Source organism: Rutilus rutilus (genome assembly GCF_951802725.1).
Source record: "Rutilus rutilus genome assembly, chromosome: 15".
In the NCBI taxonomy this organism is placed as follows: Eukaryota; Metazoa; Chordata; class Actinopteri; order Cypriniformes; family Leuciscidae; genus Rutilus; species Rutilus rutilus.
This window is the reverse complement of record NC_140220.1, coordinates 29,446,799-29,518,887: the sequence shown is the minus strand read 5'-3', so window position 1 is coordinate 29,518,887 and position 72,089 is coordinate 29,446,799. Positions and strand designations below refer to the sequence as shown.

Genomic DNA, 72,089 nt, shown 5'->3' with positions numbered 1-72,089 from the left:
GTTTTCTTGTGACACTGCAACTCTGGCTGGATTGGCTGATTGCCATGACTGATTGCTTTAATCTTGATGTTTTTCTTTAATTGTATACTTTCAGTCAGCTTTGTGTTTTACAGTGCAGGTGCAGTACGATTCTATTTTACTCCTTCAGACAGCAGACAGAGCGCAGACAGAAGGGCAGCAGGAAAGTGGCTAGACTTTAGCGTTTGTATATATATTTTTTTAAACAAAAAAGAAGGATCCCCAGACTCCCCTCCTCACTCTTATGAAAGGGAGCTCTGCCTCTTACCAGCCAGCGAATCGGAAATGAAAAACTCCCAGAGAAGAAACGGGAGGTGAAGGAATGTTATCCCCATGCCAGCAGACATACTGTTACTACATGCACACAGTCTCAGAGGAAGACTTGCCTTATATGGGAATCTTCACTCTAGTCTAGGATCTCTTGTTGCACTCCTCCCTCCTCATTCTCTTGTCCACACTCTTTGTCGCTAGTCTGAGAACAGTGTTGCTGGTGTTGAGGATTGTAATGTGCCTGTCTGTCAACAACCTCTCATTCCAGCTGAGCTGAAAGCTGAACCCCCCCTTTTATTATTAACATAATTAGTCCTACATTTAAACGCATAACAGCTTTTTTTAGAAAAGGCTCACACAGAAAAAAACTGTCTAAATCAGGTGAATGAATGAATAAATTACATTTTTGATCAAATTTAAGCTTTTGATATGAAAGATGCCGCATGCACATACACACACACACACATACATATACAGTACTGTATATACACACACACATCACACACTATGTATATTTCATTCAATTATGTAATTTGTCTGTGTGTATATATATAATATATGCATATACAGATTATGTTTTTGAAGTGTCTTGTGCTAGCCAAGGCTGCACTTATTTCATAAAAAATACAGTAAAACAGTGAGCTGTCTTAAGTGACAGTAACTTGCTAAGACATATAATATGCCAGTGCCATTGTTTTGTCTCAAGATGTACACCAGTAATGTTTTTCTAAGGCATGTTTATAAAATCTACTTAAATGTCCTAATTAAACTAAGGTCTAATCCTGGCTTAATCTAAGCCCTGTCTGTGAAACCAGGCCATAACAATGTAATTTATTCCTGTGATGACAAAGCTGGATTTTCAGCATCATTACTTCAGTCTTCAGTGTCACGAGATTCATGGGAATTTCTTCTTGCACATAAAAGACATTTGCTAAAAATAACATTTATCTTTTTATTTTTTATGGAAAAACTCGCCTGAATCGAATCGGCCAGCAGAATACAAGTTTTGATACAGTTGGCTTTGAACTTACCTGTAATATAACTGGTAATATAATATAACTGGTGTTGCACCCTGTCAGTCATTAACAATGTGTTGTGCGTGTGTTGGACCGTGCAAGTTTTTCTGTGGCCAAGCAGGATGGACCGTGCCCATGGTCTGGCGACTAAATAAACTTAACTGTGTGTGGCACAATTCAGGTGTGTGTAAGAATCGTGTTCTTACCTTCGCACTCTATGCTAAGCTCTTTTAGTGCCTGCAGCTACATTCCTGCCTCAATGAAGCAAAGATAAATACTTTCAGCTCTGCTAAACTTTAATGTCATGCATACTACCTCCCTAGGAGGACGAAGAAGGAGTGAAACTTTACCACCAACAGGATATTTCAGAAACAACTTTCTGCCAGGTCTTTGAACAGAAGTATATCTGTAAGCTCCCTCATTGAGTTTATTCAAGCTGGCACACTGCTCTAAAAGAGGTCGAAGTAAAAGCAGGTGATGTTGTAAAACAGTTGGGAAGGAAAAAAAGGTAACTGTTTAATAACTGTCTTTAAAAAACGTGGTTGTAAATGGTGACCCGATTCTAAAACTGGTAGGCGTGATGTGGACTGCAAACAGGAATTTGGTGAGCTAAGACAGTATTCATGTATCAGTTGCTGAGAGAGGTCAGAGGTCATTGTCTAATGATGTAATGGAAAAGACTCCTGGCATTAGGGAAATGAAATGAAAAGCTGTTGACAGAAGTCACTGGGGTATGTGGTCACATGACTGCATTTCACTTTGCTCCCAAGCGGTGTAGGGTCAGGGTTAGGCAGGTGGGTGTTCTGCACATAATTTGGTGGCCGGTTATTTGTTCTCTAAACAAAAGCGAACAAAGCTTGAATACTTCGGAGTTGTATTCTGGCAGCCAGAATCAATTTTCCATAGCTGCACAATTCCAGCATCACATTTTCATTCTGTCTGGACAGCTCCCAGACCAGTTAATTTGAACGCTCCGATTACCAATGTTCGACCAAAATATGCTGTCTATATCATATTGGTATTTTTACCCAAACATCTTTTTTTTTGGACTGGTTCTTTGTCTAGTCTAATGTGATTGGTTAAAAGTGATTGGACTCGTCCAAAGAACAAACAAGGATGCTTGAATATATATGAATAGACATCTATCTATCTATCTATCTATCTATCTATCTATCTATCTATCTATCTATCTATCTATCTATCTATCTATCTATCTATCTGTCTGTCTGTCTGTCTGTCTGTTGGTAATGTAAATTTGCCAGTGTTGCCCTATGCAATAGACAATGGATGGACCTTTTTGCCCAAGAAATGTACTGAAATATCGCTATTGTGACCACGCCTATACAATATGAATTTCTTTAAATTTCAATTAATTTGAATTTACTTGCATTCTAATTACAATTCCGCCTCCTGTTTTATACCTCAATTCAATTGCTGAAATTTAATTGGAATTTCAAAGACATTCTTAATTCAAATCTCAAATTTGTCTTCGTGGCAAATTTGCTTTTGCATATTTAGCCTTGAAAAGAAATTTGTAGTTTGCACTTTATTATTTCCTTGTGTAAAAAAAGACAAAAATATGGCACCATCATGTATAAGAACACACAAATAAACAGCTCCCATACACAAGTGCTTAAATTTCATTTAACAGAAACAGTTTGGTTATAGATGTCCTCGGGTTTGTGGCTTTGGAAGTCTTAGCAAGGATCAGTGAAAAATGCGTAATGCTGTTTTGTATGGGTAAACACTTGAAATGAAATCCTGTGTTATGGTTTTTTAAGTCACTTCCTGCTCAGGGTTTCCTCTGTCTGGCTGGTGAGGTGGTGGTTGTGGTAAAGGGATGCCCTCATTTGCTTGGTTGTTGTGTAGCAGAGGTTTTTGCGGCCACATTCCTGTGGGATTCAGTGGAGCATTCCTCATGGGATTTGCCTGACGTTCCTTTCGCCCATGCATCTTTCACTTCTCCTCTAGTTACATCATCAGTTCCCCTCTCTGCCCATCCTATGTGTGATGACGCCATAGTTGATGCCTTGTGGTCAGTCAGCAAATATGATGGTAAGTTGAGTATTTTAAATTGTATTTAATGAGACTGAATGAAAAAAGACCTATTTTATATGTGATAGAAAAACATTTCTACAGAAGTGACTATTACAGGTTCAACAGGTTCACATGTGTTGAAGATTCAGGCCTCAGTGAGGTATGCTAACCTTATGTTGATAGAAACGCCAAAAATGATCCATATTTTTCCACCACAATGCTTCTGAGGAATTGACCATATGGAAGGCATAAAATCCACACTTAACACCTCTGCTGCACAAACATTTTCCAGTGTAACATTAATCATAATTCAGCACATTCAAGCACATTTTTGTCAACAGAGTGAGTGACTGTAACTGTAATGATTTGAATATTGCAAATATCAGCAGAAGACTTAAATCAACTTAAGCATCATAAATCAGGATTATTGATTAAGGTTATCGTCTCAATCTGCACATTTGATTACTCCTGCTTGATTACTGCTGAAAAAGTTTAATGTAAAGACATAAATTAGAGTGGCTGCATCATATATTTCAAAGTATAAAGCCTCATCATTAAAAGGCTCAAACAGCTATAAGTACTAAACCATAAAATAAACTCCAAGAAAGATTGTTTAGCCCCCAATCTGCCGCCTCATCTAAAGCTGCTGCCTCTATAATTGGCTTCTGGCTGGCCGTTAAAAGAATGTTCCGCACTTTGAAACTTCAAACTGACCCTCCCTCAGCCTCAGTTTAAATACCACATGTGGCAGACACGGCAAACGGAGTTAATGGTGGTTACGGGCTGTAGTTTTGGCCCTTTGAAATGGTGCGGCTGGGTCAGACTGAACTGATTCAAAGTCCAGACTGGCCCGAGCCCACCGAACAACATCACATGTCTCGAAACGAAAAACCACACCGCTCATTAGATCATTTAAGGTATTCTGAGAGCAAAAAATGTGGAAATTGGGTCCCTCAGAAAGGGTTGGTTGATTTATGAGACAAGTAAAGGGGCATGATGGGGTGGGTGGCTTGTGCGAGTTTGTGAAAAAGGCTATCGAGTATTGAGTGTTGTTTTGTTTGAAATTTAAAGGATGGAATGTGGTGGGAAACAGTGGTTGATTTGTTGAAAGGTTTGATCTGAGAGAGGAAGCTGGGATATGCACAGACCAGTTAAGTTTCATAAGCGCCACAAGCCCATTTTTGAAGGCGTCTAATGTTACCAGCAACTAAATGAAAAATTAGGTCAAAATCTGAGATCCCCTATCTGAGATATATTTTTTAGCCAGTTTGACAGTAGCCAATACACTTAACAGTGCCAAAGAAGTTTTGTTTCTGGAGGTCTTGGACTAAAGTAACCATGTCAAGTTTGTATTTAGATCAGTTGTTACTGAGCAGTGTAGAGAATAACTCACTAAAAGTAGGGACACAAGAACTCTATGAACTACATTTGTCAGTATCATGAGTGGTTCCGCTGTTTTCAAAATGATGTAACTTTTCCAGTAACAAGCCATTTTGCTGTAAGTCAAAACTACATTGACTACACATGCAGCATTGGAAAGTCTAATTTATTCTAGTGAACTGATACATCCAAACGGCCCCCTTTGGAATACTGTATGAAGCGCTGGACTGTCCTATTCATTTTAGTCAATCGGTTCATCCTAAATGGTTTTCTCTTATGTTGAGTCGGAAAGTCAAATTCATTCTAGTGATTCAGTTTGTTTGGATGATTCATTTTATGCTTTTTTATAGTGGAATATTTGGTTTTCTGTTCATTATTTTGTTCATGTCATTTTTTTTGGTGTGTGTGCCAAAATAGGCTCTGATTAAATTAACTGGTATTTATGTTTAATAAGACAATAAACCCTTACATAGCTTCTGTGTATTTAGTTTGGCTCCTTTTTTCAAAGGGGTATTTCAAACTATCTTGGCAAACACTGATGTCAAAACACTTAAACTTTTTGTATGGTGAAAAAATGTGAGTTCCTGGAAGAAATAACACGATGGTCAGTAAATATTTAAGGTATTCTTTAGACTAGAACAGAAAATCAAGGAAAGGGCTGTGGTCTTCTTATGTGTCTCGTTGTACGATTTACAGCAGAGAGAAAGTCTCCCACTAAACCAGTGCAATTTTGTGCTGTTCACCAATCACCAATCAGTGATATTCCATATGGCCGCCTGACTGACTTTACTCAGTTTATTGAGTCCTCTCTTCTCCTGGAATTCAGATCGTGGTTTGAACGCTGTCACGACAAAGAATAAAGATCCAAATATAGGCCCCCGAACAGCCCATTCCCCTAGACATACACCAACATTACTGCTTTACCAGACAACGCCAAGGTATGCATCTCCTCCTCCCCCCACAGAGCAGTTAACCTTCTATAGATGTGGCTCCATATTTTCAATCTCTCAGAGAGATCGGCTGTTTGCAGAAGCCTCGCCAAACCTCACACAAATAGGATAGCTTTGTTCCTATGTGGCGTCTGAAGCGGTGTGTGTTTAGACACCCGTAATGAGACTAGAAAGGTCAAAACAGACTGAGATCTGTGAGTGACAGATGCTCTGACAACAAGAGAAATTTGTACCAGTAAACTCTATACATTTATAGGCTGTTTCCCGGTCTTCGGTCTTCTAAATTGGACCAGAGTGCAAAGATGGATTGTTTATGGAAAGTAAGACTTAAAGACTCACTATATAAGCAGGCGAAATAAACTTAAAATAATTCATTTGTATGTTTAACTGTTCTTGATTTAAATATAGTGGCCCTAAAAACGTGTAGCCACACTTAAATGTATAAATTGTTTTGTGAAGTATTGTTACGATTTAAAATATCAGCTTTCTATTTGTATATATATATATATACTTTTATTTTTTTTCTGTGATGGCAAAGCTGAATTTTCAGCAGCCATTACTCCAATCTTCAGGGTCACATGATTCTTCAGAAATCATTTAAATATGCGGATTTGGTGCTCAAGAAACATTTCTTATTATTATAAATGTTGAAAACTGTTGTGCTGCTTAATATTTTTGTGTAAAGCATGATACATTCAGGTTTCTTTGGTGAATAGAAAGTTCAAAAGAACAGCATTTAATTTTGTTGTGCTGAATAAATGCTGAATTAAAGTATTAATTTCTTTTAAAAACTGCTTTCTGCTATTTTGATATTTTATATTTAGTACAGTGAAACTGGTAAGTCGTTTAAAGTTGATTAAAGTACATACAGTATACAGCATCCATTTTTCTCTCTTAGCTGTTATATAATTGCTCTTTGTGGAGCTTCACTTAGATGTGTAACGTTGGCCTTGTAGAGTGCGTTCAGAGAGCGAAGGGTGGATGTCTGCGGCAGCGGCCATGAAAAGCTCTGATTCATGTGACCAGTACAGGACAGAGCTTCAGTGCCAACACAAGCAGTACAGGAATGTTACCCCAAAACAGGGATAAAATAGCAGACTGGTGACACACAACACACACAAAAACACACAGCTCTCAGCCACAAACTCAGGTCTGATGCATCCGTGCCTGGCATTTAAATCAACAAACAATGAAGGTCCAACACAACACCACATCAGCCAAAGAACATGCAAAATAGCTAAGTTAGCAACATATCACACCCTGTTGAACACAGCATATACAAACACACACATTTGTTGTCTTTTAAAGTCTCTTTGCCCAAAATGGAGATTAGCAAACCAGTACAGTCATACAGGTAACGGTAACATGGAGGATGAGAGGGGTTTTCCAGTAATTTTTCCCCCACTCATAATCCACTAAAAAGTTTGAATAACAGACATGGTATGAGTCAGAGTAGTGCAGAGATGAGGTGAAAGAGTGAAAGTGTCTGCTCATTCGGTGAGGAATCTATCACTGCTAGCTTACTGTCCGCTACTGTGCACTCGCCCACTAATCCTCACAAACATGACCGTTTTAAATGCGCTACGCCCTGCCGTTCAACAACCGGGTCCTGTCTTCCACAGCATTTTGCTGATGATTCATGGCTCATCTGCATCATTCAGCTGTTTGTGTAAAGGAATGTTCCAGGTTCAGCACAAGTTAATGTCTATCCACACATGCTAAATGCTAATGCGCTTAATTATCACACACAATTTGTTAAGCCGAGTTCAAACTTAAAAAAAACAGAACCAAACCAAGTTTTGCCTGATGTTGGTCATATTTGGTCCCAGAAAATAATGTTTTTTAGTAAAATTTTAATTATCCCATAATTTACTCACTCTCAAGCCATCCTAGGTGTATATGACTTTCTTCTTTCAGCCAAACACAATCTGAGTTAGCCCATATTAAAAAATATCAAGCTTTATAATGGGAGTGAATTCCATATTTATTATTTATTTTATATATTTATTTATTGATGGATATTTATATGAATATTTATATAGTTATTTAAATATATCCATATTTATAACTTTATAAACTATAATGACTTGTTTCTGGTAACGGCCATTCGCGAGTCGAGTTACGGCCAAAGAGTGACCGCATGACGTATTGACGAATCAGAGTGATTCTCAAAATGTTAAAAAAAATATAAAATAATTATGTATGCTATTTATTTATGCTCATTGTCCATTTTTAAAGACATTGTTAAAATTTTATTTTAGATTTAATCCTGCAATTTACAGGATTTGTTTGTTATTTTTGCTTGTGCAAGATAGCCATACCAGCCAGTAAAGTTCCATGGTTTCCAATGTGCCAGCATGCAATTTACGTGTTAACACGCAATTTACGTGTTAACACGTCATTTACGCGTTAACACATAATGATACGTTTTGGCCCTTTTGGCCTTCCATAGAACGCAGACGCGCAGCGGATAGTGCAAAACAAAACACTGGTCACTAGGGGTGTGACGAGACACTTATCTCACGAGACGAGACCCGAGATTGGGTTCACGAGAACGAGGCGAGACGAGATTTTTGCACAGTATTTTATAGAAATCCTCAATGACAAACTGGACAATGACTGGAAAATAGTCTGCAGGTGCATTTTTAAATGTTTTAAGTAATGGTCACAAATTATAAATCTAAAACGAGAATTTTTAAAGAGAAATATCGGAGGAGCTTGAGTTTGTTGCCCAGCCCTGTTTGTTTTAAACTGGGAGAGGCGTCTACTCTCACCTAAGCTTACGCTTCTCCTACATCCTACGTCATACGTCAGGTCAGAGGTCACTCTTCCGCCGGAACTCGACTCCCATACGACCGTTACAGGAAGCCAGTGATTATAGTTTATAAAGTAATAAATATGGATATTTTTCTTACAAAAAAGCATCGCTTCGCTTCAGAAGGCCTTCCTGGAGCCGTATGGATTACATTTATGATGAATGGATTTTGGTCTTCAAATCTCAGTTACTATTCACTCCCATTATAAAGCTTGGAAGAGCCAGGATATTTTTAATATAACTGCTATTGTGTTTGGCTGAAAGAAGAAAGTTCTATACACCTAGAATGGCTTGAGGGTGTGTAAATTATGGGATAATTTTCATTTTTGGGTGAACTAACTCTTATATTATTACTTTCTAAAAAAATTATAACAACTAAAAAACATTATTTTCTGGGACCACATTTAAATAAAGAAAAATATGACCAACATCAGTCATTACTTTGTTTAAGTTTGAGCTTGGCTTAACAAACATGTTTGTGTGTGATAATTAAGTGCATTAGCATTAAGCATGTGTGGATAGACATTAACTTGTGCTGAACCCGGAACATTCCTTTGCACAAACTGCTGAATGATTTTTGGGGGAACTAACCCTTTAAGTTGTGGCCTAATGGTTAGAGATTCGGACTTGTAGCGAAAGGCAGTGGGTTTGAGTCTCAGTTCCGGCAGGAAATGTAGTTGGGGGGGAGTGAATGAACAGTGCTCTCTTCCACTCTCATTACCCTAACTGAGGTACTTAACTGAGGTGCCCTTAAAAGTGCACTAAGCGATGTTGGGTGACGTCACTTCTTGTTGACGTTCAAAGTATTGTCAAGCAAAACGGAGGCTAGCTCAACCCTCCCCCTCCTCATCCCAGGGGACAGGCTGCTAGCGGATAGTAAGGAGATGTTTGCTGTATGTGACAAAAAATATTTCGTTCAGAGCACCTTTAAGCATTTTATTTTAGCTGTAATGATGTTTAAATCATCTTTTTAGTGGTTGTACTGCACACATAATTATTCTGGCTATATTTTCGAAACGTTGTGTAAAGTAAAAATACACAACATAATCTGTTCCACATAATTATTCACTTGGGCTTTACATGCTAGTGCACTTGCTTATTAATTTTTAGCCAGGTTTGCTCTGTCCTGTTTAATCGAGACAGACATAATAAAATGCCTAGAGGCACAGTGGTTAACTTTATACACAATCAAACCAGACTTAGTGTGTTACAGAATGGGTTTGCTTTGAAATTCCAAGTTATGAAAATACAGGATATGCACAAAAAATCTTTGTCTTTATTTTAGCTGTATTGCTTGCTTGTGGTGAATCCCTCATTGGAAAGGCATCTTATTCAGCTCGGGCCGTCTTTGTGCTTAACTTTCCCTTAAAAGGCAATTCATGTGGGTTCATGGGCAGGATTCTTAAGAAACATGCTCCCATGGCAAAGATCACTGTACTGTACAAAACAAGACACACAGTATTATCCGCACATGAGATTATCAAACGAAAACAGGATGTAGGCGATGTCAGTAAACAACATGAGAACAAGTTCCTTGAGACTTCGATCATTATGCTTGCTACTATAGCTTGCAAATCATGTTAGTGAATTTTTTTTAAAGCAGGCCACAGAGGTGCCCAAAAAAAGAGACGTTTTCCAGACAACTGTCGAGTCTTGACCTACTAACAACACGTCCAATCTAGCACGCCACCCTGCCAGATGTCGAGCCTACAGTCTCTGTTTTTCTTCTGTTTTCTTTCAATGTCTTCAGTCATCTATAACTATTCGCATGCCACCTTCAGACATTGAGTTGCAGAGTAGGGCACGATCACTCAGTCTTCTAGGCTCCAAAAAGTAACCCTTTTCCTCTCTCTTTCTTTTAAGTTCTCCAATTTGCCCAGGTGTTAAGTTCATTTGGCATTCAGTAGACTGCAAGAGACGGAAACTTGACTTCCTTTCATTTACCCAAACAGTCATTATCTGTCTTTAATAAGCCGACATTGGCCGTTTGCTTTCGGGTGATTTAACAGGAATACCATTTTCTCTCTCTTTCTCTTTGTAATTTGGCAGGCACTCCTAACTGGTTTCCTGAAAACGCTTTGAGTACTGTTTGTCAAATCTACCTTTTTTTGTTTCATTATGTGCCAAGGTAAATGTTTCATTCATAGGGAGTGTGACTTAACTGTTTTTCTTTACCATTTTTTTTTTCAAAACAGGTGTTTCATAGCGTGATACGCCGCTATCCTTCCCAATTTTACAGCGTATGATCCAAATATATCAAAGGAACCTGGTATGTTGTTTTTTTCCCCCCAGTGAATATTTAGTTCAAAACATTGCATTCACCCTGTAAATTCATGTGGCTTTGCCTTTCCTGAAGGAGCTGTCAGAGTCTGACAGCCTAAAAAGACCTACAGGTGTTACGGCCTATTTACTTAATGGTCACAGACAGAATCTGAATAACATTCACTTCTCACTTCAAATGTTTGCAGGTATTTGAATGGTAAAGGATTTATGTGTGTGTGTGTGTGTGTGTGTGTGTGTGTGTGTGTGTGTGTGTGTGTGTGTGTGTGTTTTAAACACATAATAATAATAATAATATCAATATCAATGTTATAAAATTTCATCATCATTATTTTTATATAAAAAAAAATATATATATTTTTTTTAATAATATAATAATAATAGTGAATACTATTTATAAATGCTATTCATTAATGAGCTTATTCATTATTGAAATGTCATCTGACCATCAAATTATATATAATATAATATAATATAATATAATATAATAAGTATATTTGGAATATTGTATAAAATATAAGTTTGTTTTTCAAATGATATCTGTTTCAGAACAAAAAAATAGAAGAATTCAGATTCTGATCAGTGCTCTTTTTGGCTTAAAGGATGTGTGTGCCCATATCAGACAGCTACACTCTGTTATTGAAGCGTTGCCTTTTATTAGGAAGTGTAACTGTGTTGTAAAGATACTGACACTTATAGAGGATATAACGCAGTTAATGAGAGTGGCTGTGTAAACAACCCTTGATGTCGTTGTTCATAAAGCATTATCATGTTTATTCAGTAATGGAAGAACTAGACCTTGTAAAACATTAAAATGTACTGTACATTGTGAGAAAAAGCACACATGATGAATTACACATGACATCTGCAGTACACAGAACCCTCGTCTTAGTGACATCATGCGATTGCAATGGCTTTCTGTTTACATCATGCATAATTATGACAATACATCAATAAATCTCAGTTATATTACACCATTAATGGTTTTAAACGATGACAACATGCTCTAAAATTGATGTCAGCGTACATCCGAAACGTTGTACTCCCACACTCAGAGGAACCCTGGACACCTCCCGAATCTTTCTCAGACTGAAAATCACCAGAGCAAGAAAAACCGACACCTGTTTAGTCTACGCATGCAGCTGACCCAAATCTGATGCAGATGCTGGTTCAGATGAGGAACTTTATTAGCTGATGCTGCACATTTGGCCTGCTGAAGTCTAATCTGAGCTCCACCTCACTGCTGCTGAATCAGACGAGATGTGATAGGCCCAAATTCCAGTCCTGTAGAAAGAGAAGACAGGCTCAATTGTGTGTCTTAAGGGTGTAACCGGGTGAAAGTCTTAATGTAGTGTGGTCTCTCAGCCTTGACTGATCATGAGCGTTTTAAAAAACAGTACTGCATAGCACGTGTTCAGCAAAATAACAAACACCCAGAGATCGGCCCTGAACCTTGAGTTTTCTGAGTCATTTGTCCAAGTATGCTGGGAAAAGTTTTTTCATAGTCTTTTTAATATTTTTGTTTGAAATGCCCCTCATTCCATCACCTCTCAGATCTTCCTGGCAACATCTGATCAACTCCAGCTCATTCTTACCCTCAAACTTCTAAAGTCAAAACAGGAAAGATGAGTTATGAAAGAATCTGGGATCAAAACAATTTAGGTGCGGTCAATTTCAAAGGCAAAAAAGGTAAATCTGCTGTCAGTATGTAGCAATGCATTAAGCACAGCTCACACAGAAGTCATTTTCAAACCAGGCAGGTCTCTATAGGCCAGCGCTGCGAATTCGCTAACTCAAAAAACAATCTTAGTGGAGAAATGTTTAGACCTCATACAAAATTCCCAGGCAATTTTTGCACTTGTAAAATTTGCCAGACAAACAGTAATTGTGACTGCACCTCTTAAATTTACATTTACTGTGTGGTTTGGGCTAAGTTGGTCACATGATAAGCTCTTGTTCTACTATGAACTTTGGGATTTGTACTTGTGTTTGTTGGCTATCAAATTAAGTGAAGTGTGAGATGTCACCATATAGGGCTCTATAATTGAGTAATTAGATAATTATAGATGCTAATTCTAGAATGAACTCCCCCATCAGCTCTAAATGTGTGCCATAAATTATAGGTTTTATGTCTTCATTTAGTTCTGGAGGATGTATTTTTGACTCTAAAATAGATGTGGACAATACATGTGTCACGGTCATGTTTAGTGTCATTGTTTCTAGTCTTGGTTTTCATTGCCATTTGACTGTGTTCTAGTTCTTCATTAGTTGTCATGAACCGTTCTCGTTGCTTAAAGGGATAGTTCACCCAAAAATGAAAATTCTGTCATCATTTACTCACCCTCAAGTTGTTCCAAACCTGTATGAGTTTCTTTGTTCTGCTGAACACAAAGGAAGATATTTGGAAGAATGTTTGTAATCAAACAGATCTCGGTCCCCATTGACTACCATAGTATATTTTTTTCCTACTATGGAAGTCAATGGGGACCGAGATCTGTTGATTACAAACATTCTTCCAAATATCTTCCTTTGTGTTCAGCTGAACAAAGAAACTCATACAGGTTTGGAACAACTTGAGGGTGAGTAAATGATGACAGAATTTTCATTTTTGGGTGAACTATCCCTTTAACCGCTCCATTCTGTGCCGATCCGGCCCAGCTAATATGGATATGGTTTCATTTTCCACTGGGGCTGATAACAGAACTCTTTGGAATGTAATACACATGCGTCAGGCGTTATGATGTAATGAGATATAAATAGAGACTGCGTTATGGAGGATGATACGATATTTCTTGAAATTTTAGTATTAATTTGTCTATTTGTGTTTACGTCGCTCAAATAACGTGCTTAGCCGGCTTGAGAGAAAATGGCTACCATGGAACAGGCAAGAGACCAGTCCTGAGTGGCGACGTCACTATGTGCATTCTACCAGCACGGTTCAGCACAATTAGCCAACCGTGCCGAGAACTGTTTGTAATCGCCATGCCATACCAGGCTCAAGTGGAAACATAATCTTGATTATTACGCAGGAATGAGAGTATAGTTCCTAGCCATATCAGCCTAGAAAATCGCAACTTTACATTTTCCGTCGGTCTTAGTACACGATGTAACTACAGAAGAGTCAAGTTTTAAATAGGAAAAATATCAAAACTCTTTGGTCATTTTTTTGAGAGAGATGCTAATGGTCATGTCCGATTCAATGATTTATGCTAAGCTATGCTAAAAGTGGTTCTGCCAGACCCGGAGATCGGCTGAATGGATTCAAAAATGGTAAAACTCTTTAACTCTGGGGGAGTTGTAAAATGAGCCTATTTCCACAAAAAGTGGAGTATCCCTTTAAAAGCCTATTATCATCGTTCATTCTGCGTCACACATCTTCCTCTGGATTTTACTACAAGCAACCCCTGAAAACATGACTATTTGAATAGAAAACAGAAAAGTTTCTTATATAGCAGTTAAGATGATTTTAAGAAGAGTAAGTGATAATAGGATTATTATGATTTAGACCGAAGCATTTTCCCACTGCTCTTTGTGATTTTTTTTTTACTTCTTCTTCCTGGAACAGAAAAGTTTTAAATATATTGTGCCTCAAGGGAGTCAAACTTTCCACCTAATGAGTGATGAAGTGTCATCACATTCAGTGAGATGAGGAAGTAGAGAGACATCTTGAACACATTGCATTTGACCCGGGGTTTTGGAGGGCAGTCATGTTTGGTCACAGGTGTGTTTCCCGCTCACAGTCAAACAAAGCTGATAAATTCCACTGACACTCATATTGCTGTGGGTTTTGACCTAAACAAAACTCATCGATTCTGTCTCGTAAATGTTTGTTAAAAGCCCACAGAAGAGTCATGCCTATTTGATAAAGAACTATTTGATGTAAAAAAGCGGTCACACTTTAGATTAGGGTCTAATTCTCACTATTAATTAACTATAAACTACTACTTATGCCTCAATAAACTCCTAATTACGATTTATTTATAGTTAGTAAGGTCATTGTTTAGTTTAGGTATTGGGTAGGAATTGGATAGGATTAGCAATGTAGAATATGGTCATGCAGAATAAGGCATTAATATGTGCTTAATAAGTTCTAATAAACAGCCAATATCTTAGTAATATGCATGCTAATAAGCAACTAGTTAATAGTGAGACTTGGACCCGAAACTAAAGTGTTACCAAAAAACTTTTTTATTAGGTGTCCTTAACTACTATGTACTTGCATCAAAACATAGGTAGGCTACATGACTGTACTTATGTACTCATTATGTTCATTGCAAAACACCTTTGCTGATTTAGGTGGGATATGAGTAAGGTTAAGGGCAGATTTAGTGGTATGGTTATGTTTAAGGGGTCAGTCAAAAAAAAAATTTCATTTTTATAAATCATCATCATTAGTAATAATAATTAAATGAAAATAAGCTTTTTTTTTATTTATTTATTTATTGTCTACTGAGTCATAAGCGAATCTGTCATTTATACAGCTTGGGTATGATTACTTGTGTTTCTTTTCCAGCAAAATCCAGGGACAAAGGAAAGGATTATATAAATGGGGTGGATTACATGGCCTGTTTGGAATCTGGCCCTATCTGGCTGATGTGTCTGGCAGACACCCATTTGGACCCAGAGTCATATTGTCTGTGTCAGTGAAGGAGCCCCTGAGAGCAGCACTGTCTGTCTGGGCATGACTCATTCTAAACCATGTGCTTGAACCTTCACTAAACCCACGACATGGGAAAGCCAATGGTCTGCACTCATCACCCCCCTGAGTTTCCCCAACAGTCTCAACAAAATCTATCATTGTAGCTCCTCTTTTTCTCACTGAGACTGTGGACGGAATCTCCAGTGAAGGTCTCGGAGAGAAAGCAATGTGAAAGTGGATGTCCTGCTGAGCTCTAAAGCTGTAGTATGATTTAAAACAATTTATAAAACCAACATGTTTTTTTTCGTCTCAGGGCCCCTAGAGTTTTTGACCTATGGCACTTAGGTGAGAGTTACGTAAAATGTGCGTGTACTGAGAGCTTGTGAAAAGCAGGTCTGTTTCTAATTAGAATCTCCCATGGTTCGATCAAAATGTCTGTGTGCTTGCGTGCCTATATGTGTAATGCTACTAAAAGCCTGAGATTTATACTCTGGAAAAGCTCAAAATTACGTGAAGGTTTAGGGTTGGATTTGAAGGTTTAGGCCAGGGCACAGTTTGTCCTGTTCTTGATAGCTGGTGGCTGCTTGTTCAGCAGATTTGTCATTACTGGAGAATCATAATGAAAAAATCATTATGTGTTAAAAAACAGGTAGAAAATGAGAAATATATCAGTTATTGACCTGCAGTTTAATATCAGATCATTGGTTCATTGCTTTGCTCCTTGTTCTGTTAGAGTAATTGTCTTTGTAAGCGAGACATTTAGTTCACATGTTCATTTGTTTGTAACATAAGATTGGCAGTGTGTACAGATGAAGGATTTACACATGGTTGACTGTGTGTTGCTGGGCATTGACTTGACTATGCGATTGTACAATGATGTACGGGATCCTGTTGCTCCCGATTGGTTAGTATCCACACTGAGGGCCTATTCACTGGCCCCAGCCCCAGAATTCCCCTGTGTACAGGCATTCCAACACCTGTTGCTTTCGAACATTCTGGAAAGTTGATAAAACCTCTAGGCTATTTTTTTAAAGGATGGAAAATAAGATGCTATGTTTTCCCTTGATCCTATAGGTCCGTTTGAGAGTGACGTTCCCATGTGATTGCTGGATATATCATCAAGGATGATCAGAATCTTTGAGACAAACGCCTAAGTGTAAGGTGAAGTAAAATTGATCAGTGCTGTAAATTAGTTGTCTGCACAATAATGTATATGCACAAAATTCTGTTTAATTAATCACAATTAATTGCATCAATACATCAGTAATTTTTGAAGATGAAGATAATTCATAGTAAAACTTTGAATAGACATTACAAAAAGCGGTTTTAGAAGTCAATCAGTGGTTACTGTTAACTTGTTTTTGTTAACTGAAATAAAGTAAAATAACCGAAAATACAAAAATAAAAGAATAAATCCTATATACAAATAACACCACAATAATGGTTGCACTTTATTTTACAGTATGTGCACTTTACTACAATAATTACATAGTATGTTCATGCGAAGCAGGACTGTAAAATAAATTATATATGACAAAACAAAATAACACTGATGTATAAATCAATTTACACTAACTTTCTCTATGAGCTTTACAGTACAAATGCACACATCTGTACCTGTAGGTCTCCAATTCCTAATTCAACATCTTTATCAGAATATTTAGTTTTGACATTTTGGTGAGATGGGTTTGACTCTTTCTCATGTTTGGTCCTGATGACGTCTGAAGTGATGCTAGTACACTGCATGTGTGTTTGCTCTACACACTCATTCTCACAGCTCCCTGTTGACTTCTCTCACCATAAACTCACACACTCATACAGCCCTCTATCCACAGGCCAGACTCAGAAAGAGAAAGAACGACAGAAAGAGAGTGAGAAGGAAGAGCAATAAAAGACTTAAGCCGGATTTCATGCTCTTCTTTCATGATGCAAATCATGCTCTTTAGAACTTTTTAACTTACATTGTATCCTACATTACTTAATTATGAAGCAGTACTTGTTTCTTAAGCCAGCATGTAGATCACTCACTATTGCAGGAGTTAGGACTCGATGCTGCACAATTTACATTTTGTTGCAATGGCGATCCACCTCGGCTTAGTTCCATACTGTAGCATCTCCTGATTTTTTAAGACACGTCTGGAATCCCTATATCCTTTCCGTCCTTTTCATATCTGGTACCTCAGGGTCTCTTATTCTGAGAAAGCACTGGGCCATGGTCTTCACTCCTGTCAGAGGGAAGCAGAGGAACCGTTCGGTGGGAGCTGGCAGCGTGTCAGGCGGCACTGTTTCCAGCTGCTGTTCCTGAAGAAAAACGAGACTCTGGAAATAAAACCAGACAGACCCAAGTGCCTTAATAACTCACAGCAGGGCCTACTGGGAAAAAAAATAACAGCAAAAAAAAAGATATAGAAGGGAGATGGAGACGGAGGCAAGGCCTATTATGTAAAGGAAAATAGCAAGCAGTGTTTATGTTTCAATATTTGAAAACACATTTTGCAGGATCTTGGTGTGTTATAGCCTTTTAATTTCACCAGCCAACAAATTCGTTTTAACATTTGACATGATGTAAAGACAATAATGTCATAGCTTGATTGAGTCAAGTTTAAATAAAAAGCTAAAGAAAGAGCCTTTGGCACGGCGCTCTGCCAGTTGCTTCTAATTTGCACAGGTACTGTACCTTTTTTCCTATGTATGTCATTTCTTTAATTGCACATGCTAACAGAAGGACTTTAGCACACATGGGCAGCTATATTACTTGAATACTGTAGCAGATGAAGTTAAAGGGATAGTTCACCCAGAAATTAAAATGTTGTCATCATTTTGTATGACTTTCTTTTTCCTGTTGAACACAAAAGAAGATATTTTGAAGAATATCGCTCTTTTATGTGCAAATACAATGAATGTGGACTGGAGCTTTCAAGATTTACAAAGGACATGAAAGCACGTAAAAGTATCGTAAAAGTAGTCCATACTACTTGTACACTGTTACACTTCTGAAGTCCAACGATACTTTATGTGAGAAACAGACCAGATTCAGTCAGTGAGTCCAATCCAATATGTGTATGAATCATTCAGACTGGTTTTGTGAACTGAATCAACTGATTAATTGAAAAGATGTTTAGAAGTCTTTAGAAATCTGTTCCGGAATCAGATATCACTATTTCTCATATGAACTCACCAAGGAGAGCTAGATTTCATGAGACCTGAAATACAGTGTACACTGTAAAAAGGGAACAGTTGGATCAACTTAAAAAAATTACTTCAATTGGTAACACCTAAAGAAATTAAGTTTTCTCAACTTAAATTATCACGTTTTTCACGATAAAAGTTGAGAAAACTTAATTTCTTTAGGTGTTACCAATTGAAGTAATTTTTTTAAGTTGATCCAACTGTTCACTTTGGTCATATTAACCACTGTTATAATAGTAGTTTTATGGTTCTTTTTTAATGGTTGTTTTAACACTTTATTTTAAGGTGATGTAGTTACACATTACTACATACTTACTAGTAATAACAGTAAATTATGCATAATTACAAGTAACTAACCCTAAACCAAACCCTAACTCCATAACTTAAGTACATGTAATTAACAGTCCACACAACTACCACTTCAAAAAGTTCATAAAGAGATTGTGAAACTAATCCATATGAATTGAGCTGTTAAGTCAAAATTTTCTGATGAGACTTGATTGCTTTATATGATGAACAGATTGAATTTAAGCTTTTAATCACACATAAACATTGATATAAGCGAACATAAACAGAAGCTCAACCGAACATGCTTTGACATGCGAGAACAAACCTCATTGGTTCTTGTTGAGGCTCAAACGTGCGTAACACAGGAGAATGAACCTCATTGGTTCTCGCATGTCAAGGGAGCATGCTTGAACTTCCATTTCCCACAACTGATGTGTTTGTTGATGAATGTTTATGTGAATAAAAGCCTAAATTCAATCTGTTCATCATATAAAGTGACTGTGTCTTTAGAAAATTTGTACTAAACCTCTTAATTCATATGAATTAGTTTTACGAATCGTCAAAGTGGTAGTTGCGTAGAATGTCAATGGAGAAACAGAAATGTGTCAATTTCATTAAAAATATCTTCATTTGTGTTCCGAAATTGAACAAAAAGTCTTACGGGTTTGGAACGACATGAGTAATTGATGACAGAATTTAGATTTTGGGGTAACCCTTTAATTTTCACAGTGAACCACTGCAAATAACATAGACTATAGCATTTACTTTTACAGTAAAGGCAAAAGTTAATTCTCTTCCGACCCTAAAAATGATTGTGTGTTTACATGAGAAAAATGTGCAGGCATATCTTAGATCTAGTCTGTGTGGTTTGCATGACCTGTTTGGGTGTCAGTAGTAGAGTTTCGCTCGTGCTACGGCACGATATGTTTGTGCAGGTGTGGAACGGCCCATAGGAGGAATTTCCTGCCTTATGGGAAGCTTAGAGCTGTGTGCCGTATGGCTAGACTGCTTTAACGACCCAGCACTCCTCACACACCCCTCACTGAGCACCTCCACACCATTCACTCAACACTTTCTCACCTTCAACACAGGTTAAAGATCACCGAAGAAACTTTTAGACTACCTCTGTGATCTGTAAACAGTAACTGTAAATCTGTCCTTACAGTACATTCAAATTCAAATTGTAATTCTGCACCCTGTTTGCTACCTCAGCGAAACATCACCCTTTTTTAAAGACAGAAATGCACAATTCTTTATTTTTTTATTTTTTTTATGAATGCACAGCAGTGTTTTATCTTCAGGTGGACATCCATAGTCTTTAAAACAGATGAGAGCAAGAACGGAAGACAAGAGAGTGAACTCGGCAGGGGAGGTCGAAACAGACTAATAAAAATAAAGAAGAGATTCCTCAGTCAGTCAGCTGAATCTAAACAGCTATTTTTAGAGTCCCAAGACCCAGAGGCATCAGCTGTCTATGAATGAACAGTTCTTGCTCACATCCGTTACATCACTAACCTGACCCGAAACCATCGGGCCCACACAGGAGATGCACAACAGATGTCTGCTTCTGTCTGCTCCTGTTTCAGTAGCCTGCAGCAAAATCACCATATAATGATTAATATATCTAGGTCGCGATTTTACACATGGCTTACTGAATAATAACAGGGAAATGTTGCTTTGGTTTTACCTTGAAACCACATTGGGTAAAAATCATACGTCCTAACATTGCTTGCGGAAGTACTAATGCGTTTTGCGTATGTGCGATTGCGTCGGTTGGTCACCTAGCCTAGTAGCAGTATGTGTTTTAGTACGAATGTAAACCTGTGTGTGGTATGATGACGCAGAGGAAAGATCGAAAGTGAGCAGGAAGGCTACATGATGTGTGTGTGAGAATGTGCGTCTGTCTATGGTTTATCAATAGTGATGCCAACAAGAGAAATGTCAGACAGATTACAGTCACTTTATATAAAAGTAGGCCGAACCACTGTTGTTTTTACCACCGTACTGCACGTTTAGTAACTAATTTCCTCTAAGCATTTCACAAGTTGCTAAGCAACAGTTCCAAGAACATGCTGGAGGTCTTGAGGCCTCTTCAGCCACACACGACGGCGGTGGGTGGCGGAAATAACCACCAAAGTAGTCGCCTCGCTCACACACTTGCAAATGCAAGGACACGGGCAGTCCGCAGTGCAGATGTTGGGTCCTCTTGAACTGTCTGTGTACCGATACATTTCCGCTGTGCTGTTATTAGCAACGCGGCCATTACAAAGACACGGTTTGTGTGGGTTGCGTCACGGTTATTCTGCTCTGTGTCAAGAGTTCACGCCAGGCGTTCAGCTCACTTTAAACACATTTAGATTCTCATGATGCAATGACACAAGTATTTTTGTGAGCTCAAGTAGGTCAGATTCAGAGGGTGACCAGATAGCACTCTGAACTTATGTCCCTTGCCGTTGTAATGTGATGATGTTATTGTATTGTGATGGTTGTCTTTGGTTTGACACTTGCTATATAGTCTATAAGTATGTGAGTATATAAGTAGTGAGTATATATATAGAACTTTTTTCTTACCGTTTTATGAGTACTTTTAATTCGGACATACTTTTTATTAACTGTTTTTCACCTACTATATAGTAAGGAAGTATGCATATTTGAATCATATGTGCATCATAAGGTGTGTACCGTCCCAGAGTCCAAACCCACCAGCCGTAATCTCTGTGGCTCACCCGTAATCTTCTGTAAAGCTGCAGACCTGAATATTTAGTTTTTCCACTGCTACTTTGTGTGTGACTGTCTCTACCTCCATGTTGAAGTCATTGTTTCAAAGGTGCACACCTGGCGTAGAGGTCAGCAGAAAACTTGGGAAATACCCTCTCTGCGTCCTCTGAGGCTTGTGCATTTCAGATTTATATCTCAGTGCCAGGGGATCAAGATAAAAAGGCGGCTAGAAGTCAGGTCTGGGTCTCATTCGTTTCGAGTTTAATAACTGGAGCCCTGGGAAGTATAAAAACAGTTATGGCGTTAGTTCACTCATTCGCCCAGCCTATAGTCTGATCCCTGAGATCGTAAACCACAGCACGTTACTGAAACACACAACTTTCATCGGGGATCTCCTTGAGCTCTCACCTCATTCAGCCATGTTACAGAATCTCTGTTTTCTCCAGTTTCAGACATGCTGTGAACATTTTTCAAAATCCACTTCAAAACAAATCCAAGATGCTTAAGTTTATAGTTTAGTGCCAAATCGCTCAGCTAACCATTAAAAAACTCCAAGGCCTGGCTAAGTCTGACAAACAACTTACAGACAAGGACAGAGTTGTTGCTGCCAGGTCAAATAACTTCCGTATTCATGTCAGTCATTTCACACAGGTTTTGAAAAACCTCAGTAGACTTGTTGTTAGTCTAGCACAGTGGTTCTCAAACCTGTCCTGGCGTACCCCCAACACTGCACGTTTTCTTTGTCTCCCTAATAAAACACACCTGATTCAACTCATCAGCTCATTCACCCATGTTATAATGAGCTGATGAGTTGAATCAGGTGTGTTTGATTAGGGCGACAAAGAAAACGTGCAGTGTTGGGGGTACGCCAGGACAGGTTTGAGAACCACTGGTCTAGCATGTAAAGGCCTGTTCACACCAAATGCGAGACAAATCGCATATAAGTTGCATTCACACCAGGAATAAATATTCTTTTGGACCAAATTAAAAAGTATGTTCTCTATAATTTGAATCTGATCCGGATATACTACATCCGCCATGTTGTCATGTGACCTTTAGCGTTAGTTATGTTCACTGTCATTCAACTCCTCCCATGGCCTCATGGTGTCACACTTCAGAATCTCACTGGAAGTAGAAGGTCATCTGGGTACTTTAGGCCCACTGTTTTATGAATAATGTGAATTCAGATTCATATTATAACTATTACATATTGAGATACTTTTGCTGTTTTTTTTATATTTTGAATGCGTTTTCTATGTTTTATTTAGTATCTTAGTTAAAGATGTACTAATTTTGTTGAGTGGTTCTTCATTTTAATTGTATTTACATTTGATTTTGTTACTTTAGTACATCAAGTTAAACTAAATTAAGATGACAAATGTTGCTTCTAGCTGAAATAAAATGAAACTGTAGTTTTAGTTCACTATAATAACCCTGCTTTTTCCACACACTGGTTTTTGCCTCTATATAGTAGGGAAGTATACATATGTAACAATATTTTGATTAAAAAGTATATTAAAAAGTAGAACTGAAAATAAGATGATATGTGTTTTAGGAAATGCACAGGGAGGAAAATGTTGCATAACCTCTCCCCCAGTCTGATAGCGCTGGAGGATGTTTTTGACATGATAAATTCCTTTTTTTTTGTGGCATTTTGGCAGAATAGGGTAAAAATCCTCTCAGTAAATGGCAGGACTGTTTACGCTACAGCGGGTGCTGTTTGCCCTGAAAGCGGACATTCCGACTATGGGAGTGTGATTTACGGCCTCCCTGTATGGACACTGTACCTCTGCTCTCTCTGATAAAGAGAAAAACAATCTTTTATGAACCATATTAATCTCTTAAAAACATGTTTTCTCCCTCACTTTCATTTCCAAAGATAAGCGTGAACTCATTTTTGTGCGACCTCTTGACCCCGAGTTTACCTGACTAAAACAGATGGGAGAACATTACATAGCCGGATGAAAAACAAGTAGCTTAGACATTTTTGTGAAGTTTTTCTTCATAAATCAAGGGGCTTAATTGATCATTCTCTATGTGAAATGAAACCCAGCCGAGGCTCTCCCCTGATTAGTGTATACGTGCTGTTTCAAACGTCTTTGGCGCGGTGCTGAACGGAAAGCTTGGGAAATGGGATAATTCTTCGCAGCACACACAGTACCAGCAATGACAACAAAAAGCCCTGCATTCTTTAATCATAGATCGGTTAGTGTCCGTTCCAAGTATTAGCCCTACTTAATGCAGTTCGAATAAAGCAAAAAGGCTGCTTCCAGAACGCACAGACACACACACACACACCCTGCTATTATTGCGGCAGAACTCGAGAGGGGGTGAAGTCATTGTAATTGTTTAGGCTGCCAAAGATGAACTGAGGAAGAGAGGTATGTGACGTGAAGGCATATATCATGGGTGAAGTTTAAAACAGGCCTTGCATCAGAGCAACTCTGTTTAGATATCATTCAATAGCTATTCATTGCTCCAGACACCTTGAATAGCAACAGTTCCATCGCCAGATGACTGGGTTTATTTCAAAGGCGCAGAGAAGCAATACATCTTACATGTGAATTAATAAACTAGGAAGTCATACTCTATAAGTAATGAGGATTAGGAAAGATTTAACATTCCAGAATAACATTCCAGAATACACACACACACACACGCACACATAACATGGTATTTTTATACCAGTTTTACAAATGAGGACGTCCCCAAATGGATGCTTTTGGAGATTTTGTCAGGTTTTGGTCACTTCTGGGTACAAATTTGTCGTACACACGACAAGTAGGTACACACATGCACACATAGACATAATGATTTTTACACTGTACAAACTATATATTCTATTCCCTAACCCTAAACATACCCATCACAGAAAACTTTCTGCATTTTTACATTTTCAAAAAACATCACTTAGTATGATTTATAAGCTGTTTTCCTCATGGGGATCAAAAAATATCCCCACAAGGATAAGGATTTCAGATATTGCACAAAAGGACAAGCATATTACATTTCGTCCCTATAACATACACTATGGGTTTACCAGGACAAACACACACACACATTTTTTTGCTTTTGCACTCATACTTGCCATTGATTTTTTATGGATTTTCAGAAATACAGGCTTAATAATCATTAAGCAGCATGCCAGAAACACCCACAGATTAGCTAAATGTGTTTAATAGTGAAAGGGTGAGAGATGAATGCTAGATATTCAGAAAACCACACTTTTCTTAGGAATTATGCGTTTTTTATGCTAATTTTTTTACGCCAAGATCATATGTATGTGTGTATAAATGATATGTTCACCTTGGATAACTCTTGATTTCTCTCCAGCATCCAGAGTCTATCCATCAGTGAATGACCTGCATTAGGGGCCCTCTAATCATTTTCTCGTGTCCAAGATTTAAAGGAGATTTTATTCAAAATATGAGGGCATTAAAGGTTAGAAAACACAGTTTCAAATTCTGAGAACCTACTTTTTGACTAGTATTATTTTTTGCTCTCTCACTGCGTCATTGTTTCAGAGAATTGTAAAGTAATAATACCACACAACATCTGTGAGAGCTCTGAAATGTGAAATTGGTCCCTACCACACAGATTTCACCTTCAGAGCTGTTAAAAGCAAGCCGCCATATTCACTGAAGCTAAACTTGAACTTCTGAAATTAAAAGCAAACATTTTCCCAACTAACTTCAGAAACTCACTAAAGTCTATTTCTAATTTTACTTCATAAGGTTCACAGGATTAACTGTGACAGCTAGACAAACTCCTATAGCACATACTGTATTGAAAAATGTCAAAGAAAATAAACAAGTCCTGCATGCTGCAGGACAAACAACCCCAGAATTCCAGAGCGATCCGGTGTACTGTGTGGTCAGTGAACGGTTACAAAGAGCCCCTGTGTCTGAGAGGGTGGTGAAACGGGGCCTTACGAACATTCCAGCGGACATAAGAAGGCTTCTCTCTCTACGGCCGTTCGAGCGGCTGTTTTCGTAAGCTACTTTAGAATGTTTGCGCAACTGCTGTTGACCACTTTATTAAAAATATCTTTTGATGCTGAAGCTATGTCCAGCAGTGGGGTCGGCTCAAACCGGTTTGCGAGGAGAAACAACGTTTTGTGGGCGAATGAACGAAGCGTCTGTCAATAGGCCCGGCTCGCAACTACGGGTTTGAGCTTTTTTTTTGCAATCCAGGATGTAAGTGAGACGTACAGTGTTCGCACACACTCACCTGTCGAATTCAGGCTTTATGCCACCTCACTTCCTCAAACACGCATTTGTGATCTTTCTAGCCCGCGTGTGTTTCTGTTAATCTGTCTGGACAGAGTTGAGACAGATGGGAAAAAAAAACACAAAACGGAAACGGAGTAGCCTGCGTGAGATCGGAGGCGTTACATGACGAAAGTAACAGTATGCTGAGAGTCAATAAATGCTGTGCTGTGGGGGAATCTGTGAGTGAGTGTGAGAGAGTTTGCCTATCTGGGAAATGTGAATATGTGTTATTAGAACAGGGCTCTTTAGAAAGCTCAGGGGTCACAAAGCAGCTTTAGGGCCTGTTTTTATTGACTAACTTCTAATATATATATATTATATATTAGTTGTAATTAAGTAGGCCTACTATTGGAGTATGTTTTACAGTTTTTATACTTAAAAATGTCACGTTTAATTCAATGTGTTACCTTGTGTTTCTTTGTAATTGTTTGTGAAATCTACAAGCAAATTCTGAGTGAAAATAGTTTTGATACCAAATGTTTTGCTATAAATTTAACCACAAAAATTGTATATATAACATAAATGAAGTGCATTCCTGTTGCTCAAAGAGTAAAGTGTGGAGCTAGCAATGTCAGGGAATGCAAAAACTGAATATACTACTGTAACTGAATAAAAAGCGTCCACTAAACATAGATGTAAGGGAATTAAAAACGTTTAAATTGAAATGTACTTCATCTTATGGGATTTTCTTTTTATTCGGAATTTGATGGATGCAAAAAAAAAAAATGTATAAATGATGGTATGAGTATAATCGGATTAAAACGGATTTTCTACCAGACGTGCCACAAAGAAAATGACATGCACTGAACAGGGCTGTATTCATGTCTTTTTGTGCTTGATAAAAGGTGACTGATATATGTGAGAGGGACAGAACAACTTCCTTCTGTCTGGCTTCAGTGTAAGTCAGGTCTTTGACCCTTGACCTCTGATCCCTTAGTCTGTCCGTTGAACTACCTATAATGACCTACACTGATCCATATTACTACCCTTACAGGCCTAGAAGACACAGGACATGATTAAAGGCACAGAATAGACCTTATTCAGAGCATGACAGGTATGAAAGTGAGGCTGTGAGGAATAGATTGTTTTCATTGGCATCTGCTGGAAAAAGCTGTATAAAACTGCCAGATCACTTATCATTTTCTACAGCTCATGTTGCCTGGAGTTTTATGTCTACTGAAGTTTCTTGGAAAGATGTTTTTGGAGTGTTTCTCAGCAGAACAATCCAAAAACACATAAAATAACAGTACAACCCAAAGATGGCGCTGCTATGAATAAGGTCTATAGAATAGAATAGAATTAGAAGACCCTGTTTGTGTCTAACTGTATTTACATGTCAAAAGACAAAGAATACACTGCATAAATGTGAACTGAAGTACTTTTATAATAGCCCTTTTTGGAGTTTGACAGCCTCTGGTCCCAATCCACTTTTATTATGGAATTGTATTCCATGGATGAAATAAAACGATGACAGCATTTTCATTTTTGGGTGGACTGTCTCTTTAAAGCATATTCTTCACAGCGGTGCTGTGTCTGGGCTAATGTTAGTTAGTGGAAGCTCCAGATAGAGGCAGTTCTTGCATGATGGAGAACAGGAAAAGGAAAAGTGGTATTTGTTAATGTATTTGTAGGAGCTGAACCCAGGGCAGTTGAGTCCTGGGTCTGAAAGCGATATTGTCTGGAAGTGGAAAAAAAGCTGATTTTGACAACAGCTCAGCAGCGCTCGGTGTTTTGAGTTTCCACCATGCGATTTTTAACAACAAACAGTGTCTGCTGACATGGTAACATGGGCCGTAATGGTTTACTCTGGCAAAGCTGATGTCACTCACTTGGCAGGGTGGATGCTATTTACATCACTCATTTCGATCCATTTTTCTGTTTGTTTTGACGCAATTTGCCATGATTTCTTGGCACCATGTGGCACCATCCAGCCAGTTGGACACGAAATACACAAGTCATTTGACTCCCTAATCCAAGAAAAATTTCAACGCCGAGTCCTCCGAACAAGATACAATAAAACGATGCCATCCAACGTGTTTTTTTCTGGACAGGACTCCAGCCTGAAGGGAAAAGGACAGGTGGAAGGAAATGTTTGCCGTCAGTCGTGTGCGTCACTAGCATTGGCATCTCAAATGTTCCACATTCCTTGCAGACCTGAGAGGAATCCTGAACATCCCGAGGCCATGTTGCCAGACTCAAAAACACAGTGGAGTAGACTAACCCTCATCGTAAACTTAACTCAAAGCTCCAGTCCTTCATGCATCAGGACTTGAAGCAAGAAGTGAACTGTAGTTTACAGTGCTCAAATATGCTCTTTCGTGAGCAAACACACAACATCTGCACACACGGAGCTGCTACAACATGGACGACGCCATCGCTCCAAAGTAAAGTTTGCATTCCGTGGAGGTTTTGATGAATTTGACAGAATGTGTTGTGGAAGAGCCCTTTGAATCCGCCCGTAAGCAAATCCTAACCTGGAACCGTTTTATTGGGCAGGGGAGGAATGTACATTTCTAACAAGAGTTGTAGCTTTTTGGTTTGCAGTTATTTCCTTTCCCTCCGGATAAAGATAAATACAGAAATGTATTTCCCGTGAGCTGGCACAGTGTCTAAAAATATTGCTGGCAGAACACTATGGTACATTTTGCCCGGCTCTCAGCGGGATTTTGACAGGAATCAAAGACAAATGACATTGGATTCGAGTTCTGCCCTGAAGTACACCGTGAAATAAACGATATTATTTATATAGTATATTATTTTTATTGTATTATTTTTTGCTGTACTTTGTTCTTTTAGTATTTTTTATATACTATTATTGAATTAGCTTTTATTTTTATGTTCAAAGTCTTATTTTAATTTTAGTTTAGGTTTTAGTCAATTTGTTATTTGCTTTTGTTATTTCAATTTTAGTTTCAGGCATTTCAGTACTTTAACTTTACATTATTTTTATTTTTTTTGTTCAAGTTAAGTTTATAATATTCTTTTTTTGCTTTATTTCAATCAGTGAAAACAGTTTGTAATAGTTTTAAATAATAAATAAAGTTTTAGTTTTACCTAACAATAACAACACTGACTGTACTGTATTAAAATAATCATCAATATAATATAATTGTCACGTTACTGTCAGTGTTGCGTTTCTTATTTTCTGATTAGCTCACCTGTTTCCCTGGTTACCCTCATTAGTTCATTTGTATCACCTGTGTCTTGTTAATTACCTTCATTTGTATCACCTGTTTTCAGTTCATCTGTGTGTATTTAGTTTCCTCTGTTCAATCTGTCCTGGTCAGCTGTTAATTGTATGTAGAGTGTGTGTTCTGCCTGTTTATACCTTTTTGGATTATATTTTGGAATTAAACTCTTGCATTGAAGCGCTCTGCCTTCCTCACCTTCTTCCGCCTGCACACACCCGTGACAATAATAATATAAAAACATTTTTTAATGCACTACAGCTAAATGATTTGGACACATTTCAGCTAGCTAGACCGGCTGAGAAACCAGTGCAAACCAGCTATCTAGCTTGTTATTTTTTTCAGCTGAGCCCTTTATCGGAAACAGTTTGGTTTTAGGCCTATTGAAGGATATTTAGGTCATGGTCCCAGACTACAGTACTCTGGTTACGTTCTGAATGGTGACCTCAAACTCCTAATGAGGAAACCGAGATTAGGAGACAAACTGGGTTTAACCCCAGCGACATTTGGAGCATGTGCTGTGCCTCAAAGCTCCTATTTCCGAAGTCATATAATATTTAGATAAATCTAATCATGTGTTCTGAGCTTCCCAGGATGTTGAATGGATGTGACATTTATTTAAAGCAAATAGTCTTAGTCAGTTGTCCTTCAGGGATGAATTCCAGTAATGCTTTGACTATTTTGTAACATACTGTAATTGAACCTTAAAGTGATATATGGAATATTTTTATCTGGTTATTCTGAGTTTCAGTGCCATTACGAATTACTGTAAGAATAAAAAAGTACATGAGCAAGGACAGAATGTACTAAAGGAGCAGATGGGTTTTGTCATTTACAAGCGTACTTTAGCAAAGGGCTTTGAATGGAACAAAAAACTACTGTAATGGCACTTGAAAAAACTAGCCAACTAATAAAAGGCAGACTTATTCAGTGTGTCTGTCACTTCAGAAAACTGAAGTTGAACAATCTGATATTTAAATCAACTCGCCAGTACTACCATGGGGGATTTATATGGACATTTGCCATGTAACATGGTTTTTGTATTCTTGTCAGTATCTTATAATACCATGGCACATTCATTTCTGTACCATGGTATATGTCAGATTACCATGTATTGCCATCTGATAGCACTGCCACAGCACTCTATTGTTAGATAATAAAAGAGAATGGTATCATATGTATATACCATTGTATTCACATGTTAAAAAAGATGTCCAGACTATGGTATGTCCAAAAACCATGTAAGTTTTATAATCAGTTAAAAAGTAGAATATTTTTATTATGATGGAAAAATGAGGCAACTTTTTAATATTCTCCAAATCAGACCAAAATAAAAACATCTCTGTTTAAAAATCGAACCATAAGTAATTTCCATCCCTGGCAAACACTGCACTCTGCTGGCTCTTATTGGTATTAACATTATCTGAAATATTGTGAAGCTACACAGAATGTCCACACAAGTCACGTCAGGTTTTCGTTCTCTTATATAATTTAAAACTATCAATAATTCATCACTAATAACGTCAACAACATCAATATTACAAAACTTCTTCAGGCCAAACAGTTGGCAGAGATTTATATAAAGCCTAACAACTCTTGACTTAAGTCAAAATGGAAACAAAATCAACAGGAAGTTGCCTTGGCACGACAGGATGTGTTAGCTTTCTCATTACCCTGCCATATTCTCAACTCTCTGTGATGTTCCATTACAAGAATCTAAACCTCAGTTAAAGCTCAGTTCAGACTGGAAGACGACTACCAAACATGACTTTTTCAACTAAGTCTCTCTACTTTATATGAACCAGTTCAACCCACAATATAAACAATAACTCAACCACAAATACATGTTTAAAAATCTGTCTTTTAACCTTGTTTCTTTACAAAATTAGATTTTGGACACCATCTAAGCATCTGTGGTTCCTGTGATGTGGCTAAACGGATGAAGATCAGTGTTCCCACACCAAAGCCTGGAAAGTCTCAGTCACAAAACCTCCTTTCACGGCTCCAGTTGACAAGAAGAAGCGTAGCCCCAAACCAAAGGCTATTGTCCTTGTATTACATCAGTGACTTCCTCGCCTAAACTCTGCTGTGACCGCTACCTCCTAAAACGGCCCGTCAACTATTAAGACCCATAATGCCTGACTTCTGTTTTCCATATTATAATAGGAGTAAACATACATAAAAGACATAGAAGAGAAAGCCTTAGAAGAGACAGTCTTAGCTTGACGGTTGTGGTACAATTTTCAACCATTAGTGCCATTGGGCTAAGCGTCTTCTGAAACAGTAAACAAGTAACAAATCTTACCGCTCTTGAAGAACATCTTGGGAGTTAGGAATGAGACACTGAGGGAAGGAAACCGTTCTGTGGCATTCTCGAGCACACATTGGCACATTTTTTTGCCGTGTTGGTGCGTGTGAGAGAGCCCGAAGGCCTTAACAAGAGATGTTCCGTGCTGTACCAGGGACTCCCAAGCGCTAACAGTGGGCTTACAGTACCCTGCTGTAACAGAGGATAAATCTAGAACAATCACATCCCTTCAGCTTCAAATTTAAGGACTGTAAAATACATCCCGACTAGTTCCTGAAGAGTCCGTTTGAATCGAATCATTGCTAATAACTGACATTTCTGATCCTGATCTTGTACCAATCTGAATTATGCTACATAAAACTAACAATTGTGTCACTTTATTTTCTTACTGATAAATTAGGTTTTTTTTGCGCTTAAGACTTAAATTTAGTGTCCAGCAAGCAAAGATATCGTTCGGCATGGGAAAACTTGCTTTTGTGTCCTTGTTAAAAGGGATAGTTCATCCAAAAATGAAAATCATTTACTCGCCATTGTCATTCCAAACCCTACAGTCAATGTTCCACACCTGTTTGACTTTCTTTGATCTGCAGAAAAAAGATATTTTGAAAAATGTGGGAGTCCAAACAACACTTAACCCTATTTAATTTTATTGTATGGACAAAAAACACTGAAACATTCCTCAAAATATATTTATGTCCCACAGAAGAAAGAGAGTCATACAGGTTTGGGATTGAGGGTGATTGAATGATGAATATATCAGTCATAGGTATACAGTAGTAACTGATTATATGTAATCTGGATTATGTAATCAGATTCCTTAATGTAATACATGTAATTGGACTATATTCGGAATCTGACTACAGTTATTTTTTATTGATTACATCATTACTTTATATTCACAAAATGGCAGTAAATTATTCATAATTCAATGATTTTCCCTAATGCTCCTAATTTTATTTTTTACAATTTTTTTTCTTTTAAAAAAAGGCCTATTCTACAGTATGTTCGGAAAGTCTTCCAGTTTTGCGGAATTGAACAGAGGTGGACAGTAACAAAGTACATTTACTTGAGTACTGTACTTAAGTACACTTTTTGAGTGTCTGTACTTTACTGTAGGCTACTTATTTTTTTCCTGTAAACTTTTTACTTTAACTTTAACTACATTTGAAAGACAAATATCGTACTTTTTACTCCACTACATTTCTGTCAAGGTCCTTGAGTAGAAAGTTGAAACGTCAGTCAGGGGATGATTTTGGTTGCAGGGGATGCATTTTGGTTGGAAATGAAAGTCGGATTGACTTCAGAACCCGACGTTGGATTGATGTCAGAAACCGACGTCGGATTGACCTGATTTTCATTTTCAATGTGGGGTTTGGTCTTCTACTTCTTCACAACTTAATCGAATTAACACGTTGAAAAGAAGTCATAATCGAAAAAAAAGTTGTGATTTGACCACGAAACATGTTGTACATAATCAAACAAAGTGTGAACATCAAGATCTGCCCAATCAGCTGCCATCGTTTTTGACGCGTGCGTTACACGTCACGTGTCTTTATGGGATCTTTATTGGAGGTGTGTGAATGCACTCACAGATTCCGGAAAATCACTGGCAGTGTGAATTTGAACCGCGTGTGAACCGGGACACATTATCCGTGTATTTTCCGGAATCTCTGTGTGAAAGGGGCTTCAGGCTAACATATTCATACTAAAAGCCAAAAAACTTTAAATATGGCACTATTTCAGGGAACAGCCATTTGGGTGTCCGAAACCATTGTGGACGCTATTGAGTGCACTTATTCAATCTCACATTCAATCCCACTATGGAACTGTGTTCTAGAAATAAATCTGATATTGATATGAGGGTAGGTATGGCATAGATTCAGAGGCATAAGGTACTGTAAGTATTACATACAACAATGCAACAATAATAAAACAATGCATTGATATTTAGGCTACTTTTTACTTCTGATACTTAAGTACTTTTAAAAACAAGTACTTCTGTACTTTTACTTAAGTAAAAATCGGTCTTTACCACCTTTACTTGTAATGGAGTAATATTTGACCAGTAGTATCTTTCACTCAAGTAAGGAAGTTGTGTAGCCTACTTTGTTCACCTCTGAAAAACAGCCACTAGTAAGGCAGCTATATATACATGGAAAATTGAGAGGACACACATTATAAACAAATAAAATATTGTCTAGTAAGAGTTTTATTTAGATTTTTTATATTAAAATACTTTTCTTAAATTTTTTTTTTTAAAGATTTAATTAATGATTAGCTTTTCATCAATTTATGAACCTCCTACAGTTCCTACACAAACCCCAGTTTGAGAAAGCCTGACATATTTAATGCACTTCACATTGTTAATAAAGAGTGGAATAACTTTTCTTTCTCTTTGAATTTTTAAATGAATATGCTACAAGATTATTCTATTAAAATCAATTTGATAAATGAGTTGTAATAATAATGTATTATAATATTGAATAATATGTATTCAGTAATATATATTATATTACTGTTTATATATAGGACATTCATTTCTCCTTTTGTTTTATAAAGAGGAATAATTTTCATTTTCAGATGAACTAAACCTTAAAAGCAAACAAGCAAGCAAACTAAATTTAATAATGCAAAAAATTTAAAATAAATAAACATGTTAACCAAAAATACATTTGTAATATAAAATGGCCATGAGTGTCATTTCATTAAAAACTCCAGCTACAAATAAAGTCTGTAAATATTTACAAGAAATAAACATTTATTGCTTAAAAGACATAGACAGCATATAAAAAATGTAATGGTTTTGAATATAATGCCAGCATTCATTTATGAAACACACATTTAGCTTATAATGAGAGGAACACAGTTCGCAGAGCTCTGGACTGAACGCTTTTGCATGTGTTATTTTTTAGGCAGCTTTCACTTTTAATACAACTACCAGTGTGAATGAGATGAATGTATTAAAAAATATACACCACTTCTGAGGAGTTCTGCATGACAAGTACTTTTAACTGCTTTCACTGCATACAATGAAAGTCAATGGGGTCCAAAACAATATTAGACCTCACTGGCTTTCATTTTAAAATATTTTTTTTGTGTGTTCCTGCAGAAAAATGTTAGTCATACAGAGTTGGAACAACATGACAGTGAGTAAATTACATTTTAATTTTGGGGTGAACTATCCCTTTAACTCATAAGACACGGGATGTGGTGACATTTTGAAGATTTATATGCAAGTCATTTGTTAGAAAGGCTTTCAAAACCGCAGTGTGCTAACCAAAGGAGATTCCACGAGAAGGATGAATGATGCCTACATGAATACAGCACAGTTGTGGTCAGTGTTAGTGATAAACTTGATTTAGGTTAAGTAAGAATGTGTCACACAGTGCAATTACTCTATACTGTCTGCAAGGTGTAAATCTTGAGCTTCACTGTGGCTGGAAAACACTAGGCCCAGTGGAACCTGCTGTTGGTATGTGTGTTTGAGTACATGGGTTGAGATGACAGCAGACATTAGAGGTGAAAGCAGGTCTGCAGTATGAGCAAGAGACAAGCAGTGAAGAGCAGAGCGAGGGAACTTTCACAGTGAATTTCTGAGACGTTCCTACAGGTCACGACAGCAGCAGACGTCTGCTCTAACTTTAGCTCCGGAGGAGAGACGATCATTCCTTGAATCTGGTAGAGACAGAGAAAACAACTTGAATCAACCTTTTAGAAACCCCTTGAAAATACTGGACACTTGATATGGACACTACTGTTCAGATTTTTGGGGTCTTTTATGCTCACCAAGGTTGCATAATATTTCATTATGAAATATTATAACAATTTAAAATAACAGTTCTCTATTTTGATATATTTTAAAATGTAATTTATTCCTGTGATGGCAAAGCTGAATTTTCATCATCATTACTCCAGTCTTCAGTGTCACATGATCCTTCAGAAATCATTCTAATATGATGATTTGATGCTAAAGAAACATTTCTTATTATTATCATTGTTAAAAACAGTTGTGCTGCTTCATATTTTTGTGGAAAATGTGATATTTTTTTCTGGATTGTTTGATAAAAGAAAGTTTAAAGAACACCGTTTATTTGAAATAGAAATATTTTGCAGCAATATAAGTCTTTACTGTCACTTTTGATCAATTTACTGTATCCTTGCTACTGAAGCCAAACTTTTCAATGGTATTTCCACAATAAAAAGTTGTTCACATACAATAAAGAAACAAATAGAAATGTTTAAGATCACTTAACCAGCCAAATCATAGTATTATCTGAATATCCTCCCCTGTGAACAGCATATTTAATAAAAAACCCTGCTTCTTTTGTATTATTCGGCATCCACATCACTAGGTGTCAGTATACGTCCAAGTATACATATACAAAACAATTACTGAGGGCGACTTTAAAATGAAAAAATATAAAAGAATACTGCATAACCAAAATCACTCACCGACCACTCATCCTGGCCGATCTTGGAGCAGCGGACATTCATGGGAAGTTTCCGTACAATGTTGTTGAACGCTTTCCCTCTCTTCCTCGTCCACTTATATTTGTCCATGGCCTCCGTGAAGGAGAGGTTGCTGTATTTCTTAGGGCTCTTAATCACAAATGGCCAAGTTCTTCAAAAAAGCAAAAGAGATGGTTTTGGTGTAGTGCATTTACTTAATATCATAACCATACTTAATTCTATCCACATTTGATCACCCAAGTCTTTCCAATACATTTTTCCATACAGTTACAAGGAACGGGAACTGGAGCTGTCATCCAAGAGGATGCCAAAGCACATAAAAAGTCCATATGACTCTTTTGAACTAAATGATACATGTCCATATTACTTTTTTGAATTTAGATTATATGAAGCATCTGCTATTTACCGAAGACATCCCTAGCTCTCCCTAGTGTGTTCATGAGAGAAGTAGTGGTCTGATCATTTTTTTAAATGAATCTTTTAATGAATCGATTGCTCTTTTGCAAAACTGAAAAATTGTTCATAGTTTAGAGCACAACAACCTACATTTCCAACCTACACACCACTTTTATGATACTTTTCAGATTGTGTACTATATGATACTTTTCAGGTCAGTTTTCATTCAGTGTGGAGTAATTGCATGGAAACAGCAACCAGCACAATTCTTTTAAATTTGTCCTTTTGTGTTTCAGAGAACACTACTTGAGGGTAAGTAAATTATGGATTTTTTCCCCCTCCATTTTTCAGGTCAACTACTCCTTTAATTTTTAAACACTTTATGCTTGGCTTATAAGTCTATACATATCAACGCAAATATCATAGTTTATATTCATTTAATTACCTATAATCCAACTTAGCATTACTGAATTTAAAAAGAAATATTGTTTTAGGGTAATATATAATGTTTCGAACTTATGTGCTACTTGAATAAGGACATAATGTACTCACTGATCAGAGATACGCCAGAGGGTCCACATCCCCTCAGTGAGCTTTATAGGTGTGTGTGTGTGTGTGTGAGAGAGAGTGTGAGTAGTGACCGAAAGACAGAGGGCGCTTGGGGCAGAGCTTTTGAAACTAAATCTGTTTATAGTTGCCAGGTCTATTCCCTTAATCCCCCTAATTCCAGCATCTGAGCACAATACTGCTCTGAGCCTCAGGGGGTCGAATAAACACACTCCACCAGCAGGGCCCTTCAGATGTTCCTCATTTTAGACGTACACACACACACGTCCATCCAAAACACACATTCGCCTGCTCACACACAAAATCACAAACAAACATGTGCGGACATAACAAACCACACATCTCTCTCTCTCCCTATACAAACTCAAGGAATCTATACAAAACATCAGCAGCTCAGCAGACGCCCACAGAGTCGAAAACACGCAGCTGCTCTGAGATGTGGACCTCCCTTAAAACTCATATACTGTGTTTTTAGATTTATACCATGGTTGCGATAACATCTCGAAGAGCTATAGTTCCACCTATACAATTAGATAAGAGCCACTTATCTTTCTAGATGACTGCTGGAGAGCCGCCATGTTTGAACGTGTTACTAAACTGATGGGTTACTCAACAGTGATGTTATGATGTGTTTAGCATAACTGAAATTTCAGAAACATGTCTTGAAGATTGATTGATTATTTATTTGATCTCAGCAATGAAAATTGCAAACTGGGTTTCGCAAGAAGGGCAAACTAGATTTGATAACATCTGTCTTTTGGCTCTCTTAGAATGAGACAAACACATTTTACAATGACCATTCCAGATGTTCCAGTTGGTCGGACAAACAATTTGCACTTTCTGATGGAAGCAAGATGGCACATCTTCTGGTAAAGCTCTTGTACTGACATGACAGCAAGAACATTTGGATGATAAGTGAAAACATTTATCCTCACTTGATCATCTAACTACCCGGCAGGCCATCAATCAACCGCTGTTAAGCTATTACGTGACACCAGTCTTATGTGAACCAAGTTGTCATTGGAAGGTCTACCATTTCAAAGAATTGTCTCAAGTTTATTCCATTAAAATGAACATTCTTTCCTTTGTTTTTCACCCTGTTTCTCTCTGTTTTCTTATGTTTCATAACCTACTGTAGCTTACTGCTTAGTACATCCGCTTCCATTTATTTTAGCTGTACAGAACAGTCTGTTATCATGCAAACTGGTATTTATTTTAATTTCTTATTGTCATTATCTCCAGTTGCACGTCATTTTAATGAGATGTCCCATTCGATCTCGCAATTCAATTTCGTTGTTATAGAACATATAACACAGTTGCGTAGGGGTGGGACTTTTGCAGAGGGAATGTAAATGGATTTTTGACCTTTGGGCATGAATGAGGAATATACTCTCAATTGTTTTCTATAAATGTTGTTTCATTATGCATTGCAATGTCTAATCGTGTGACGTGTAGGGATGATGAGAATTATCTTTTGTGATATTCAATAATGGGAATGAGTATATTTATGTTCCTACTGATGTTCAGATTAAAAAAAATAATTTTTAACAAGACTATGTAAATATTTGTATATGGGATAAAATCGGATTACGGTATGTTACATGGATTACGGTAATAAGTGTTTAAGTGACCGCAGGTGTACGCTTGGTAACACATGACACTGATGAAGGGTTGAACCCGAAAACGTTTTGCACTTTATTTGTGGCCTCTGCACAATAAAATCCCGTGGGCTTTTTGGCCTATATTCGTGTGCGGATCTCTTTTTTCTTATTTTTGATTCCCTTTTGGATACCGCAAGAAGATATCACTCATCAGTTTGGGTCTAATGTTTGGCGCTACGCTTTTCCATCCTCTTCTTTATTATTGCCATCATAAACACACTGGTTTTTAATGCAAATTGTTTTACTGCACGTTGTTTTTCTTCTAGTTATTAGTGGCTAATGAATCTGAAGTCTCGCACATTCACAGAAAATAGTTTACTTCTGCATTGTAAAATAAGGTGGATACTCCTTACTCCGGACTGTAAAAATATCCATCAGTTTTGATGAGAACTCTTGGCCTTTCAAAGTATACTCTAAGTTGATAGCGTGCGCAAACACAGGTGTTCGACACTTGCGCTCTAGAAAGTTTAATCTTTGTCCATTTTCTGTGCTATTTCTCTCCAGAAGTTATGACTTATGTACTTGTTTAAACTGTCTCTTAACTCTTTCACACAAGTGCTTGTTAATTTTTCGTTTCTCGTTTCTTTTTCAGAAGATACGCAACTCTAGTTTAAACGATGTCTATCAAGCACACTATCAAATGGATTATACTTTGATAGGCTATGCATTCAGCTAAGTTAAGTATTCGTGTCAAAACTGAAGTATACTTTAGCCAATGAATTAGACTTTCCAAAACCCCGCCTTGAAAGATACATTGTACTCGGTGGCGCCAATGGAGCATGTCAGTAGTAGCATCTCTGTCCTGTCAAAGTTGTCAAAAATAACAGTAGCAAATAGCAGTAGCGCTTTTGAATATTAAAGTAACAATTGGCAATTGCTAAATAAGGCTGAATAGCTAAATGCAAAATGATTGACAGGCAGATAGCACCTTCAGTCTTCTGATTGGCTAAACACAAAAATCTAGAGTCTAGTCTCAGCCTGTCACAGACACATTTCTGTTATTTCAGGATGCTTAATACAGTCATATCTCTCAGGTAATTTGGATGTTTTTCTTGTGCAGCCTCATACTTCAGTGCCATTTACTTAATTTACTTAACTTAATGTGTGTATATTAACCACTAACAAAGAAGCCCTTTTCTAAGGTGTTTTTTCAGACTTACGTAACAGGCTCCTGAATCTCTTTGACCCCAATGAATTTGAGCTGGCCGGTGATTTCTGGTAAACTCTCACACCTGGCTAGGTTAACCCTGGGGTAGTACAGCAGATACGACAAACACATCTCATCGCGTGTACTAAGACCTCCCTGTAGAAAAAAAAAAAAGACATTCCACATTACTAGGGTCAAGACCTTGAAATATTACCCTGACATAATGCATTTGAATCATTGTAACAGCCAGAGGCCTGTGACAAATTATGCCCAGTACTGAGCAAAACTGAACTGACATGCACAGAGCAGCAAATATATCTTGATCTTTCTAATATGAATCCAAAACACCAGTGATTTGGCCCTGATGTTTATGGATTGTGGACTGTCTACAGAGAAAAAGCAGCTCGGCTCAGCCTATCAGCTCACTGGCTTCATGTGTACGGGCAAACGTCAGCAGCTGGATCAATCTCCACAGACTTGCAGCTGTTTGCAGACACATTGTTTAGCCAAGAGCCTGCTGTTGAGATTCAAAGACGTGTTTCTAATAGAGCTGTTCAGTTTGTAGTCCTAAAGTCTATAGTTTTAGTTTATAGTTCTACAGTTTTTTTTGTTGTTGAATTTTACATTTTAAATCACACACACACACACACACACACACACACACACACACACACACACACACACACACACACACACACACACACACACACACACACACACACACACACACACACACACACACACACACACACACACACACACACGTGTGTGTATATATATGTGTGTGTGTGTGTAATTTAAGATGTAACATTAAAAAAATAATAAAAAAATTGCTTAGTTGGTTCTTAAAGTTGCTTACAAGTTGATAAATTCGGACTACCGTAGTTGTGTACCTTACAACATGTAAAAGGTTGTAAACTTAAAGGGATAGTTCACCCAAAAAAGACAATTCTGTCATCATTTGCACCCTCATGTTGGTCCAAAATCTGTACAACTTCTTTTGTGAAACAAACGTACTTATCTTTTACATTCCACAGAAGAAAGAAAGTCAACAACATGAGGGTAAGTAAATGATTTTTGGGTGTACTATCCCTTTAAGTTGGTGAACAAAATGATAAAGTTTCAAGTAATATTCCCCACAGACCTTTTTAAGTCATGCATCAAGAAATGCTATTTTAAAATCCCATTAGAAATTCCCAAAGGAAGCCATGGAAAATTACCGCTCGGGGTGGCCTACAAATCAGACATCTTGACTGAACAGCTCTATTACAGTATTATTAAGGTTTGCTATTATCCAGGATTAATATGATAAATAAGTCTGTATAAGACACACATTTATACAATTGTTAAAAAAAGCAAACAAGACTTCACAAGCTTTAATCTTACCCAGGTCATGTTCATTCTGCCTTTAGTGTTGTATTTACACTCAGTGATTAGAGAATCTCCCTGGTGGCAGAAAAAAACAGGTAAGTTAATGCACGGTTAGTAAAAACATTCGCTTATCTGTTATGCTCACTGTTGGGTGTTAGCCAAACAGAATAGGTAATTAAAACTCATTTGAGTATAAACCGTTAAAACCTCGCTGATTGTTATCACAGAATAGAACAGGTCACAACTCACATATGAGTCACCTCTTGCCTGTAGGCCCTTTTAAATAGACACCAGTCTTACAGATGCACAATGTGCGCTGTTTACATGTTGAATTCATTACACCACTCTTAGGTAATACAAAGTGTTTGAAAATGGACACTGGAGCAGATAATGATAATCGCTCTATACTTTTCTACTACAATACTACTAATCCCTCAGCTATAAACTCTAAATCCTGAGAACAGTGTAAAGAATTTAGTCGGAGTAAATGTCATATTTAATTTGACCCAGACGTGACTGTGAGAGATAAAAGCACAGTACCACAGAACCTATTTTTTGGTTTTCCAAAAATGAATAAAGCAAACTGTGAGGTTCACTGTATCTGGTGATTAATGCAACACATCAATTTCACCCTCAGATGGAGCAATTAAGATTATGAAACTGAAATGGATTGTGACTGACAGGCAGGATGATCCTCTCCTGGCTGAGCGGCTGGAACTCCTGGAAGTTGAAATCAAACTGATCATCTGAGGCAAGTGGCTGGAGCTCGACCTGCTGGCGGAAGTGTCTGGTTCTGATAGCCCGTCCTGCCAGGTGAGCATGGAGCAGAACTGCAAACACATGAACTCCACCGGGCATCTCACTGCCTAATGACTTACAGGAAGAGAGACACGTTATACTTTTATTTTTTGGTCCGGGTTTTGAGAAATTTGCACTTACATTAAAAAGTTTGGAACTAATTAAACAATTTTTTGTTTGTTTTTAAGTAGCAAAAAACATTTGAAATAATCGTTTTCTGTTTTTATACACTACCTTCAAAAGTTTGGAATCAATGCAATTTTTTTAATTATTCAGGAAGGACGCATTAAATTGATCAAAAGTGACAGTAAAGATTTTCGTAATGATACAAACTTACTATTTCAAATAAATTATGTTCTTAATCGGAACTTTTTCTTCATCAAAGAATCTTGAAAAAGTTTCTACAAAAATATTAAGTAGCTGTTTTCAACATTGATAATAATAAGAAATGTTTCTTGAGCAGCAAATCAGAATATTAGATTGATTTCTGAAGGATCATGTGACAATGAAGACTGGAGTAATGATGCTGAAAATTCAGCTTTGCCATCACAGGAATAAATTATATTTTAAAATATATTACAATAGAAAACTGTTATTTTAAATTGTAATAATATTTCACAATAATTTATTGTATTTTTGACCAAATAAATGCAGCCTTGGTATGCATAAAATACTTTTACAACAGCATTTATTTATATAAATAGTTATTTGTGATAATATAAGTCTTTACTGTAATTTAATGCATCCTGGTGAATAAGAATATTGATTTCTTTCATAGTGATTCCAAATGTCTGAATGGTAATGTAGCTATCAAATATCATCTCACAGAGCGTAAATGGAGTGTAACCACTATAATTCCTGTGTTTTTGCGGTCTCACCTCCTGGAGACACTCCTGTGTGCAGTGTCCTTCTGTAATATAATCCTGCATACCTGGGGGCAGCATGTGGTAGAGACTGACCCACACTCCTGTCTCTATGACCCCAGCATCATAGCGCCTCAGGCTGGGGCTGTAGTACAAACGCAGGCCTGAACTGTCCACTATCCCTGTGGAGAGACCAAAACTCTGAGCTCAGCTCTTTGCGGCTTTAACCAACCTGATCTCATGGGAAAACATAACTATGCCTATGTTACGAGGTGGCGATATCGTATGAATACTTGATTGTTCGAAAAAAGAGTAAGCATGAAAGTATCCCCACCCTCAGCCACCAATTTACCAAATTTCACGATGAGATTGTGTTGGCTCGACCCTTACAGAAAAGCTCACTATTGATTGGCTGAAAATCATTCTAGCATACCGTGGAGACTATATTGATTATTTCATCAACAAATACATCAAATATATTAACCGACAGAAAATAACTGTAATGTTTAGTCATGTCATAGGTCTCTAAGTGAGGCAGGTTTGGCCTTAAACTGTTAGGGTATTAAATAAAAAATATATATAACATATGGTACCTCTTTGTAAAGCTGGGTTATCAAAGTGAATCTCCATCTGTACATAGACTGGGTCTATTGAGGTTCCTAAAGACATTCCAACATGTGGAGGATAGGTGAAGCCCTGCAATATATACAATACTTTTCATTCAATATCTGAAACTCTCATTATTTCAAATGAATATGAACTTATGAAATGATCACCTCTCCCCCGATAGCCCAGGCGAACAGGACGGTTTCGCAGGTGAAGAAGGAGTCAGGCATATTTGGATGGTAGCATTCATGTCCTCTATTGATCTCACTCTTGTTCAGATTGCTGTCGCACTGGTAGAGCAGAATGTGATGAACTAGATTCTCATGACCTTTCTGAATCAATGGCTCTATCTGAAAACACCAAACAAAGAGAGTGGAATATGAATAGCAGGGTTGTGCGCCACTCAGAATTGAATTGTAATTTCATTTCTGTATTTGAGTTTGAACTGAGGTAGCAAACAGGGTGCAGAATTGTTTGAATTGGAATGTGAGGAATTAAAATGGTATTACATTAAAATAGCCATCTCACTTAGCAGTACAGAAAAACCTTATTATTAAGGACTAATGGAGTATAAAATGTATTTTTTTTGTTTATTATCAGTGCATTTATATCATTATAGATTGAACCTGATATATAAATGTCATTAGCTCAAATCAATATTTATATTTTGTTTCAAAATTCAGTACATTTGACTTCCGATTACACCAATTCAAATTCCAGTTCAACAATCCTGTTAATGGGTGTGGCAAATTCAAACAGTTTCAAAGGGAACAAACTGTACATACATTTTGAAAATAACCCAACCCTTTAATATTTATTATTGTTCACAAGTTTGGGGGTTTGTGAGATTTTCTTGTTTTGTTTTTAAAAGAACTCTCTCATGCTCACCCACACTGCATTTATTTGTTCAAAAATACAGCAAAAAACTTACTCTTGTGAAATATTATTACAATTTAAAATGACTCTTGACTTTATTTTAATATATTTTAAAAGGTAATTAATTCCTGTGATGGTAAAGCTGAATTTATTTTCAGAACTTTGTAAATGTCACTTTTTATTTCATTTTTCCTTGTGAATTTTTTTTGTAAATCCTAAATAAGAACACTTTCCACTACACCAGAGCTTTGATAAAAGTAGGTTATCTTTTTAAAACACTCTATTTTGATCCTCTACAAGAAAACTGTGTGTGTGTGTGTGTGTGTGTGTGTGTGTGTGTGTGTGTGTGTGTGGATTCTTGAGCTAAAACTAGCTCGGATATCTTTGGAGTAGGAAGTGGGGGATTTTAGAATAATTTTTCTCCTCACAGTGGGCTTCTTCTGTCGGAACTGGAATTCTAAATAAAAGCATTTCCAACAGAGTGAACTGTGTCCTCTATTCCAGGGGCCTCTGCCTGAAGCAGTGGGACCCAGGGCCAAACAGTGGCTGGATAAATATTCAAACATTCTTTTATTTCCCTTCCACCTCCTCTTTTTTACCCATGGGGAGCCGTTTTGTTTTTTTGAGATCCCAAAATTAAATGAACATGTAACATTTTGTATAGTAGTATTACATTGTATCTAACTGATAACAGCATGTATACATTGTATCTAACTAATCCATCCAGTGTTGGGTGTAACTCATTACAAGTAACTTGAGTTACGTAATCAGATTACTTTTTCAAGTAATTAGTAAAGTAACACATTACTTTTTTAAATTACAAGAAAATATCTAAGTAATGCTAGTTACTTTTTCTCACAAGTGAGGAGGTGTTGTGCGCACTCTGTAAACATGATGGTTATTTTAGTTCTAGACTAAATGTAAATATGCATTTACTCATCTCACTTGCACGAAAACATTCAGTATTCCTCAAAATGAATAAAAACAGTAAAATGCAATCTCAGAATTTTACTCAAAACTTTTATGATTAACAATATTAAATTACACAACTATACTTTATGTAATTAATCTCACTTTATTAACCAATGTCTTTGCTGCTGACCTTCAGTGATCTAATTCAACCATACTAATAAGCAAAAATGACTTTAGATTAGATTTAGAAATAAGAGTGTTGAACTTCCTTCTCCTGTCTTCAGTTGAAAGGTTTGTTTTAAGTTGCTATGAAAGATGCACTTTTTTTTGTATAGGTAACAAAATTGTGTTTTGTCATTAAGAACACACTAACATCGCTTGCAAAATCGCATTCAAAAATGTTGCACCAGGGAATTCTGATAAAATGCTCATCACAGAGTCCATAAATAAGCTGGATGACAAACACATGCCTAATTTAAATATGGGTGGCCAGTTGTGATTTTATTATTAGTAAATCATCTGCAATATGCCTACAAAGCGTGCATGCAATCTGTTACAAGCAAATTAACTACCCTTTATTTGGGATCTTACTGTATAAAGTACACCCTCATCAGGCGTCAAATAGCATGAGGCTTATACTGAATAAGGACAGTGACAATATAGCCTGAATATAGACAGTGAGAGCATAGAGTCTGGAAAATCTGCTCCTGTTTGACAGTTCAACATCTGCTCTTTGAAACTGAGCAGGAACAGAGCAAGAAACATTCAGACACTGCTGTGGTTATATGAGGCAGCTGGCATCAGACGAACACAGTCTGGAGCTTCACAAATACCAGACTAGTGTATGTAGAAAGGAGAGGGTGAATAGGGGTCTCAATAATTATTCACTTGTTGGGTTTAACTGATATGTGTTCAGTTGATGTTAATGAAAGGTTAATTTGAGGCTAAATGTAATATCATGGTCCATTTACAGTACATGTACCCAAGTGATATGACAATCTTTATTTTACAGTACACTCCAGAAGTATTTTAGTCATTTACAATTGCTTGATTTAGGCCACAACTAAAGTCTGCATGCCACTGACTAGTGAATGCAAGTGTGCATTTGTCTGTATGTTTCACCATCTTGTAAAACATGGACTACTCAAGTCTATTCACTGTATAGAGTCTTTGTATCCATCACACTACATGCTGAACATTGCAGAAAACTAAATGGCTTACATTCATACTGCGTGCTGCTCACTTCTGCATGTGCAGCGCTTATGTTTTTGCTAAAAACGTGGAGCTGTAGCCATAGTGATGAATTCATGGAGATGAATGCACGCCTGTCTTTCCACAGCTGAATTTTACATAGGCACGGACTGGTGACTACAACAGTTAAATTAAATTAAAGGTTGGTGCATCTGAAAAATTAGCCTGAAAGGATGAAGCTTAATTGTAGTAGTTTATCATGTGATTAAAGTACCTATTCTGCCTTTAATTAAGTAAAACTTGAAAAGCTTAGTTATGGGAAGACTCTTTCATCTGGGTCAGAGAGTATAATTTCAGTAACATGTCTGATCTACAAATAGCAGCTGCAAAAGACAATAATAAGCAGGTGAGACATAAAATAGAAGCGAGGGAGACAGAAAGAGATGGAAACCGACTGCATGGTGACAACATAGCAAAATAAACTGATGTAAAAACAACAAATATGAGGTAAAACATACCATGTTTTGAAACATGCATGTGGAATCTAAATGATGTACAAATGGTTAAGCTATTCAGTAGCATGACAGTAGTTGTCATGAGAAATCTGAGTGTTTGGTATTGTAATGGATATATTTGGTCTTGGCGGAATAGATCTGCTACTTCTGCAGAGTAAGTACGGGACCTGCTACCGCCAATACTTACACAGACACACTGCTGTGATCATGTAAGACATGCTGCTGGTGTACAATATAGCATACATGAATTACCCATAGCAGATCCATACAGGTGGAGCTGGGGAAGGTGGAGGGTTTCTGAAAGCGCGCTGCACTGCTACAGCAAACACTGACCAAGTATTTTAAAAGTTGAGTAGCGAGCTCATTGGTTGCTGATGCAAGAGGAACCAATCAGCTGTGCCCTATAGAGAATAATGTGATTCCTAGCAGATTGAGTTAAAGGAGCATTTCACCCGTGGGAACATTAATCTTTATTGAAAGTGGGTCACATATGTAGTCGAAATGTAACATAAATTTCGAATTTGGTGCCTTCTTGACCGAGGAAAGACAGAAAGTAACTATTGCTAGATATTGCTTTTAGTTTCTGCAAGTGAAGTCCCATCCACTGATCTGTAATAGGTCTGTAGCGTGAGTGGGTCCCACCCCCTGGAAAAATGAGGATCGCGTGTTTGTAGTCTCAACCCCACTGCAAAGATATGGGACTTCCTGCTTAGAATGCATTGAATTTTCAACATTGAAATCCGTTTTTCTCCCGTCTCAGGGGAAAATTAGGGAATAATGCACGACCATTCAAAACTATGACTGGGTTTCTAATGATACAAAGCTTAAAGGGGTCATATAATGCCATTTTTGTACAAGCTAATATGATTCTTTAGGGTCCAAATTAAAAGTTTGTAATATACTTTAATTAAAAATTCTCATTAGTATTGTTAGAAAACACTCATTTACCTGCAAAAACAGCTCTGTTTTCAGCACGCCGTTTAAGTGCATGTGTCTTTAAATGATAATGAGCTTTGCTCACCCCGCCCCTCTGTTCTGTGCGTACACCGTAACACAATAACACAATAACCATAGCGCGTTGTTCATTATAAACGTGGGATTATGAATTATATTGAGAACGTCGAATAGTTCGAATAGAATTATATTAACCACGAATAGTTGGCACCGATCCTGTTTTCAGGAGCAGCTTCTTAGCAAAACCAGCTTTATACTGACCCTCGTTTGTAAAGCAGTCTGGTGAACGAAATGATTCGCGCAAACATGAAAGCATTGACGTTGATCGTGGGGAATATTGAAAACAAACTCAGCCACCGCGTCTTCAGCGGTTCGGATTTAGGAACATCAAAATGACTGCTGTGTTCCTTATTACACCCAAGAACAGAACACCACAATCGCTTAGACGCCATTCTGCTCATAGACAGTGCTCCAGCGTATCAACAATGACCGCGCCGGTCCGCACGGACTATGATTGACAGCTCACTCACTCACGAGGGCGGGTCTGTGTTGAAACGCTGCTATCAATCAACAATCGTGGGAGGGGCGTCCGACCGTGTGACGTCACAAAATCGACGGCTTGATTTGAGACAGGGGAAAACATATAAGAAGATTAAAAAAAAAACACTGGATGGATTTTTAGCATTTTATGATGGTTGTGTACAGGCACTGCCAACACACATTTCAGTACAATCAACTTGTAAAAGTGCATGTACCATTATATGACCCCTTTAATGCAAATGGGTGAAGTGTTCCTTTAAGGATATCAACTATTAAATCAGTAAAGATTGTCAAGTCTGATCCTCTCTGTCATACAGTATACTGTACAGCATTGGATCCGATTCAGTCTAGTGAATCAGTTCATCCTAAATGGTCCTCTCTTATATGTAGCATTTTCATGTTTCATGTTGTCATATTTAGTGTAAATTTACCTGTTGAAGTTTAATACTTTCAACGTAAAACTCCACATTGTTATGATGCCAGTAAAATAAATGGCACTGATTAAATTGTAGAAATTGTACAAGGCTATAATTTACCTAAACATGCATCTCTGGAATAGCTATTTTATCTCTGGATTAAACCATGACTTAAATGAATTCAAGTGTTTTAAACATTATGATTAGGCATGCTTTACCATTTACATAGTTTTATTACTCACTCTGATTACATGATGTTTCTTCTTCAGCTCTGGAAATCTATAGATCTGACACCAGTATGTTGTATCCTTATGAGGCACATGAACCTGCAATATTGAAAAATGTTTACAAAATTCCCAAAACAGTTAAACATAGCAGTTAGATGGCAACAACCAGCAATATTCCATTGTGGACTGGAGAGTGTGGACTTCCAGCTTTTTATTAATCCCATTTCCTATTTCTTTTTTCCTATTCAATGCTGAGCATTTGTTATGAGGTTGTAAATATGTACACTCTTATAAAATCTGGCATTTGGCAGTATCCCACAGGCATAAAAGGAGCCTTGTTTTCGTTGAAAATACCCAATCAGCAGGCAAAAGGGTCTGTATTTTAAAAGGATTCATATGTAACCACAAAACCTTGACATTTAAGGACCTTGATTTTTAACTATGCACAAATAGACAAAACAGTTGGCATAATAACACCGCCTTAGGCTAAGCTGTTCTATGTCACTCTTAGCTCATCAAACGCTCCAGCAGTCTGCTGCACGCACTTTCCTCACCTCCTCGTTCTGAAGGTCAAAGAAAGCTGTTCCTGCTGGGATGCTGGAGCTGCTTCCAGGGTTGAGTAATCGCAGACTCTTTCTGCCTCTGTTCATCCCATGGTAGACTGGTCCTGACACTCCCACGTCCTCCTCATGGAACGCCCAGATCACTCTCACTGTACTGCCCTGCTCAGTGACAAATTATGGGTAATTGTAAGCGTACTGTAAGTGCAACAGGCTTTTTATATAAGTAATAATTTGACAACATTTGAGGGAATTGAGTTTATTGAACTCCTCAGTAAAACACCATACTATTGTTTTCCCTTGAACAAAAGGCTATGTTCTGACATAATTACAACTGAGAGCGCAGTTACAAAGTTTTGGTTTGGTGCACGCTTCAAAAATTGGATAAAGAGACCCTGACACTGAAAGCTGTTTCTTTTTAGACTTATGGAGCCAGATGTAGTCAAACCTACCGTAATGACTTTGTCATTGTCATCACAGGTCTGGAGGTTTCTGCTGAAAGCCAGGACAGTATGTGTGCCATTCTCTCTGCCGTACAGAAGCTGGTAGCTCTGCAGTGGATCTTTGTGGACCTTTCTGTTCGAGTCTGTAAAGTAGTCCTGAGCAGAGTGAGGAGGAACCAAGTTAGTCCATCTTAGGTTTGCATCTTTTAAGTCTGAACCTGTTTTGATGGAGTATTGGGATCATGTGAGTAAATCCTATTGGTTTTGGTCTGCATACGCATGATCACATTTGATAACCTTTGATCAAAATGTTTGGTCAGCTGCACTCACAAATGCTCTATTTTTGTCCAATGCATTCAGACAGAACTACGGCTAAGTTTTGGAACAAAAACAGTCATGACTCATGCTTACAAAACTAAAACTTCAATGTATTGGTATAAAAGAGTCTTTAATAAACAATGCTGATGAATAGCCCTGTGTTGAACACTAATCATAAACATCTTGGACTATTCTATACATCATACAGTTAGACACAGCTGGATGGGGATTATAATGTGCAGAATATGAACAGCTGGGGTGGATGCATTCAAATTTTTTTTGAAAAGGTACAGTGTCTGTGCAAGTACTGTCTGATTAAAATCCAGGTCACAACCGGGCAGCTGATTATAGTCAGGTCAGTGGGTTACTGTCGATGATCTCATTGCAACAGATTTCAGAACACAAACAACAAACTATTACTGCAGATTTAAATGTTCAGACAGTGGTCTTTAATGTTTCTCACACTCTTGAAAAGTATGTAATTTTATTATAAACTCTATGTTTAAGTGAAATGTAAATAAAAAAAACTGTCAGAAACTATATAATATAGTTTTTGCGACCACTACCAATACAGATGATCTAACAATGACATGCAAAACAGATGATTATTATTTGCTTTATTTCTGCCTTATTGGCACAAATAATTAAAACAATACCAAACAATAAAAAAACATGCATTATGAATGCTTTATTAAGTTGTTTTGTGATCCAAATCAGTGCAGATGAGTTTTGATCTTTTTTTATGTATTATTTTGATCGTATGTCTATTACTACTAAGTTTAAAATGCTCATAACAGATGGCTGTTTGAATTGATGTAAAAAGTATGCAAAAATGATGCATTAAATAAGTTACTTCGCCAGTCGTGTGACCAGTGTTGTTTCCTATTGAATGCACAGTGGCATTATGGGATGGTAAAACAAATGAAAGTAAAAATAAAAAGTAACTTTTTTTCATTTTTACATATTGTTGTATAAGTTAAATGGATGGGAGCAAATGTTGTTAATGATTTTTTTTTTTTATCACAGATCCATAAAAATTGATACAATTACAAAAGACTTAAATCATTTCAGTAACCTGCTTAAAACTGAAATAATAATCAATCCAGCACAAAATTTACAGAGGTCAAAATGCAGCAGGCTCATTTTAAACTGTGAGCTGTGTATAATCAGAGATGCATTCACACCCAAAAGGTGCGTGCACACACTTACCATCAGATATGAACTTCCGTTGAGCACACCACCTATCACGATATCAGACGAAGACATCGCTCCGGTCGGTGACAAACCGAATCCTATATATCCTCTCGTTTCCACTTCTACTTCAAAAGTTATCGTGGACTCGTCAAATCCCCACTTAATGTTGTATCTCCCATCCGCATCTAGGGCAGCTGAATGAACGAAACGTGTCCCCTGTGAGCATGTCGAGCAGAAGAGTGAAGTTAAGAAAACCAGAGCGCAAAGAGGCTGATTTTCAGACATATCGAGCTGAATCACAAACAACACTGACGGCACTCAAGGACGCTTTTTATCCATAGAGCAGTTTATGGAAATATGCAACTTCCGAGGGCAAGAGTGTTTGTTTGCTTTGGTGCATTGGAGGCGAACGATCCTTTCAAGCGCTGGCAGCCTCCCACCGCTGAACTGTTGGAACTTGTGTGATTTCCCTTTGATGTGGAAAGACATGTCGAGCTGAACACCGTGTCTACGAGCGCGCGACGCGACACATGTCAAGCTGCCATTATAATCAACGGCGTGATTACAATACACTATTAAACTGTGAAGAATCACTTGAATGTTGGTGACTTGGTTTGGACTTGTGTTGGTTAGGCTGTTTTTCTCTGTTATGTATCTTCAAATGTAGGCTAATTATAACAAAACTGATAGCCTAATTAATTTTCCTCATCAGTAAGTGGAAAAGGTAGCCTTGAGCCCATCAACACTTCGGAATATGCATACTTACTTAATATTTAGTATGCAAAAAGCAGTACATCAATGTACTGTATATAAAATCATGTGAACAATACCTGGATGACCTCTACTGCAGTGGTTCTCAACCAGGGGGCCGGGGCCCACTAGGGGGCCTAAGCAGACTTCAGAGGCATCCCATCCCACACTTCATTTAAAAAAGACAAGGCAAAATATTGTTGTCGGCAATGTCAAAAAGGTTGAGAACCACTGCTCTACGCATCCAGTGACATTCTGAAGTGTGCCAGCGAATGTAAGATTATAAAAGTTAAAAGTCTCATTTACAAATAGGCTAATTAAGTAATACCACACAATGTTATTGTTCTGAATAGCAGCATTGTTGTGTAGATACAAGATATTTAGTATTACAGCACAATTGTGTGTGTGTGTGTGAGTATGTTTATTGCAGAACAACTCATTATGTCGGTGTGAAATGAACAGTTATGAAAATGTATAGGAATTAAAGTTGAAGCTCCAATTTCCTCCCGAAAAAGTCTGTAGGTGCCTACTTCACTCAGAGAAGCTGTCAATCATGACGTCACCCCCCCCCCCCCCCCCGTTTTTATAGCATCACATAACTTATAAAAAAAAAGCTAACAAACTTATTTAAAAAACAACAAAAAGCAAAACACTTGAACTTATATCAGTGTGATAAAAACTTAATCAAATGACAGAAACCATATTTGTAAAAAACTATTAATTATTCAAAATTTATAATTATTTGATTGTATATTTTGTCTCACGTCCCATTAGATTACATGGAGAGGGCGTGGTTTTTGAGCTATACTGCATCCAGCCATCTGGGGGCGATCGAAACATTTTGGCTTCACTTATCTTTTTCTTTCTTTCTTTCTTTCTTTCTTTCTTTCTTTCTTTCTTTCTTTCTTTCTTTCTTTCTTTCTTTCTTTCTTTCTTTCTTTCTTTCTTTCTTTCTTTCTTTCTTTCTTTCTTTCTTTCTTTCTTTCTTTCTTTTCAGGACTTGAGTGGCACACTTGGGTAAACATGTCGGTTGTCCATTATAAATATTTATGCGTGGAGACAACTGGGAACTGCACATCTTTGAATTATTGATTGAAATTCATAATAAAAGATTTTACAGCAGAGCAAGGGAAAACATCATATTTATACAGACATATCTTCATCTGAGAAAAACAAGTGACTCATCTTTCTGTAGTTTAATTACTGTACCTTATTTTTTGTGCTAGAGTAGAAGACAAGTTAGACAACTATATGAGTTTTGGAAAATTGTCATCTAGCAGGTTCTGTGTCTGTTTGGATACGCAAAATCATGATCTTAAAGACCTCTGCATCTATAGACGTTTGTGTGAAAGTTCCAATAATTGTAATAATACAATTTCATCTAGCCTTGGTTGTGTGGCAACAAAAGCTATTTCTATTCTATTCTATTCTATTCTATTCTATTCTATTCTATTCTATTCTATTCTATTCTATTCTATTCTATTCTATTCTTCTAGGGGTTTAAATTCTAAGGGTTTAAATGTGTGACAGATGACTGCCATCTAGTGGTGACAATGCATACAAGAGTAGGCCTACACTTGTAAAAAGAATGTCAGTCATATTCATCCTTCAAATCATCCATCAAATCCTATTCGGAGTGTTGACAAAATAGACGTGTGCTGTTTTAGACAAATTATTGAAATCTGAATCTTAGAAAGACAAAATACAAAGTATGGATTACTTTATTAAATAGATTCATTGCCTGGGCAGTGTTTAGGGCATTTTAATAGATGTAAATTGCCGTTGACATCAATTCGTGGACAGAAAAGTGGTAAGTGTATGTTAGCTCTGGCTTTGGACGTTTGGATGTCTTGGAAACAGATCGATGGTTAAAAAAATAAAATAAAATAAAATTCTATAGTGGCTAACTTTGGTTGTTTAAGAATGCTGTCTTGGAAACAGATCGAAATGATCGAAAAACTAACGATATTTCTATCGGCATAATATATTTAAGAAATTGTATTTTGTTTCACAATTTTTTGGAAACACCTGAGGCTTGTTTGTTATGATCCTCTGATTAATTCCATATAATTTTCCACGGACATTTACAATATCTACTTTGTAGTTTCATCTGACGACACTAGAGGACAGTAGAGTACAACGATTAGCTGAATGGCATCAATAACATCAACACTGTGGTAACCGGTGGTAACCTGTACTTTCGTCCCAGTGGCATGACTTCAACTCCCAACGACGTGTTCAAGATCAAACATAATTTTCCTACGTGCTGGGTCACCTCTTCCTTAAATATATTCTTCAGAAATCGTCGTCGTCGTCGTTTTAATCAGAATGAATGCTGCTTTTTCACACCAAAAACCAAATAGACCCCTAAGTATTTAGATGTATTTATAAATGTAAGAGTTGAAATTGTTGTTTTTAATGGCTATTTATGATTCAAAAGGTATTATTGATGCTATTGATGATATTATCATGGGAGGTTTCGTTAACAAGATGTGCTAATCATACTAATTAAGTGGTTTTAATGTGCTAACAAAGGGTTCGAGTCTTGGTATGTAGCCTATAAGTGTTAATTCCAATAAGGTAGTGTTTGGATCCTGGAATGAAGCGTGAAATTGCTTTTCTTTTGGAAATGTAGAATACTCCTCCAACAAAGTTTCAAAGTTGTTAACAAACAACTTTCCTTAATTTCCTCATCGAGAAGCCTGATGCAGCATTAGAAAAACCCTTTAAAAAAAGTTACTCTTCTCTTCAGGTGATGCAGCTTTCCTCTCTGGAGGCCTCCAACAGCGTTTTGAGAGCCATATTCCTAGATATTAGGCCAAAAGACATTACTATATTTGCGCAGCTATTTTATATAGACACTGTAAGTACTTTATGTCAAATGGGTGCTTTCAGTCGCATATAATATGCAGCATAATTGACTTCAGAAGCCTGTGCGGAGTTAAACTGCTGATAATGGTTTCTGACTACTCAGCTGAACTTTCAGCATATATCACATTTAAGAAATTTAGCCTTCACTAGAAGCAGCTGCCCTGACCGAGATTAGCACACTGTCATACGCACACGGACGCAAGCTGACCCATCCTTGTAAAATGAGCATGTGGAATGCAATTTTTCAATAAGGAAAATAATGAAAGTAAAATATTACATTTTGCATTAAACTCAGAAATCTGCCCATATTTCAAAAGTTTTTTTTCTTTTTTCAGATAGGGTGAATTTACATTTTTAAAATATGTAGGCCTATATAATATTTTTTATTATATTTTTAATTCTAAATCGATCTAAACTCTAAAAAATGCTGGGTTGTTTTAACCCAATGTTGGATTAAAAATGCAATTTAAAAATGGACAAACCCAGCCGTTGGGTTACATTTTTAATGTAACCAGTGCAATTTGTCCATTTTTTAATTGCATTTTTGTCCATTTTTGATTTTGTCCAAAATGCAATTTGTCCATTTTTAAACTGCATTTTTTAACCCAATGTTGGGTTAGTCCATATTTGACCCAACATTGGGTTAAAACAACCCAGCATTTTTTAGAGTGTATCTATCTATCTATCTATCTATCTATCTATCTATCTATCTATCTATCTATCTATCTATCTATCTATCTATCTATCTATCTATCTATCTATCTATCTATCTATCTATCTAAATTTATAATATTATTTTAAATGCTATAAAAATGCATTCTCTCAGAAAATATATAACACTGTATATGATATGTAACATTAATACATATATAGTGGTACATAATACCTAGTGTTGGATATTTACTTTCTTTTGTTAAAATTTTGTACGTACACACACACACACACACACACACACACACACACAATTTACTCGTACAATCTGTAGGCCAAATAACTTTTAACTATACAATTAAATAAGATTTCAAATATTTGAATTTAGATATAGATTTCGAGTATATTCCCATACCTATGGCGAGGTTCAATAGATACTGAGATTGAAAAAGTTCCTCCCCTCAACTCTCACACTTGTGTTTTCACTGATGCACACACATACAGCAGCACCTCATGTAGTGCTGACTCACAGACAGACCCACTGCGAGCGGTTCAAAAGGTCTCTGAGGGCAGCCGAGCCTCTCTAAACATGCCTCCTGTCCCTGTGTCTTTCCATTCTGATGGATCTTTCTGTCTGGTTTTGACTCAGTCTCACACTCGCTGCTCTCTTAGTCTCTCCTCTTGCTCTGTTTCTGTCTCCCTGATACTTTCCAGTCTGTCTGCATTACTGTCGTCCTCGTAGTGTTTCTCTCTCTCTCTCTCTCTCTCTCTCTCTCTCTCTCTCTCTCTCTCTCTCTCTCTCTCTCCCTCTCTCTCTCTTTCTCACCCCCTCTGATTAACCCTAGGCCCCCGCTGAGATGACTGCCAGACGGAGCCATTTAATTTTCACTCGGATCCTTTTCATTTCTCTCCTCCAGGCATATCCCTCCATCACCTCAGAGTGGATAAAATACGAGCAGCTTTCAGGGGACACTCTCTCTGCGAGAGGAGACTCGGTCGTACAGCTTTCGTACATGAAACGTGAGTTGAACTTTTTCATTTTTGTTGTCTCTTATATGGCGTCACCATGAACTACTGTTGTTTTAATGTTCAACAATCAACTTCATTTGCCATCTGTTTCTCCACGTATAATTGGAAATACCTGTGCATGCGTTTCAAACTCTTGTACCCCACGAGACTCCCTTAAAAGTGTGTGATGTTAACAAAAGAAGAGGGACAAAAGGAATAAACTGTTGTTTATGTAATGCTAAAGAAACATTTGGTAATAAAATGTAAAAAAAAAGAAACAATTTTCCATCTGTGCAGTTTTTCATTTGGCCTGCTCACACACTGAAACATCTAAACAATGGCTTTCTGGCAGGTTAGATTGGGCTGCTCAGTGAGTGTGTATAAATGTTTAGTATAGTACATCTTATGCTGGGAGGGTTTTATTACTGTGTCCACCTAGCAAGATTACCCAGGCCTAAAATAATGGGGTTTGCATTTCACACAGTGTTAAACTGGCAGAAGTCCTGCAAATCGCCAGTACGATTACCTATGTTTCGAGAATGAGAAAAACATTGTTATTTGATTATATTGTGCCATTGAGAAGTAAATGTTTATGTGCATTACATACAAATATGCTTTTGGCCATTGGACTGAAAGCATGAGTCCTGCATGTCCTTCAAGTAGCACACAGAGGAGGTCACAGTCAGCTGCTGTGCATCACTCCAGTGGTTGGGTTAAGTGCCACGTTCAAGCTCAACACTAGCAGACGGACCACAATATGCTTCTGTCTGTTCGTTTACTCCCGTCACCTTTTGCCAGTCCCGGAAACCAACAATTTTCTGTTGATTTCCCCACCTAGAGATCCACTAACCACATAGCGCATCGACATCTTACCACAACAACTATCAAAAACCTATGAAGCTTGTTTCCGACACAGAAGAAAAAGGTAATTGCGACTTGTGAGATAAAACTACCTTTTTTTCCATAGAAAAAAAGGGGATTTTTTTTCTCTTCCATCTAGATAAAATCTGAATATAAAAAAACACTGGGCATGGCCATGAGTGATATTAAGCTGTGATCTGATTTCTGTACAATTAAACTGTATAATAAAAACAGCTTTTGTTATGTTAAGTTTGAAAGTGCATGATTTTAAACAGGTTGTAGGCTACTATTAATTTCTATTGTACAACCTTTTTTTAATGAGGAAAAAACACCTGATGCACTTATTTAGCGAAAGCTAAAGATTTAGTTTATGCTGGAAGGACAACTAATGTTTACCTGCTATATTCTATTTTAAACTGCTCTGTATGTGTTTTGTAAGTTCATGATAAAATTGTTAACAATGAACTCTGTCTCCCTCTACAGGCACATTGTAACACTACAAGCTACACAATAGCAGGTGAGAGAGCACAACAGCTGGAGAGGGAAGGAACATTAACACCCGTACGCAAAGCTGTTACTATAGGTGTTCCCAGCTTTCTCCGTTTAGAGATAATTATGTAATTGCTGTTAACATTGAGTCAACATCAGCACATTCTCTCTGACACCTTCTTTCTGTAGCCTTTAGCTTGTTAATTGTGTCACTGATTGTTAGTATTCAGCTTAAGTGACTGAGAAAGGAATTTACAGTAGGCCTACAACACACGTATGAGACATACAGACATGTGCATGCATAAAATCTGAACCATTTCCAAATGAATGTCCACTGTGACCTAGAAGACCACTGTGCTACCTTAATCGAAAAATAAACTCCAAGTGAGAATTAGCCTTCAGGTGCTAATTACAGTCCTTCAGCTGCCCGCTGTCTCCTCTGAGGAGCTGCGAACTCGAGCTGAGTGAAAGAATAAATGCTTTCATAGTCTGCACTTTCCTACAGGAGACTACAAAGACAGCACAATTGGTGGCTTTCACATTATTTCGCTACTATGGTTAGGCAGCAAAGTGGCCATTAAGCGTGACTGATTCACATAACATTAGGTGAAGTTGTTTCGAAATGGTCGCTATTCAGCTAAGCCCGTTGTTCTATACTTTGAAAATAAACGGCACTTTATTATCTTAAATATTTAAGGGAACGGCAGCATTAAAGTGAGAAACCTTTGTCTTGGGGCAATTCATCTGCGTTACTGCGATAGGCCTACTTTTTTTTAATCCTGAAGGCTGATATGAAATATTGATCGCTGCCTTTGAATATAGGCCTATGTCCTAACATTTACAAACGCTTATTTGTGGAGAGTTTTGATGCGGATCAATTGTCTGAATGCCTCAAAAGCATTAAGTCAGATTATGAATAAATAAGAAGCAGAACTGATAAGGCGTCATTGCGCTAAAGGAGGGGCAAGAGTTCATGTGTCTAATTCTAGACTTCAAAGACCGTGTTGCTTTTTTCATGTGTAGACATTCTTTCAAGAAATTAGGTCGAGTTTTCTCAGTGATTTAGAAATTAAGAGGGTGCCTCTTTGAAATATAATCACAGAGGAGAGCATGTAGAAACACATAACTTGCATTGGTTTTTGCTCTTTCATTTGCATATTAGGCCTACAGCGTTAACTAATTTGGGCTATATGACTCTGAAAACAAAGTAAAAACCAGAAATGCACTCAATAATAATAATAGTAATAATTAATAATATTTGATGCCTTCTGTTTAGATTAATACCAGAGCCCGTCTACGGAGAGCCTGCCCACTCCCTATTAAAGGAACACTCCACCGTTTTTTGAAATAGGGCTTATTCATATTCTTTCATACATTTAGATAGGTGGGTAAATGCATTTTTGTCTCAGTGCATGCATTGTTTTAGTTTGACAGGGTCGGCGCTAGCTTAGCTTAGCACAATGAATGGAATCCTTTGTTGCCAGCTAGCATGTCCTGAGTAAAAGTGATACAAATTTTTTTTAAAAACCCACGTAATTACTTCTTGTTGCCTGCGTGTTCACAACGAGTACAAATAGCGATGCAGATTAACACTAGGTGAATTCAACCTGTTTAGCATGAACAACCAAACTAAAATAAAAATCGCTGTTATCGTTACCTGTAAAATGAAATGACTGAGGGCTAAGTTAGCTATATTTCTCTCACCGAGTTAGCCTGGTTCTTTTGACTCAGGAGTTTTAGTATAACTACTAGAGAGGAGAAGGCTACAAGCAGTTTACTATACATGTGTCATGTTTAAAATAATCACTTACTCTGTGGACAGCTGTCCATTTGGTCGGCGTGGGGCGTTTTTTCCAGTTCACTTTATCACACCGGAAAAAAAAATCGAGTACTGCCGGATGAATCAACGCCGTGAAATCCGCGGTAGCTGTGACACAACTGCAGGCACGCTCATCTTGATCTGACACGTTGAGCCTGGTTATCGATGGCAGAAACTTGTCCCACTCGCCACAGCACAGACACTCTATTTCAGTCGGCATATTCCCCCACATTCACACCACCAGGTTCGTGTTGGCTCTCATCCTCACGTCCTCGGGCTGTTGAGCGATCGCAACCTCCTCCTGTCGTTCTATTTCCACTCATTTTCTGTAAACTCTTGTATATAGGTATGGTTCTGGCTCACACAAAATCAGCCATGTTCATCGCCATTCATGTACTGTTGGGAAAATAGCCAGGCAGCTACTATTCACACCGGTATGTTGACGGAAGTCGTGGGATTTCATGTATTGCGTGATATCTCTGCGCCCAAGTAGCAGTGCTTCGCCTAAGTAGCCGTGCTTCGCCTGTGCTTCCCCATAATATAGTCCCAAGTCAATATCTGCCTAAGAAATCACCTAGTGTTAATCTGCATCGCTATTTGTACTCGTTGTGAATACACAGGCCACAAGAAGTAATTACGTGGGTTTTTTTTTATAACTTTTACTCAGGACATGCTAGCTGGCAACAAAGGATTCCATTCATTGTGCTAAGCTAAGCTAGCGCCGACCCTGTCAAACTAAAACAATGCATGCACTGAGACAAAAATGCATTTACCCACCTATCTAAATGTATGAAAGAATGTGAATAAGCCCTATTTCAAAAAACGGTGGAGTGTTCCTTTAAGTCCTATTGTACCGAATTTTGGTTGTAGTTCCACCAGAGTTCCACTGGGGGCGATCGCCCATGAGTGCAGATTGAATGGGAGTCTATGGGGCTAGACGGCTAAATTTGTCTCTTTCACCCGATTGCCGTTGAGAAATCTCAGATTCGATAGGTTTTGCAAGTTCAACATGGGTTATAGGTCGAAAGTTGAATGAACGAGTACTTATGTCCTTTCGATTTCTTACAGGTTGAGTTGTTGTTGCCCATAACAGGCTAGCATTCTGCTAATGAACGCTGATTGGTCAGTGAAGGACTGATTACGACCAGAGATACCGCTTGATGGCATCGTGGCATCCGAAGTGGGACCAGAAACAAACAAAACAAAAACTCTTCTAGCACGTGTATTTACCTGTGTCAGCTGTGTTGTCGATGCCTCGAGAGAAAAGAAAGTGCAGAGCGCGAAAGCACCAAAGTGACTGAAGGATTGCCGTAAAGCAGTATCTCTGGTCGTACATGTGTATGACGTCGTTGACACTTTAAAAGACTTTTTAAAGCAAATAAGTGACTCTAAAAAATCTAAATCTAACACCCAGCAATGTGTAATTTCTTTGCATCTCCTTTCGAATACAATATTCAAATTACTAGACAAAAAATTATATCCTGAGAAATGTGGATTTTGATGGGTATACTGCCATAGACCTCCATTCATTCTGCACTCGTCCTGTGAGCGCCCTCATATGGAACAAGAGTGGAACTGCAACCAGTTCAAAGGCTGGAAGTGTACTGAGAGTGAAACTTCTCGCCTTATTAGACATTCTCTGTTAATACATTATTCAATAATAAATTAATATAGCCTATTAAATGATTATTTTTTTATATATTCACAGAATAAAAACCAGGAATCTGCTCCATAATAATAATAATAAACAAAAATATTTATTGTAAAGCTTTAAAAAAATTGCAAAAAACAGTAAAAAACAGGAATAAGCTAAATAATGATAATAATATTAATATATTTTTTATTATAGTGAATATATGATTTTTTTTATATATACAATAATGACAATTAATTTTTGTACAGAATATTATGTTAAATTTAATAAATCAAATGGAGTTACAAATGATTACTGAGGTCAAAATGGTTATTTGTTGCACATCTATGAGTTTCTATTCAGCTTGTACCACTGTCCTCCCACATCTACCCAGAAGCCAAACCCTTCTGCCTTTTATTACTAGTCATTCGCTGTAGACCTCATTGTGAGTGATGCTCTTGGCAGGCACTAAGTTGTAGAAATGTGCTGCTAGGCCGGCGCTGGTGTTCTCGAGGTGTGTGTGTGTGGGAGGGGAGATAAGTTATGCGGGAGAAGTCGTTGTTTAGCACGGTGAATCGCTCCACAGAGATCTATAGCAGCGTGATGAGGAGATGAAATTAAGGTCAGCAACACCACAACTTTTCCTGTCACAGGAAAGATGCAGTGAATGGGTGGGGGAGAAAAAACGACTTAAACTGTCCCTGGTTGTCTGCGTGGGAATCTGATTTCTGGAGTCATTAATTTTGTTCTGTAGCCATTAAAACAGCTCAGTTATGAAGGGTTGAAGATGATGCATTATGTCCGGATACCTGGAATTTTCTCAATGCCATAGCAGAAATTAACTGAATATTTGTAATTTTTTTTTAAATTACCTTTCATACTTGTGCAAAGAAAGCTGCTGCCATTTAACTATTTACAAAATCATGAATAGCCTGTCATTTAATAACTGTCTCCACTTGACCATGAATGTCTGTCGGTGTGTCTGGTCCAGAGTTTCTTTTTTCTCTTATGTACACCCACAGCCACATCAGAAAGACTCAAGAGCCCATTTATTGACACTAAATGCATAAAAAAAATTAGAAATGATATCCGGATGAGACGTTTAACGAATGAAAAATCATTTGAGAGAAGCTGAGTAAAGAAACCGACTTCTGTCTTTATATAACTATTTTCAAGTGTCATCCACATAAAATCCACATTTTGTATATATGGAACTGGATACAGTAAGCCATTAATAACAGCAATGTTGATAAGTTATGTGCTTCTGCAAACTAAGAATTTAGAGTGTATTTAATAAACATATTACATTGTAAACCCCAATAAGTTGGCAGAACTCAAAAAATGGCGGTAATCATTTACATCAAGGTTTTTTTTTAAGTTAACAAACTCAAAGATTAAAGGAGCCGTATGTGAGATTGTGGCCAAAACTGGTACTGCAATCACTTTCAAATTACTGTAGAGCAGTGTATCCCCTCCCCCTCCCCCCTGACTCGAGGTTGCCAGATAGGCTGCAGGATCCAGCACGAACGTTTGTAGCTTCAGCTCTGGTAACTAGAGCTGAGCTGGCAACCCGGATGCCGAAACACTACTGACTTCGTGATTGGTAGATAGGTGGAGGTTGGCGCTTCAGGCCAAAACACAACATGACAACATCAACATCAGTTGAGGGCTGCAACTTCACTTTTTAAATGACAATATCCTGGCCGGACTACTGTTGTCAGTGATATAAGTATTTGAAATGAACGTGATTTCTTAATGTCTAGTGACATATCAGGGCCATTTTATGATTAACTGAAATACATTTCTTACATACAGCTCCTTTAAGTCAGAACATTACATTTTTAATCTGTACTACACAAGCATATAAAGAGATTAAGGGTGCATCTCAATCAGATCCCTAGATTGTAAATAAACTCACCTAAAGGATTATTAGGAACACCTGTTCAATTTCTCATTAATGCAATTATCTAATCAATTACATGGCAGTTGCTTCAATGCATTTAGGGGTGTGGTCCTGGTCAAGACAATCTCCTGAACTCCAAACTGAATGTCAGAATGGGAAAGAAAGGTGATTTAAGCAATTTGGAGCGTGGCATGGTTGTTGGTGCCAGACGGGCCGGTCTGAGTATTTCACAATCTGCTCAGTTACTGGGATTTTCACGCACAACCATTTCTAGGGTCAGAGGAGAATGGGCCGACTGATTCAAGCTGATAGAAGAGCAACTTTGACTGAAATAACCACTCGTTACAACCGAGGTATGCAGCAAAGCATTTGTGAAGCCACAACACGCACAACCTTGAGGCGGATGGGCTACAACAGCAGAAGACCCCACCGGGTACCACTCATCTCCACTACAAATAGGAAAAAGAGGCTACAATTTGCACGAGCTCACCAAAATTGGACAGTTGAAAACTGGAAAAATGTTGCCTGGTCTGATGAGTCTCGATTTCTGTTGAGACATTCAGATGGTAGAGTCAGAATTTGGCGTAAACAGAATGAGAACATGGATCCATCATGCCTTGTTACCACTGTGCAGGCTGGTGGTGGTGGTGTAATGGTGTGGGGGATGTTTTCTTGGCACACTTTAGGCCCCTTAGTGCCAATTGGTCATCGTTTAAATGCCATGGCCTACCTGAGCATTGTTTCTGACCATGTCCATCCCTTTATGACCACCATGTACCCATCCTCTGATGGCTACTTTCAGCAGGATAATGCACCATGTCACAAAGCGCGAATCATTTCAAATTGGTTTCTTGAACATGACAATGAGTTCACTGTACTAAAATGGCCCCCACAGTCACCAGATCTCAACCCAATAGAGCATCTTTGGGATGGTGTGGAACGGGAGCTTCGTGCCCTGGATGTGCATCCCACAAATCTCCATCAACTGCAAGATGCTATCCTATCAATATGGGCCAACATTTCTAAAGAATGCTTTCAGCACCTTGTTGAATCAATGCCACGTAGAATTAAGGCAGTTCTGAAGGCGAAAGGGGGTCAAACACAGTATTAGTATGGTGTTCCTAATAATCCTTTAGGTGAGTGTAAATATATTGTGTACACTACACACTGATGACTCTTTTTCTGGCGACATGGCAATGTACAACGTCACTACTGGTATTTATAAATCTTTCTTAGTTGTGCATGTTATTTGAAAGTACATTATAATAAATAGTTTGACCGCTACATATGCAACATTTCAGCCCTAAATCAATTATAAATGTTTGCTAGATTATGTTCATTACCTGTTTAGCAATGTGTGTTTATGACAAAATATAGGCTAATTAATAATCTATCATGCCATTTTTTTTTTTTTACTATGGAAGTCAATGATGCCCCACAACTGTTTGGTTACAAACATTCTTCAAAATATCTTCCTTTGTATTTCTTTGTACACAGAACAAAGACATTTATACAGGTTTGGAACAAGTTGACGGTGAGTAAATTATGACAGAATTAAAAAATTTGGGTATACTACCCCTTTCATTCAAAGGGAAGACTAGTTTATTTTTTCCTTACCCCATTGGAAGATATTAGTTATTTTTTAAGCATAATGTCACTTGATTTTGATAATTTTTTCAGAAAACAAAATGTTATGTAATTTTGCTTCTCAAGTAAATGTAGCCTATCTTGATTTAAGAATGTTTAGATATTTGCTGTATCTGCTTACTGTGTATTTGTGCAATGTGTATTTGCGTATTTGCGCATTTGTCAGTCTTACTGTCTGTATGTGTTTAGTTGCACCTTATCTAACTCTGCTCGAAAAATGAGAAAATTCTATGTTCCAAATATCACCGTGTTGGTGATGCAGCAACACTTTTCATTTTAAACAAATATTCCCTGAATCAAGAGCCAGTTGGTATTCGCAAAAAGTGACTGAACACAAAACGCAAACCCTTTCATAAAGGTTTCATAACCCCGGGTAAAAAGCGGTGCTAACCCCGCATTTAAATTACGTGTGAAATTATGATAACCCGGGGTGAAGCGCAGTGTGAAAAGCCCTTTAGATTACATAGTCTTTTCTCATTACATAGTAATGGATCATAATAATGAATCAGGTGCAGGGTGTCCCTACATTGCAAAAAGTATATGACTACAGAAAATAGTTGTTTTTGGTGCTCTGAGAAAAAAAATATCACGTCTCTGAGGTAGTTTTTTTATTAGAACTCCTTCTGAGAATCAACATATCAAGTTGAAGTGAACACAAGACAGTCAGTATACCATATACACTATCCGAGCTGTACTGCAGTAGCTGGAGAGAACTATGTTATCCTTCAGCAGGTTTTCTATAGGGACCGGCTATAGTCAGTTTATGACAGGGCTCTCAGGTTCAGCAAAACCAACATGTCTGGCATGAGTACATTTTTCCTTTCTTTTACTTAAGCTTATTTCATCTCTCTCTCTCTCTGTCTCTCTTTCTCTCTCTCTCTCTCTCTCTCCCCCCCCCTCTTCTTTCCCCCTGAAACTGTCAACCCGGTGTGGTCCAAAAGTGTTCTGAGAAGCCACTCAGAGTTTGATTGCCCTCAGCAGGGACAGTGTGCCGTAGCTTATCTGTCTGTTAACTGACAGGGAGAGAAGCCCCGGTAACAGATATCAGCTCCGTTACACGTAAGGAGCCCCAGGGGACACTGGTCGGTCAGTTCGACACATAGACCAGCCTGTCTGACACTATCCTGTGGAGACACTGCATTGTTTAATATCAGACCTGTTTTGAGAACAGATGAAGACGGTGAATTTGACCAGCGGGTAACTTACTTAATTTGCCTAATTTGATTAGAAATTACATCATACGTAATTGAGTTTACTTCTACAGTATGTGAAGAAAAACAGACCAAAATGTAATTTTGCAAGCTTAAAGCACATCTGTCAAACTTCTATGACAGGAACATAGGGGCAAAAATAGAGTAAAACATAATATGCTACGGCTGTAATTTTTCTTCCTATGACTTTTCCTCCTCCACAACGTGTTACATTTTTTTTTTTTTTTTCTTGAGGCAATTTATCAAGAACAAGAGTTTCTTTCGTGTTTTGGTGGCATCAAAGCATTGGTGAGGGTTGATTCATAGTGATGTCCCAGCATGCAACTGTCAGTCTGAGGGGTTCTCTGCTGAGAGATCCCCTTGACTGGCCATCTGAATCCACAGGAACATGTGCTGCCCGCTCTAACCAACTTGACAGATAGCTGGGGTTTTCCATGCTAGAAGTCCTAATGTCTGGAGATGAGGTTAAACCTTCCACTGCCATGAAGAGAATTTCAATATTTATTTATTATATTATTTTACTGCATATAGTATAATGCCACACACCATATGAGGGAAATGATTTATGTGAACAGATGTTGTGGAGTGTGGATGATAGTGTGTGTATTTGATTTTGAAGGTCAATGTTTTTATACCTTTATTGTTTATGTCTCCTAAGGCCCCAAGAAGACTATAAACCAATGTGCTGCTTTTATGTATTTTATGTATGTAAAAATGTATTTATACTGTGAAGCAGGAGTTGGATTGCAAGTGTTATGTGATGTTAATAACAGTTTTTAGAGACTAAATATTGCAATTCACTTTGCATATTTTTGCTCTGCCAATGGGAATAGCTATAAAAAAAAAAAAAAAAAAAAAATCAACTGTTATGCATCACTAAGCAACACATTGTACTGACTCATGTACAGTACAGAGTCATAAAAACAGTGGTTGCATCCGAATGTGCAGGTGTATAGGTGAACATCATTTCGGTCACCGTGATTTTGCCAAGTAAGACATGTTCCTGGATCAACATATTTTATTGATCCTGGAATAACATTCCTGTCCCAAAATTTAGTCCTTACCCTATACCTACCCCTAAACCTAACCCTACCCTACCCAAACTTTTCCCTAAAATCAGAGGGAAATGATAGGTGAATAACACTGATGTTGAAGCACCTCACCCTGGTTCTAAGCCTAAACTTGACATAAACTGTAAACTTGCCTCTCAAATCTGATTGGTTGATTCGAAAGTTGTTCCAGGATCAACAAAGATTTTGATCCAGGAACATGTGGTACTTGGTGAAATCACGTTCACCTTTGTTGAGACTGGATTAACATTTCAATTAACCAATCAGATTTGAGGGTCAAGTTTACAGTTAGTCAATTTCAGACTTACAACCAGGGTTAGGTGCTTCTACAGTGTTATTCCGCTGTCATTTCCCTGTTATGGGTAGGGTGTTGTTCCAGGATCAGCAAAAAATATTGATCCAGGAACTTTCACAGTAGCCCAGAAGTGCACATCCAATGGATACTTTACTATCCCATGAGGCAACTCAGATGATTTGTTAATTGCAGTGAATAAGCAAGCATGAAGGTATGGTGTTTTTGAATAAATCAGTTGAGTGAATGATTCAAATGACTTACTTGCATTGTTCCTGTATGAATTGGTGTTTTAAAATGAATCATTTGAATGAATTATTTAATTAATTTTCCCATAAAAACAGTAATTTGTCACCATCTACTGATGTAACTATGTAACCTGCAGAAAGAGTCACAGAAATATCCCTTCAACGAATGCACTGCAACTTAGTATGAGATTCACATACATATTTAGTGTACTGTTGGTTCAAACTCATCCTGAAGACACCAAAATGTTTTTGGAAATGTCTATTACAGATTTTGAAATGACACAGACCGATGTCATCTTTTATTTTCCTCCTCAAGTGGCTGGATTAGATTAGATTTTCAACAACAACAAAAAAACAGGTAAAAGAGAGAGTGATAGAAATAGAAAGAGAGAGAGAGAGAGAGAGAAGGAGATGACCAAACCTGACATGTGTGAGTCATTTACATTCTGTTTCCGCTCAGGCCGCTGAGATGAAAATTAACTCCAACACCGAATTAATAAGACTCCAGTTAAGTCTGAGTGGCAGTCTGTTCTCCGGTAGCATGCGGCATTTAGGATCTATTTTATGCCCATGGCTGGACACCTTTATCAGCCATTACGCAGCCCAAATGTGCACCTCAGAAGGGCAGGGGGCTTGATGTAGGGTGTTTTAGTTGTTTCCTGTGGGAAAATGGGAAAACAGCACGAATGAGATAAAGAGACTGTGCTTTAGCTTGCGAGGAGTTGAATTCTAAAGTAACTGACGAGTAAATAGACTTACTGGAAAAATGTGCCTCTTCATTTTCGTAAAACTCTAAAAACTCACCTACTGTGTACATACAATGCATTGCAGTTTTCAGCTGAAACGAATGGCAATCAAACACCATTAAATTGTATTCCTTTTCACACAAATTATAATTACATGGGCAGATTACTGATTAATTACTTATTTTGTGTAGTTCAAAGCACATTACTACATCATGGCCTAAAATCGAATAGTACAGGATTTGTAAATGTAGCAAAGTTAAAGGTTCAGGGAAGAAAAAGGCAGGAACAAGCAAACGAACGAACTTTAATATCATAAAATAGACAAAACGAAATTTAAGCGGCAGCCCCTCATGGACGATTGCCGCATATAAACATAACAAAACACAACATAAATAGTCCAGACCTGGTCCTCTCTCGTCTTCCACTGTCGTCATTCCTCCTTTTGTCCTTCCGGATCTCCTTTGGTGATCCTTCTCCTCCGTTCCCACAGCTCTTGGCCCCGCCCTTCTTGCCACAGTAAACCAATACATTTTGATGTTTGCGCCACATATCCAGCTCCATAAGTATGACTTTTCTGGCGTATATACTAAACTTGCCCAGTAGCTCACGTGGTACATTGCATATTAGTTTTTATCACGATAAAAGAGCTCAAAGATTCGTAAGCAAGCTAAAATGGAATGGTTGCTTCAGTAAATGCATTTTATCTCACGTTTGATTTTGTTCACACTATCGGTTAGCTTTAGGTTAGTGTTTATTGTACTTTATTTTCAAATACAATGGAGCATTAACCTTTTACTGCTGCTCACTTGGACATTTCATCTCCAAACTGTTGCAATACATATACAACCAACATAATAAAACAATGCCAGATCCACGTTTATCTGGTTTCTAATAAAACTGAATGCATTTTAGAGGCACTCATTGGACATTTCACTTTGAAAGTGTCATGAGTGGGTGAACCTGTGCCTACATACTGTAAAAAGGTTTTGGATCAACCACATGGTCACAATGGCGAATATACTTGCTCCCCCACGCACACTTATGTTGACCCAGTGTCATCTTGGGCTGTCAGAGGAGCCGTGGAATATGTGAGGTCTTTATGACATCATTAATCACTGTCAGCCACACACAGCAGCAGAACCATATCAATACGGCACAGAACAGCATATCTGTGTTTGTCTTTACCTCTGTCTGCTGCAACATATTGCCATCACATGTTGGAGACAGTCAAAAGAAGATTATATAATTTTCTGTTTGATTGACGTAGCATTTGGCAGCGCAGTAGCATTGTAATGGAAGTGTATAGAAAAGCTTGTTCAGATTGTATTGTGGGCAACAGAAAAGAATCTTTTCCGTCGATTATTCAAATGAGATCTGACACACAAATCTTACATAAGTAAAGAGATTGGAAAGCAAAACTCGATATGTGTGGGAAGGCTGATTTCCTTTGAAGACTGCAAACCAACTATGCAAACAGCCTTTGGATAGCACTAGCTTTCATTTTAGCCATTAAAAGTTTGACAATTTCTGTAAGCTGAAGTAAGACACACCATCACCTTCCTCGGAAACAGATGGGGAGGTTTTGTGGCTTCAACACTATACAGACAGGTAAAGTGCAGAAGTGGATTTTTTACAGATCATGTTTATGCATGAACAAGCATTAGATTTCATCCACCAAGTCATATTCTGCTGTAAAAAAATGAACAGGTCTAAAGATCTGAGAGTTTAAAAGTTAAAACCCCTGAGATGAGTCTTACGGTGAAAGATTTGGGGAAATCAGTCTGGCTGAATGACTGTGAGGCTGGAAAGAAAAACTCTCAGTACATCTGATTTACATTATATCCCATTATCTCTGGTTGTCCACTCAGCAGATATATTTCATTACTGAGATCTCCTTTATAACTCAAGAGGGGTATATCAACCAAAAACGAAGATTCAAAGCCAGCTGAGAATCATTTTGAAATGATTGGACCCATTGCAGACATTTAAGCGGTGTGATGTTTTAATTTAAGCATAATTAACACAGCATTATTCTAAAGTTAAGCTCTATGCAGATCTAATAGAGCAAAACAATTGTGCCATTTATCCGGGTTTTCACACCTTTAATATAAAGGACTGCAGAATATGATGATCTCTTCGCAAAGGACCCCCTCCCCAAAATATAAAGGCCTCATATTGTGTGAGAAATCTACTAAATATGAGACTTGCTTTTTCCTAAAGTTAGAATGACTTTAACATTGTCATTGTACTAAAGGACATTGTAGTATTAAATAAATTAGGCCTAATATATGTTTTTTTTTTGTTTTTTTATTTGCTTTCCAATATTTATTTATATACACACAGGCACACATCTTTTTTTTTTTTATCCAGATAACATTTTACATTATTATCAATAATACAATATAAATAGTCAAATGATGCAAAATCCTGTAAAACATATTGTGCTAAAGAAATTAAATCTACATCATAAGTTTACACATTGCCCTAAAAATTCTCTTTATTTCCCATGGGCCCCCCTGTACCACAGCTTAAAAACCCTTAAGCAAGGATGTACATCCTGATTTTGCAGAGTTAGATGAGTTCAACACATTTTGTTGATCCTGGAACAACATTCCTGTCTGAAAATGTAATCCTAACCATATCCCTACCCTTAAACCCAACCCTACACATAAGATATCCCTAAAATCTTAGGGAAATGATAGGTAAATAACACTGATGTAGAAGCACCTAACCCTGGTTGTAAGCCTAAACAAAGATGTTGATTCAGGAACATGTTGCACTTGGTGAAATCAGATTCTGCAAGGATAGGGGGCTAGTTATAATAATTTCTATAGCATATACAGGAAATGCAACTCAAAGTGTTTTACAATAAAGAAAACGTAATAAAGCTATAAATGACAAAACCAATCGGGATGACAAAAGATCATTTTTTGTGTTGATGACAGATTGTTGCCATTTCATAAAGAGATGTCAAATAAGAAATTTTGACTTTCAATCAGACCTTTTAAAACAATTTGGCCCTGTAATGGCATCTAATTTTTACACTGAAACTGAGATCCTCTGAGTCAATTGTGATCAATGGCATAGCTGTGTTCTAAACCATTTTTGTTAATGCTGCAATCTATTTTCATTTATTTCCAATTTGTCCAGAGCTCTCATCGACTTAATTAATGTTAACAGGAAACAAATGCATATTTTTGCTGAGCCGCGTGATCTACAGTTCTGCCCACATGATTCATGACTGCACTGAACACACACCATGTGCTCTTACACACTCACGAGGCTGGTGGGCAAAAGAGTTTAACTTTGCCTCAGCAGTGAGCAGAGGTTGCAGAGGGAGTGTGAAAAGTTCGTTTAGATTCATCAAGAAAAAAGAAAAATCCAGTACAAACTATAAAGCTGCACATGCTCCTCGGGGACCTGTATCTTACTCCTGATTTACATAAAGGTCCGTGCATCAAAAGTAGCGGATGCCCTTTTTAAAATATTAATGCACAG

The 72,089-nt window shown here is 37.6% G+C and overlaps 1 protein-coding gene and 1 long non-coding RNA gene across 2 annotated transcripts; both read right to left on the bottom strand.

The window, feature by feature from the left end:
- Positions 1-11,514: 11,514 nt before the first annotated feature.
- LOC311304921 lies at positions 11,515-31,542 on the bottom strand. Its single transcript, XR_014629962.1, has 3 exons — positions 31,365-31,542; positions 17,434-17,724; positions 11,515-12,050 (listed from the first exon to the last, which is right to left on the bottom strand). It is a non-coding gene; the product is annotated as an uncharacterized lncRNA (long non-coding RNA).
- Positions 31,543-34,110: 2,568 nt separating this feature from the next.
- Positions 34,111-51,855, bottom strand: moxd1 (monooxygenase, DBH-like 1). Its single transcript, XM_084433398.1, has 12 exons — positions 51,408-51,855; positions 49,890-50,036; positions 49,432-49,599; positions 48,893-48,976; positions 43,417-43,596; positions 43,234-43,336; positions 42,656-42,822; positions 41,661-41,852; positions 40,995-41,054; positions 39,622-39,764; positions 35,820-35,988; positions 34,111-35,042 (listed from the first exon to the last, which is right to left on the bottom strand). Exons 1-12 carry the CDS (start codon positions 51,675-51,677, stop codon positions 34,881-34,883), a joined length of 1,845 nt encoding a protein of 614 aa, XP_084289524.1. The 5' UTR covers positions 51,678-51,855; the 3' UTR covers positions 34,111-34,880.
- Between the last annotated feature and the right edge of the window lie 20,234 nt (positions 51,856-72,089).

Bases quoted from the DNA above. Each gene is read 5' to 3' on its own strand.
- moxd1 (XM_084433398.1), bottom strand. From the start codon at position 51,677: ATGTCTGAAAATCAGCCTCTTTGCGCTCTGGTTTTCTTAACTTCACTC. The intron at 49,600-49,889 runs GTAGGTTTGACT...GTCACTGAGCAG, and splicing joins ACAATGACAAAGTCATTACG to GGCAGTACAGTGAGAGTGAT. The intron at 43,597-48,892 runs GTGAGTAATAAA...TGGTGTTTTCAG, and splicing joins AGAAACATCATGTAATCAGA to ATAGAGCCATTGATTCAGAA.